Below are 72,089 nucleotides of genomic sequence, written 5' to 3'. Positions count from 1 at the left end.
TAGTGTTGGAGTACAAAATACAGATAGTCTGTTTGTAAGATGCTAAAACATTAAGAATATTGTTGTTATTTATGTTTTTCCTTAGATGCCTTCTGCATCCCCTGAAGCAGAGGATCTGTTAAACAAAAGGTTGTATTAATTCCAACCATTTAGTGGTGACACGTGCACATTTATTTAATTTTTTTACACAATTTGTTATTAGTTGATACACTCATGCAGTAGCAAGATTTGACAACTTAGGTCCTGAAGAAAGCCGTGGGCAAAAACTTTTCGCATTTGGCTGAAACATGTCGACCTTGATGAATAGCAGTTATTTGTTAACACTGCTTTTTGCACTGTTGTTTGGTTTTATTTTTGTGTGTGAGGCGATTTTTTCATTAAACAGTGGTTTTCTCCTTACAACTCTATTTTAAACACTGCACTCACTTTTTTATGCACTGCACGATTTTTCTATGTGATCATTAATCGAATCTATATGATCAGTTTTTTACTGTCTGCTGCTCCTTTGCTGATCCTAACGAGAGAGCTTTCCATAGAAGATAGTCTCTATGATCAAGAGGCATATCATTCGTTTGGGTGGATGACCAGATGATAAGATTGATCAAGTAGACAATTGATGGGAATCCAAGCTGTTCTCAAGGGTCCCTACACTTTCACAATATTCTGTTTTTTGTTTTTTGCTTCTTTACTCCTGTCCCTTGTAGCCCTAGGCACTTGTGGGTACTTTTGATGTAAGACCCCCAGTTCATGAGGTTTTTGATATTGTAGATATTGGGGAATAGAACTGTGGCAGGTCGTTAAAGATTGTCCCTTAGACCATACTATACTCTGTTTGTTTGGTTATCTCTGACTTACCTGACAGGTGGATGATAGAGATCCTGACTGCTGCTATCACAATGTCTCCTGGTGTCTGAGTTAAGGTTGTTTTAAAGGTTGACACCAAGGGCCACTCAATAACACAAGCTAACGAGGGACATGTTTTCACTAGTCATTGTGAAAGGCACATATATTGATTTGGTGATAGTTCAAACAAGGCATAGCAAAACACATTGGCATTTCTTTTTTTTATACATACCAAAAAGAAGTCAGAAGAATCCTCTATAGACTTTTAATAAAAGGCATGGCAAAATACATACTGACATTTCTGATTTGAATACCAAAAACAATTCAGAATAACCCTTTATATTGTGTTAGTCAACTTGTTTGCAGAGTGACGTACATGTCTGTGTAGGTGGTTTGCATACTCGGACCTGCCATGTGTATGCCATGCTGCAGGGGCAGTTCTACCCCAGTAATCAATACAATTGTAAGAAGAGTAGCAAAATAAACATTAACACGACATGTATAAATGTTAATGTCTAGTGCTATAGGGCTTTTTAGAGGGGTATGTATGTGACATGCGGCTAACAATGCAGGTTTAGCTAAAGACAGATGTAGTTAAGGACTTGTAGGTTTGTTTTTATAGTGATACAGCTGCCTTAGCTGCTATGTTTTCCAGGTTCATACATATCGAGGTAGGCCACTACCAGTTTTTTCTTAGAATTCTGGGACTTGGAGTCTTTTTAAACCCATTATAAACCCAGGACTACAGGCCCCATAATTCTAAGAAGAAATTGGAACTGCCTTACCCTGTTGCTAATGGATCTGGGAAATTTGCCAGCTAGGAGAGTAAGGAGTGGTGGTGGGGCTATGATTTTACTTGAAGAGGCAGCCCATATAGCAGGTGGGGGTGCATGGTGGAGAAGATGTTCTTCTCTAGGGGCGTGAAAAGAAGACGGGTTCTGTTAGTCCTCCAGGTAGAACTTAGGCCAGCCCAATACTGGAGAACATCACCCTGATCGAATATGTGATGTTACAACACGGTCGTTAGACCGCGGTACATTACATATCAGTTATTACAATGTAAGTCGTTACAACGACTTGCGCTGGAGGGCGCTGGACTTAGGAATAGTATGATTTACTATTCCAACTCCAGCCTATGTGAGAGTAGGGAAGGTTTTGGAATAGTAAATCGTACTATTCCTTAGTGTATAGCGCCATCCAGCGCAAGTCGTTGTAACGACTTGCGTTGTAATAACCGCGAAGTAAACATACCGTGGTGTAACAACCACGTTGTAAAGGTCAATTGCCCCCTTATCCACCTCGTCTCCTCTGGACATTTTTTCTTAAAATTCCCCATGGTCCATACCTTCTCCTCTAGTGTATTGACTCCATCAGTCAACTCATTCCATATGGATGCCTTCAGGGTTCCAATGTCGACATAAGGAAGCAGTCCATGTTGTTGCTTGTAGTTTGTAATTATAAATTTAATTCCAAGAATTTTCTCTTCCTCAGTGAACTTTCTCTTCCTCTTCAACACAGGCAGCCTTGTGGCTTCTCAGAGATGCAGTAGTGGCTGAACACTCCCAAAGTTGAAGAGGAAAGAAACAGAACCTATGGCGTAGGTAGTATTTATGTAGTTGTTAGGGAATGTGTGTCAGGTGTGTCTGATTTATTTCAGGTGGATAACAATTTCATATTAATTGCTATGCAGAGGTCAGTTGTTCACTGCCATTTAGAGGTCCCTGCCCCATGAACGAAGATTCCACCCTGTTTGCAAAGAGCTCCTATTTACTACCAAACAAAATCTCTGCAATCTGGGTGGAGTTTCCATCTGAGTACGGAGATTCCATGACCCGTATAATGTGGTCATGAGTTACAGGTAATAGCTGTACAGTTGTAAAATATGATTATTTTGACTACACCCCCCCTAAAATAAGAAACTGAAAATATGCAAGTCTACACTTTGGAGCAACTTTACACTTGGATTTTGTAACTAGCCGCAAGTAGTAGAGTTACAAAAGTGCAAGAGTAAACGGTGTCGTCATTACACTGAAACTGAAACTGAAATGAGCCAAGAGGCTCATTTCAGTTTCACTTTGTACGTGCTGCTCAGGGGGCTATCTCAGCCCCCTGAGCATGTATAGGTTTGCTAGGTTTCCCTAGTTGAAGGCAGAGCTATGGTTCAAAAACTACAGCTAGGCGCTTTGCCAAAAAAGGGTCATTTTTCGCTGTGAAATTGAGGTGTGTCCACGTTACATTTTGTGCCGTTTCCTGTTGCGGGAAGTAGGCCGACCCACACAAGTGAGGTACCATTTTTCTCTGAAGACTTTGGGGAACGCTGGGTGGGTGGAAATTTGTGGATCCACGCAGATTCCAGAACTTTTCACCAGCGAAATGTGGGGAAAATTTATTTTTTTGGGCAATTTTTTATGTTTGCAAGGGATTCTGGGTAACAGAACCTGGTGGGAGGCAATCAAGTCACCCCATTCTGGATTCCCGTGGGTGTCTAGTTTTCAAAAATGTATAGGTTTTCTAGGTTTCCCTAGGTGCCGGCAGAGCTATGGTTCAAAAACTACAGCTAGGCACTTTGCCAAAAAAAGGGTCATTTTTCGCTACAAAATTGAGGTGTGTCCACGTTAGGTTTTGCGCCGTTTCCTGTTGCGGGAAGTAGGCCGACCCACACAAGTGAGGTACCATTTTTCTCTGAAGACTTTGGGGAACGCTGGGTTGGTGGAAATTTGTGGATCCACGCAGATTCCAGAACTTTTCACCAGCGAAATGTGGGGAAAATTTATTTTTTTGGGCAATTTTTTATGTTTGCAAGGGATTCTGGGTAACAGAACCTGGTGGGAGGCAGTCAAGTCACCCCATTCTGGATTCCCCTGGGTGTCTAGTTTTCAAAAATGTATAGGTTTTCTAGGTTTCCCTAGGTGCCGGCAGAGCTATGGTTCTAAAACTACAGCTAGGCACTTTGCCAAAAAAGGGTCATTTTTCGCTACAAAATTGAGGTGTGTCCATGTTGCGTTTTGCTCCGTTTCCTGTGGCGGGCACTAGGCCGACCCACACAAGTGAGGTACCATTTTTCTCGGAAGACTTTGGGGAACGCGGGGTGGGTGGAAATTTGTGGATCCACGCAGATTGCAGAACTTTCCACCAGAGAAATATGGGGAAAAAGTGGGTTTTTTTGCAATTTTTTAGGTTTGCAAGGGATGCTGGGTAACAGAACCTGGTGGCAGGCAGTCAAGTCACCCCATCCTGGATTCCCCTGGGTTCCTAGTTTTCAAAAATGTATAGGTTTGCTAAGTTTACCTAGGTGCCGGCAGAGCTAGGGTTAAATACCTACAGCTAGGCACTTTGCTAAAAAAGGGTAATTTTGCATTGTGAAAATGTGGTGTGTTCACGTTGGGTTTTGAGCCATTTCCTGTTGTGGGCACTATGCCGACCCCTACAAGTGAGGTACCATTTTTATCGAGAGACTTAGGGTAATTCAGATTTGTAAAGGAACTGTTATTACCTATTGACTTTCGATGCATTTCTGCCTTCCAAATGAAAGACATTGTTTAAAAAAAGAAGTCATTCTAAAAAATGACTGATAATTCTCATGCTAGTATGAGTATTCCCAATTTCGGAAATGTGCAAATATCTACTGTTTCTAAACTCTATATTGTGTTCCCATTTCAGAAATACATAGGTGTCTTTCATACCGATTTTTCCATGTACACATTTTTACAGAATAATTACTATATACCCGGTACATAATAAAAAACCATTGCAAGTTGCTGCTCAGTTTTTGGCTCTGGGTTCGTCAGGTTCTTGGTAAACCTACAAGTCCTATATATCCCCACAACCAGTAATGTCCAGCGGATGTAACGGTATATTTCTTTCAAAGAGCTGTCAAAATTAGAAGAAGTTACAGGTGTAAACGTTGACACAAAAGGCGCTTTTTTTCAACAAATTTTCAATTTATCCTATATTTAACTCTTAGTTTCTATAAAGAAACCTTGATGGATCTACACAAATGACCCCTTGCTGAATTCAGAATTTTGTCTACTTTTCTAAAATGTATAGATTTCCAGGATCCATTATTGCTTTTGTACACATTTCTACCATTAACTGGAAGGAGGTTGAAAGCACAAAAAATAGCAAAAATAGGCTATGTCCCAGAAAAATGCCAAAACTGTGTAAAAAATGTTGGGTTTCTGACAAAAGTCTGGTATCCCCTAAAATCTGGGAAAATTGTGATTTCAGCCCCACAAACCCTTTTTTGATAACATTTGCGGGGAAAAACCCAGATGCTTTCATTTGCAGCCCGTTTTTCCATTTTCCCAAAGAAAAACTACATTTTGCTGTATTTTGGCTCATTTCTGTGACCCCTCCAGGGGAATCCACAAACCCTGAGTACCTTCAGAATCCCCATGATGTTGGAAGAAAAGGACGCACATTTGGCGTGGATACCTTATGTGGTCAAAAAGTTAAAGGGGCCTCAGCGCGCACTACCCCAAATAGCCAAAAAAGGGCGTGGCACAGGAGGGGGAAAAGGCCTGGCAGCGAAGGGGTTAACATTTTCTGAGGCTCAGTCTAAAAGCTCAAAACACTGGGAAATGCTTCATTAGGCGGCCCTAGATCCCGGAAACGTGTGTATTGACTTCGGGAGACAGAAAAACCACATGACTCTTCCAAATGTCTCTTGACGCACCCAGGGGTCAAAGGTCAAACTTCATCCAAAGGCTCCAAAAAGTGTGCACTTTTACGTACTTTGAAAAAGATTGTTAACATTTTCTGAGGCTCAGTCTAAAAGGTCAAAACGCTGGGAAATGCTGTATTCGGCGGCCCTGGTTCGCGGAAAACATGTGTATTGACTTCGGGAGAAAGAAAAACCACATGACTCTTCCAAAGGTCTCCTGACGCTCCCAGGGGTCCATGGTCGAAGGTCAAATTTCAAAGGTCAACCTGTACGGAAGTGGTCGTTTTTCTTCATTCAAAGGCTCTAAAAAGTGTGCGCTTTCTCGCAATTCAGGCAACTTCAGATAGCAAAATAGCCTTTTCACATGTACTAACCCAATTTTGCAAGTCGGTAACCAATTACTGACAAACTAAGGTTTGCGAGTCGCTATTAGGAAGGCATGTGCCAAGGGCATCCCTTCCTAATAGCGAGTTGCAAGGGCATGTGAGATTGTTTTGCGATTGCAAAATAATTGCAATTTCCACTTACTTTAAGTAGGTGATAAGCTATTGGCAAACAGGAAGGGGTCCCCGAGGACCCCTTTGTGACTGGTAGCAAAACTGTTTATTAAGAGCAGGCAGTGGTCCCACAGACCGTTGCATACACTTAAAATAATTTAAACAGAAATGTTTAATGTTTCTTTTTTAAATGCATCATGTTTTCCTTTACGGAAAAAGGGCTGCATTTCAAAATAAAAAGGTTCTTTATTTAAAAGCAACCACAGACATGGTGGTATGCTGTCCCAAGGAGGCCACCATCTCTGTGTTTTTGCCTATTACAAATGGGTCTCAAATTTAGGGGTGGGCTACAATTTCCATTCCGCTCGTGGAAATTGTGACAATGCAACATTTTCGCGTTCTGCGCGGAACGTGAAAATGTCGAAATTTCCGCGATCCGCGAGGGAACGGAAATTGTCGCCTTGAATGAGTCCTGTCACAAAAATTAAACCTCAACAGGAAGGACCTACAGATATAATAAAGCAGGGGCCAGAGTTGAAGCTCAAATTCAGTAACGCATTAATCAGCACAAAACATTCAGGAGCTAGGTCGAGGCTAGGCAGATGTGCTTTTCTCCCCATATCTACCGTCAAAAATTAGCTGTGATCTTTGATGGAGCTCTGTGCAGCCATGACTTTCTCGAGCGCAATCCCCTTGTAATTCCTGACACCAGGAGGTTCTGTCTCCTCGTCTGCTGCTCTGATCGGTCTCTGGAAGAGGCATGTGAACTGCATGGAAGCCCCGCACGTTTGGCCCCGCCCCACACACCAGCGGTGGGCAACGTCTTCCCGCCCTTTCCCCCACTATGATGGACAGCTGAGTCAAGGGACCCCAGGGCCGTCGTAGCCGTTACAGACACACATCCTTCATGGTGGTCTTTGCATCCTTCATTTTCTCGAGCGTAATCCTCGTGTAGAATTCGTGAGCGTGGTTAAGCATATGTGCCTTCTCCCCATTTCCTCCCTGAAATGATAGATGTAATCCTTGACGGTAGTCTTTGCATCCTTCATTTACTCGAGCGCAATCCTCGTGTAGTTCCTGTGCCAAGGCGGTTCCTTCTCCTTGTCTGCCTCAGAGACACTGCTCTGACCCTTTGTAAACAAGAGGCATGTGAACTGGCCTAGAAGCCCCGCCCGTTAGGCCCCGCTCCAAACACACTAGCTTTATGCAACTTCTTCCCGCCCATTTCCCGCTATGATGGACACCTCACTCAAGGGACCCTAGCGCCTTTCGACGTGGTGGCAAAGTTACAGACACACATTGCCACTGGAGACAACTCTTCTGCCCCTTTACGCAGGTGTAGTGTAGTAAAAGCACTATACATTTAACCAACGAGGTAGCATTTACTGATTAGCCAGTAGAAAGTAATCGAGCTGAGTAGAGGTATTGCACAAAATGGTGGTAAGTCTTATAGATATAATTATAAATAAAGCAGGTCAAATTCAGTAACGCATTAATCAGCACACCAAAATCTCTGCGATCACGCAAAATTTCGTGTGATCGCGGAGATTTTGTGCCGTTTCGCGATATTTTGCGAAAGGCACTTTCGCTAATTCCGCCCACCCCTACTCAAACTTCGACCTGCCTCATGAATATAAATGAGGCAGGTCATTTGCTACCCCTTTGGAAATCGCAAATGTGTCTGAGACACAGAAGTACATTTAATTTGGCAACTGGCAAATTACAAGTTGCTAAAAATAGCAATTTGTGAGACTCAAGATGTAATGGTGTTGGACCCGGCCTTGTGGCGTGGTCCTGACTTCCCCGGGGTTGGGCCCGTTCCCCGCCCTGGCCTCCACGGGCCACCCGTTCGAGCCGCACGAGGTCGCATACACCTCGGGGCTCCCCCATTTTGTTGCCTGCCACGTGACCCTGCACACCAGTCCACCTGACTCCGCTCAACCCGGCCTCGGCCCCAGCGAGGCCCAGACATTGAGGCACCAAGAACTGGCCAGGGGGTATCACGTGAACACCTCATCGCCCTGGCAGAGGGCGGTATCGATGGGACCCCCAACCGTCCCCACACACCGAGGTGCGATCGGCCTCCATCTCTCCTGGGCCCGGCGCCTCTCCTGCTGGGCGTCTGGCCGCTCCCAACCCGGCCTCTCCGCCCCTCCGGGCGCAAGGGTCCGGACTTCAAAGGGCTCCAGGCCTATATCTGGGGCGACCCCGCAACAGACCGGCAGTTGTATCCCGGAGTCGAGAGCCCTGCTGATTGAATCGCGGCCGACCCTACGGAGAAGAACTCTTGCTTGAAACCACCACGAGCCCTGCAGACTGCGTCGCGGCTCCTTCTAACTGAAACCTTGAAGTCCCCCGGAACATCGGGGCCCTGCTGACGCTGTCGCGGCCCAACCTCGCTGAAACCTCCCTCGGAGCCCTGTTGACGACGTCGCGGCTCGAGCTGAGCAGAAACCACCTTGTGAGCCCAGCTGACCTGGTCGCGGCTCACCACGAACTGAACGCCAGAGCCCTGCTGACGCCGTCGCGGCTCGCCCCCTCCGAGGTCCGGAGGCCCTCCAGATTGAGGATAAGAACTGGGCCCCAGGTACCCTCGTACCAAGCTCCTGCCAAGGACTGTCCCGCTACCCCTTCCCTTCTAAGGAAACACTGAGACTTTTGTGGATCCCTCGATCCCTTTTCGTGTAAATATTGATCCCGTAACCTTTAAGTGCTGATAAAGATTTGCTCATCTTGAGACAACCTCCTTGAGTCCTGTGTGGTGGTGTTACTGTGCTAGTACATGATAGGAGAAGGATCTCCCTCGGAGGCTTCTCAGCGGCGCTCGGCTACTTCGTACAGTGTGGGGGCCCCTCTGGGTGGTCTCTCCGACTCCCCGAGGTCCGCCTTCCAACAAATGGTCATACATCTGGCCCTATGTGCTCATAATAAAGACAGTTACATGCTGTATGGCATAAAAAGTGGCTCTATCTTTATCCACTTAACATGGATGCCAAACACATGGATTGATTTATGAAAAATGAATTTTAAAAACGTTAATGTAGGGCATGTCATGGATTTAGTTCCTCTTTTATTTCACATATTTTACCTAATCTTGCATTCCCCAAGAGTGCTAGCTGTTGCGTTTCTGTATTTTTTGTGAATCTTATTCTTCTTGTATGGTGCGAGGATTTAGTTGTGACAGAGGGGTTTTGAATGAGAGCTCTGTTTTTTATTTACATTTAGCGTACTGACCACATGAAATTTGTAGATTGTGAACATAAACACATGCCTAGTGACCCAGAGAATGGACAGGCACACTTTCGTGCCATCATGAGCTTGGCCTTTCTGTTTTTAGAAGGCAGAATTCATCTCTCTCTGCTTTTGCTATTGATTTCTATATAGTTCAATCCTCGTGCCAGCCTAACCAGGCAGATCATAATCGATTGTTTATAATTGGAACATTGCAATACTCAGAACTGTTGAGTTATGTAAAATCCGTATTTTTTGAATTGGGTAGACTTGATATTTTACGCACCATAAAACTATGACAAAAAGGACAATATTGGGCCAAGGCCACATTCTGCCAGTTTAGGAAATAAAAAAACAGAGACTCTGGAATGATTACAACCTTCTGTTAAACCCTTTATTTTGTTGAAAACAACATTATTCATGGAACCATATCTTTACAAAGCCCACTTAACTTGGGATCACCGTCTGGTGACCCGTTATAGGATGGGATTGTTCACCATTTTGTAATTTCACAAGGGTTAAGTGGTTTCAAAGAAGTTAACTTTGCGTCCTTGTGTCAATATTTATCTTCAAACTGCAATGCACTTTATGTTTTTTGTAGATTGTATTGGTTCCCAGATGAAAGTTTCTTGTGCTTTTCTTCAAATGCGCTAACTTTGTTCAATGTAGGCCACCATTTCGCTACTTTTTGACATTTAGTGGTCCTTTAATATGTTTTGATATTACTATTTTCTGTCTGCTGCAATTAAAAAAGACATGATGGCTTTGTGAATACAGTAGCAATTTTATACTTCATATATTTTTATCCTAATACTTGGAAATGTTTGGAATGCTGTTTTGGTTTTGCTTTTCACTCAACACACGACACAACCCTTCTGATAAATTGCGGGGTGTCCTCTGTCACCCCCACTCTTTACATTAACACTAGAGCCCCACCATGTAAATGTAGAGAATAGCAATCCCTAAGGGTTATGTCTTTCCCCACTATATATATATATATTTATGTTGCTCTATGCAGAAAATATTCTGGTTTTCCTTAAAAACCGTAATCTGAACATGGCTTCTATAATAGAGGAAGTGGTCAGCTACAGAATATAGGCAGGTGCGAAAATCAATTGGAATAAGACCATGTTATTCATGGGGCTAGAGATACTTTAATGCAGATTAATTAAGGCCCGTTTATAGCTTGTCAGAAATCTCAGCTAAATAAATGGATAGAAGGACTGTGGCATTTTACATTGAAGTATGTTGCTGAAAGCTTTGGATAGAATCCCATCTATGTCATGGATTGTTGTATGTGGGGAAGTTCTGTAAATGACCAGTTGCAGGATTGGCTGACTGGCTGTTGGATGGGATCTTCTGTTATGGAATAAACTTTTCTATCTTCAACTTCCATCTGTCTCTGAAGTAATTATGAGGAATCTTACACTGGCGTAGTCGGCACAGGAAGCATAAGGAGAAGATCTCAACAAGATGATATGGTGATAATTTTATTCATATTCTTCAAAAACGAAAAGGCAAAGGATTTGATACTTTCAGGGAAAGACTGTGATAATTTCAGTGAGGCTAATTGATTTATGAGACTGTAATCCTGCAAGTACTTGTTATTGCGCTTGAAAAGGAAAGAGCTTATACGAGTTTGGATGTGTCTACAGTTACTCGTTGGTTTCCCTGTGGTGAACTCTACTCTTTTCTGCTGGATGTGTGCACAGTAAAAGCAGCTTTATGATACAGTAAAAAGCACCTTCATGTTCCTGTTGTTCCTGTCGATGTTTTGGTGAACTTTTAATGTTTCATCTCTCCGAAGTGTCAAAGGAAGTGTATTTTGCATCGCAATTCATTGGGACCGCATGAAAAGTTTTGATACGGTTGCAGCGTCTGCTTGAGCATCGCTTCACATATGTACTCGTTATACTGTTGCGGCTTCGATGTAATATTGCTTTGCGCATGCACTGTTTCTTAAACATTTGCCTCATTGAATCGCTGCCATTGTTCAAATTTTGAAAAATAAACATCTGTGGTCAAGGAGCGTTACTTGGAACGTGGATTTTCCATCACGGTGAGGTTCTCTGTTTCCTTCGGGTTCCTTGGATTACTTCTGGAGCGGCAATACGCACACGTTGTGGCGAACGTACGTGACAGACATCTTGTGGTTGCCAGGTTACCACGGTGCGGCAATATGCACGCGTTGTGACGATCGTGCGTGGCAGACATCTTGTGGTTGCCAGGTTACCACGGAGTGTTATAATGCACACACTGTGTTGGAGGTGTACAGGAAGAGCTTTTCACGTTTCTTATCAGGTCGGAACATGATGGATATCTCGCTTTTATAAAAGGAAACACTGTCAATTTTTTCTGCAAGTAAAACGCGCTTGGATAAGTCGGAGTACATTTAAAGGAAAGGAAAGCTATTGGAGTCACAGTTTAAACTCTGTTTAAGCCCCTATGTTAGCGTAAACTTTTAGTTTACTCCAAGTTAACGGAGTTAAATTGTACATTTCTAATTTAAATTGTATGTATTTAGATGTGGTAGTTTTCATGCTATCTATAAGTTAGGAAGCAGTATATGCAATTGTGTAATCTGCAACAGTATTCTTCAGGCATTTTTTTCTCTAGCTGCAGAATTAACATGTGTACACGTTAGAGATGAAATATTGAGTGTGGATTGTGTGATAATCAACAACTATGCAGAATGTCACAGCGGCTCCATTTTTCTTGTCTTGCCCCGGGTCTCCTCCTATCAAATGGAAAAAGTGGAAAGTTGTCTTTGAGAGGTACGCTAGAGTTTGCGGTCCCTCTTTAAGTGCGGAAAGAAAATCAGCCTTATTATTGCACTGTTTGGGGTCGGAAGGTCAGGATGTGTTTGACCATTTGCCTGAGCTTTCAACTGCAGAGGCTGGTAGGTTAAATGACTATGAGGTGTGTATTAAGAAACTAGACAAACACTACCTCCCTAAAATCAGTACAATTCTTGAAAGATACCAGTTTGCAAAAAGAATGCAAGCTGCTGATGAGACCATTGAAGATTATATCACTCAATTAAGAAAATTAGCTTCCTCCTGTAGATTTGAAGAGTTAACTGACGAACGCATAAGAGATCAATTTATGTTCGGTTGTGCTATTGAGAAAATTAGAGAGGAACTTTGGCTAAGGGATGAACCAACTCTAGATGAGGTACTTACAGTCGCTAAACGCATTGAGCATTCTTTAAAATGTGTTGCGGTGATTAAAAAGGATTCAGAAAAGGGAAACAAGATTGAAGCAGTTAATGTTAGATCTGAAAGTAGTAAATTAGGAGATAAAAACGTGCCAGAGAAGGGATGGGCAGATAGGAAATGCTATAGATGTGGTAAGTCAAATCACCTTGCTAATGACAAAAAATGTCCAGCCCTCAACCAAACATGTTCTAAGTGCAAGTTAAAAAGGAATTTTACAGCTTTCTGCAAAACTAAACGTAGACCTAAGGTGAACGAAATTGAAATATGTCAAGGGGAAGGTGGAGAAGCCAATTCTGAGGAGAATGTGTGCGGGCAGATTGTCATACAAGTTGAAGATAAGTGTAACAAAAAAACCTGTCCACATGATAATATCCTGGTTGAAGGAGAGCTTACCAGGGTATAACTCCAAGCTGAAGGGAAAAGTTACGTTAATGAAACCTGACATAATTCCTTTAGCATATGGAGGAGAACCCATAAAACTACATGGTTATTTTATAGGGTTGATAGAATATAAAGAGAGATTGATATCTGGGAAAATTTATGTTTCTAAGCGGGGAGATAGCATTATTAGCTGGATTCATCAGGGAGATCTAGGAACATTTCTTGATCCCAATGCTAATCCTCCAATACAGTTAAGAGACAGAGTTCAATCTGTGGACAAGGTAGTTGATGACAAGTATGTACATGATTTAAAAAAAGAGTTTCCAAATGTGTTTAAGGAAAATCTAGGTTGTTTAAAAGGATATCAACATAAGATTCTTCTGAAAAGAGATGCGGCTCCTGTATGTTGTAAGGCAAGAAATGTTCCTCTGTCTGTCAGAGAGGATATGAAAAAAGAAATTGAGAAGTTAAGCAATTGTGGAATAATTGAGGAGATTGAAGGATGTGAATGGTTGGCTCCGGTCGTTGCAGCGCGTAAGCCCAATGGAAGTTTGCGCTTATGCATCGACTTGAGACAACTCAACAAGTGTGTGGTTGTTGACAGGTACCCCTTGCCGAACATCACTGAGTTGTTGACTCTTCTAGATGGGGCTAAGGAATTTAGCACGATAGATCTTACCTCTGCCTACCATCAAATAGAACTGGAGGAGTCATCACGAGATTACACATCATTTATAACACCTTTTGGCACATATAGGTTTAAGAGAATGCCGTTCGGCTTGGTATCAGCTTCTTCTGTGTTCCAACGGGTAATGGAAAGAGTGTTAAAAGATCTACCAGGGGTATGTGTATACCAAGACGACATTTTGGTGTTTGCTAAAGATAACATTGAGCATGATATAAGATTAAAATCTGTCTTGAAGAATTTATGTAAATACAATTTAACAGTCAAAGGGGAAAAGTGCAAATTTAAATCCAACACCATCAATTACCTTGGTCACAATATTTCTGGGGATGGGGTAAAGCCTAAACCGGAGTTAGTTGAAACCATAATGAACTTGTGTTCTCCGTCAGACAAAACAGAATTAATGAAATTTCTAGGGATGATTGAGTACTATGCAAAATTTGTGATGGGATTTGCATTAGCAACGGTCAACATGAGGCAACTATTACGCAAAGGTGTGGAGTTTGTATGGTCGGATCTATGTGAAGAAGAATTTGTGGCCATCAAGAGGAAACTTAGTCAGGCTCCTTCTTTAAGAAGTTTTAATCCAAATAGTACATCAATTCTGGTAACTGACGCCAGTGAGAAAGGGCTTGGAGCGGTATTAAAACAAAGTGGTCCTGAGGGTGTGCGAACCATTATGTTCTTGTCAAGAAGCCTTAGAGATCCTGAGATGAGATATTCTGTGGTTGAAAGGGAGGCATTAGCTGTATTTTGGGCCATAAAGAAAATGAAGAAATTCTTGTGGGGTATGGATTTTGAGGTTCATACAGACCATAAACCTCTGATTGAAATATTTAGCAAGAAAGGGTTGGATCTAGTTTCTGGAAGAATAACCAAATGGATAATTGGCTTGCAGGAATATAACTTCGGAATAAAATATATTCCTGGGATCGAAAATGGTGTTGCTGATGTTCTATCTCGTCTAGTTCCTGGCTGTAATGAGCAGGATAAGTGTTTGCATGATGATGAAGATGACGAAATTGTTTGCATGGTGGATCATGACATTATTTCTGAAGAAAGATGGTTAAAGGAATTAGAGGGTGATGCAACGTTGATGGAAGTGACATCCCTATTAAAAAAGGGTTGGGATTCTAGGAAAAAGGGGTCAGAAGGTACAAAAGATTTTTGGGCTGTTCGGAATGAATTGTCTATTGACAATAACTTATTATTTCGAGGGACCAGACTGATTCCTCCTTCCACTCTTAGAAAGGAATTGATTGATTTAGTGCATGCGGCCCATTCAGGCTTGACCAAAAGTAAAGGAAGACTTCGCTTGTCGTATTGGTGGCCAGGAATGGACAGGATGATTGAGAGAATCATAAGGGATTGTGCTATCAGTGAGAAAAATAAGATTACTCATGTACAACCAATGGTCTTGAGGAAACGTCCAAATAGTCCATGGGAAGAGATTGCTTTGAATATAGTTGGTCCTATACAATGTAGGGAATCTCAAACATATATATTGGTGGTCATTGACATGTTCTCAAGGTGGCCGGAGATATTTTTCCTGTCTACAATAAACACTGGTAAGGTGATCGAATGTTTAAAGAGTTTATTTGCAAGGGAAGGTCTGCCTAGGTCGGTTTTCTCTGATAATGGTGTTCAACTGGTTTCTAGAGAGATGGAAAACTTTTTAGCGTCTAGAGGAATTCTTCACAAAACAACTTCTCTTTATCACCCAGAGGCCAATGGGATGGTGGAGAGGTTTAATAAAGTAATTAAAGAGACCATTGCCTTGGCCAGGGGTGTGGGCACGGATTGGAAAAATCAGGTCATTGATAAGGTTGAGGAATATAGATTATCTCCTCATGCAACAACAGGTAAAACTCCTTTCTTGTTGTTTCGGGGTAGAGTTCCCAATACGTGCGTTGAGCCTTACTGGGTTAACAAGTATGAACTATCAAAAGGAAAGGAGGGTGTGTGTGACGGTGAGAAATTGGTAGGTGTAGAAGAAGAAAAAGCTAAATTGAGAAAGGCATATTTTGATGTCAAACATGCTGTAAAGCAAACCAAAGTAAAGATTGGTGACTGGGTCAGAATTAAATGTCCTGGCATCTTGGGTAGTTCTTCAGCTAAATTTATGAAACCGATCAAAGTGATCAAAATCTTTAACAATGCTATTCAAACACAGGACCATCGAATTTGGAATTTAAGTAGAGTATGTGTGTGTGGTGGTGTCTCGGAACATAGCAAGGGGTTGGTGCCCTCAAAGGAGCGTTCTTCTCTTCACCAATCTAAAGGTGAAGAGGGAAAGATTTTAATTGGCCCTAGGTCATCTCCCAGAGTGGTAAAAAGACCAAGCTATCTTAATGATTTTGTTAATGTTATTGTTTAATTGTATTAGATGCACAGTGTACATATATAAGTTAAAATCACCAATCTAAAGGTGAAGAGGGAAAGATTTTAATTGGCCCTAGGTCATCTCCCAGAGTGGTGAAAAGACCAAGCTATCCTAATGATTTTGTTAATTTTATTGTTTAATTGTATTAGATGCACAGTGTACATATATAAGTTAAAAAAAAATGATCTTGTCAAGGGAGGGAGATGTGTGGCATTTTACATTGAAGTATGTTGCTGAAAGCCTTGGATAGAATCCCATCTATGTCATGGATTGTTGTATGTGGGGAAGTTCTGTAAATGACCAGTTTCAGGATTGGCTGACTGGCTGTTGGATGGGATCTTCTGTTATGGAATAAACTTCATCTATTTTCAACTTCCATCTGTCTCTGAAGTAATTATGAGGAATCTTACAAGGACCTGTATAAAATGGTAAATCTGCCAAATGGTTATACATTTTCACAAACATTACTGTCCCTTTCAAGTAAACATTATTCAGAGTCTGCAGGCCATACTAAAAAAAGGTTTGGGCTGGAAACCAGCCCAGACTAAACTGGGAGATATTAACCATACGCTATTAGAATGTCGGCTTCAATGCTCCTGAGTGCTAGAGATACTATTTGACAGCGCAGGCATGTTTTGCAACCTACTGGATGTCTCCTGAATGCCATATGCTACACTTGGTTGTGGAAAAAAATGCCAAGTAGATAAGGAAACACTACAGACCTCCATAGCTGTTTAACTCCACATGCCTACATCACTATTACTAACTTTTAGATGTACTAACTGGGCTCCATGGAGAGTCATCAGGGAAGCAGACATGAGAGTTTATATTCTCAAGGTCTGCTGTTCCTACCCAGCCACCTGTTCAGCCTCACAGAGGACAAAAGCGTGATGGCGATGCTTAGGTGTAGGTAAATCAGCCAGGAGTCCCTCTTTTCCCGGAATGGGATCTTCATTACTATGGAAGAGTTTAAAAATCTGCACCCTTGTAATAATAAAGACCTATTCTCTTTTCTAAAACTTCATCAACTTGATAAGGATGCACATTTCCATGTGATCCAACTAAATTTGAATCTTTAACACAAATGATAAAGTCAAATGATACAAAAAGATAGGCCTTATAAATACATGCCCCTTTCAAGCAGAAAACTGCGTGAAAGGGGTGTTCCATGGGTGTTGCTGTGGGTGTTCCCAGCAACAACCATGAAGCCAGACACATTCCCAGATTTACCAGGCATTGTAAACCTGGGAATGCGTCAGAACCTAACGCCACCCCAGGGGTGGTGTTAGGGAGGAGCAATGTAGACAAAGGAAAACATTTCTCCTCGTGCTTTCATTTTTAAGGAAAACACCTGAATGGATTAATTTTGTGCATGAAGGGTCCCTTCCAGCACAAAATCAATCATCCCCACAACACAGGCTCCCTTGCACCATGGTGCAAGGGGGCCTTTGCTTTTGCGGTAGGGCAGTGCAGCAGGGAGACCTTTGGCACTGCCCAAAGCAAAAGCCTATAAATAAGGCCCTTAGACTTTAAGTAGTATTAATTGATGAATGTGCCAATATCATGCATTCTGCTAGAACCAGCTGAACAATAAACACTGGGGAAGAAATTGATGATGATATATGAAAATACTGTTGTAGACAAACAATAGACATTTCAATGACCCATAGGCATAAACTAATTTGCTGTACGTTTTTGGGCTGCATATATTACTCCTCAATGAATTCAATAATGCTATAAGCCCAAGACGTCACAGATCGCCATCCAAAAGCTGACTACTTGCATCTTACCTGGGTATGTCGGGAAGGTTTTGCATTTTGGGACAAAGAAGAGGAGGCGATAAAAAATAAAACAAATTGCCTTAGTCATATCTCCCCGGATAGCTTAAGTTGATTATGTAGAGGCTAGTAATGTACCAGTTCTGTGCTTAGCCACTTTTCTACTGATCTAAGCTAAAATGGAAGCAGCAATGAGATGGTTTAAAGACCCAGCTCCAAGGATAGAAGATTGGTTTTGTGATGTACTGTAATTCAATTGCTGATATGTTTGCACTATTTCAGCACCCTGTCGCAGAACACGTGACATTTTGGAAACCCTTCAGATGATACTTGAGAATTATAATTCAAACAAACTCAGAATAAGGAGCTAAATGTTTCAAATTCATTGTACATGGCTTATATCCTGAGTTAAATGCATATCAGTATATTGATAATCCAGGACATCATTATTTTGATTTATTGAGCACAAGCTACTAGATGTTACATGATCACTGAACATACCCTAACTGGTTTGTTATTCATTTCTTTTTGTATTGATGCAATTTTAATAAATTGTAAAATAACAACCTTCGGATAGGTTAAGGTCAGGATCATGAAAAGCAATGCTTAGATTCATTAGGTATTGCACTGGTACACTTGGGAGATTTCAGAGCTCTTCAAGAACACAAAGCCACACAAGAACTGCTCATGTATAAATACCACACCCATTTACCTTGCTCTCACTCTGCAACAAGGAACAAGGAAGTATCAGTGAACTTATGTCATGGTTGGCTCCACTTATAGCCTTCATCCTAGTTTGTTGAGCTCTTGATATCGCTTGATTAGCCAATCTATCTGCACAAGCCCCTCCTACATATAGCACCCAAGACCTCCAGGACTTTAAAGTATTTTTTTTGTTTTTTGTGAATAAACCTCGTGGTTGGCTCTGCTGTTTCTCTTCACCCTACCTGACTTGAAGCAGTGATCCTCAGTGCCTGGTAAGTATTGATCAACGATCCTGCAGGGGTTCATCTCATGAACAAGTCAAGTACTCGTATGCAAAAAATGAAAGAAAACATGGGTTAATGATATGCCGTTATGCTGTGAAAATTAAAGGGAAATACAGTACTTCACAATTTGAAGTATGACAAAGAGAGCAAATGGCACCAGACACAGGCATAAGACCAAGAGATGTAAGAAGAGAGCTAGATCCGCAATCTTGAAGATTATAAGCATAGCACTGAAAACTATGTGCATATCTTAAAGATTGGGAAATTGAAAAGCTCAATGTGCTGAATGCCAATATTAAGCCTGAGAAGAATATTGAAGGGTTCCCCTTGCTCTTCCTTATTTGAGGATGATGGAAAATCATGCTAAAGCAAGTAAATGAACAAGGAGTGAAAGCCTTGTTGTTAGAGATTAAGATTTAATTGAAACATCATCCGGTGGTTCTCATCTCATTGTTCAGAAGCCTGCCAGAATGGCACTCACTAGAAAGATAAGGCAGCCTAAATCCCATTAGATACCGGTTGGCCAAACAGCTGGGTAGTTATAAAATAAAGATAGCATTGGAGGTAACAGATTAGGTTCAAGCAAAATAACAACACTATTTCTTTAATCCATGTTTGGTAGCCTTGAGTGGAAAAGCCAGCCATTGGTGTCCCTTTCCCGTGGTTTCTTACATCAGGCGTCAAGATATTACTCTATGGGTGCAGGTAACAAGACTCTGGGGATTCTATTTGATATTGCTTCATCTGGAATCTACACCTGACAGTCCCTCATATAAGAGTTCAGTTTTGTAATCACTAAGACAAATAGGCCATTTTAACATATATCAAATGTTCAATTTATTTTAATTGGAAGCTCTATATCATATATGTTTCTTTGGTGGTAAACACAGACGGTTGTGCTTCAGGAGCTAAATGAGGAAAGAGGACTTTCTTAGATGCTCCTTCTTTTAATAATGCTGGTCATACTCTTTAGGATTACGTGTATGCTATTGAATGTATTTTCTCCTATAAGCTAGGATTGGAAACTGAGAAATTGGGTTGTTGGTTGAGTAGGGTTTTAACCCTGCTAAAGGAAGAACCTAAATCCCTGTCAGGGTGAGCCACTAAAGTTACTAAATTAACCTGTGCTAAATCCTGGGGTGGCTTGGCACAAAAGTAGTCAGCTTAACATAGAGGCAATATTCAAAGTATTTCATCAATAATACTTTATTTTGGTTAAAAAACGTAAAAGCCATTAAGATATGGCAATTCAAGGTAACATGCAAATAACTGGCAAATACTACATCAGAAGGGCCTAGTTACGAATTAGCAGTGTCACTATGCTACTAATTATTATGGTTATCAATAGCCCATAACATTATGATTGAATAAAAACCTACATTGGTAACAAAGCCAGAGATTAATTTGCCAATTATCTGTATAATGTGTCTTTAAAATAGGCATAGCCAGCTTTTATAAAACTAAAATGCCCATGAAACACTGTTTAAACACATCTATAAGGGCTCATAAGCATTCAAAGACTCACTTTCTAAGCATATAGAAATGCGATCAAGTCACATGATTGTGATAATTGCACAAAGTACAAATCAAATCAGAACATAACATGACAACAACCATACATTTTACAATGTAACATTGTAAAGGATACAACCAGCTCCATGAAAGCACATAAAAAGCTCCTCTTGTGAAATGATTCTAAAGTACATATCATTAGATGGAGACTTAAGCTACTAAATACAGCAAGTTGCCAATGTGACATAGTATGTGTTCTGATAGGCCAGCTCCAGTGAAGGAACTTTGATACCATGCATATAACTATCTGGTTTGTTTCAGCGCACAACAGCCTACAAGTGGAATAACACTGGCTTGTACTAAACTACCTGTAAATCAGATTATTCCACCACTACCTTGGATAGACATAATCTGGACAGAAGAGAAAATAATGGAAGAGTGTCTCATCTGCTTGTAGTCAGGCTGGGCACTTTATACACCAGGCAAGGGCGCCCTTCCAGTAGAAAGACTTCACATGGAGGTTGCCAAGCTCAAACTTGACATACAACGTCCTAGCTAACGGTATCGAAATGTAGTCAAGGCAGACCTCAAACCTGCAATCGTACTTGAGGTCCACAAAATCAACAGTGAGTGATCCTACACTCTTATCAATGACTTTACCCCAAGCCTGGACTCAGTACAGTTCCTTAATATGGGCCTTAGACAATGGATTTGGGTGAGATTTAGTTCCCCAAAGATCTACTAAGCCCAGTTGAACTAATAGTGTCTTGAGGGAGGTTAACCACTTGATCTTATTATCCATATCAGTGCCAGCTATTTCTTTAAAGGCATAGTAATAATTGTCTAAGGCTGGAGTGAACCTCAGTCTCTCCCAGTATGCAATTGGTCTACGTCTAGTCTTACTTGAGATTGATTTTACACCAGTATCCTATAGCAGAGAGAGAGTGGGGCAACTTCTGGGTAAGTTCAATATTGATCTTAAAACATTATTTTAACCAGTTGTCAAAAGTAAACCTCATAATTCAGCACCCTAAAAGGCACTCCCTTGTGCATTAGAGTGGCAAATATTGAAAACTGGTGAAATCTGTCTTTTTTTGGAGGAGTTATGCAACCTTAAAATCCCTGAGGTATAGTGTGACAGACTGAGGCAGCTTTTCCTAATTTGGGGAAACCAAGACATTTTGGAGGAAAGCCTGAAGCCCAAGTAATGGAACTCAGTCACCCTTTCCATGCTGGTGCCAATCGGTGTAATGGACCCTTTAAAGGCCCTTTGAAGATTGATAGACATGAGGTTTGTTTTACTTAAGTTGATTTCCAAACCCCATTCTGTACAGAAATTAGCAAACCGGTCCATCAAAATCTGTCTACCTGCTGGGGTTTTAGATACCAGCAAGGTATTGTCGGCAAATAGAAGCATAGGTGTTCTTACAGCCCGCAATCATAGGGGCGTCACTCCTACTCTGCTCCATAGTGGCTACTACGTCATTCAAGTACAGGGAAAACAGAGTAGGGTCTAACACACAGCCCAGGTGCACCTCTCACTTAACCTTTATTATGTCAGTGAGCTCTCCTTACTGGCCCCACTGAACTTGAGCATAAGCATCCGAATGAAGGCGTATTAGGGTGTCATGCAGTGACTTGGGAATCCCCTTATCTCTGAGAGTCTCACAGAACTTGCTCCGTGGGGCTAAATCAAAAGCAGTTTTAAATTCCACGAAAAAAAACATAAAGATGTTCTTTCCGGGTGACCACTATTTTACAATAGTCATGAATCTAAACACTCGATCCATGGTGCTAACTTGTTTCTTAAAACCTGCCTGGAGATATGACAGCGCATCAGTATCTAAAATCCATGTTTCAAGTATATCCAGAGTCTGTCTAGAGAATATTTTTTGAGAGACATCTATCAGACTGATTGGCCTTTAGTTCAGTGGATTATAGATTGATCCATTTTTGTGAATAGGTATTATTTCTGCTGCTTTCTAAGAAGCTGCAATCTCAGCACCCTCTAAAACTGCATTTGCAAGCTTATTAAAGTAAGCAATAATGCCGCCCAGTGGTCACTATAAGCAAAAAAAAGGTCCCCATCCAGACCTGCAGTTTTTCCTGGGATGATGCTCCTAATTGCTCTCTTGGTTGCCTCTCAGTCTATGGTGAGCTTAAATTCAGAACTAGGTCTCCTGGGGCTAAGTGGGGCAAAAATGGCAGAGTCGTCCTCTCTTGCTGTATCATAAAGCTCTGAGAAGTGCTCTCACCATATCTGAGGCTGAATATGGTCATTCATACTCCTTTCTTCTGGCTGTCTCCCAATAGTCACTAACTTCCAGAATGTTTTAATTTCATTTGTCTTAACCACATCAAGTATAAGATCTCAGAGGTGAAAATCCCACAACCTACCAGCCTTCTGCTGTACTTCTTTATAATGGATTTTTATAAATTTTATAAGGTCACACCTCCCACTTATCAGAGCAGAGAGAAATTCCCTCTTAGCAGCTCTACAATCTTTATTAAACCATTGGTTGCAGTCTTTAGTAATTGGATGTTTCCTCCTACAGTTTTGCTGCAAACAAATTCACCCTTGGTGAAATAAAAGACCTTATGCATAGCAAGAATATCTTGATTCCTGGAATCCGGATTCAACAGTTTATCTATGACCTCTAATTCAGTGGTGAGGGCCTTGATTATGTCTTCCAAGGTCTTTGGCTGGAACGTGACTCTAGCCCATTTCAGAGTACGTCTGTTGTTTGCTGGGCTAATGTCCCTACTAAGAGAAGGTGTGATGGACTTTGGATGTAGAATAATATCCACCAGTGTACAATGAATGGTGTTGAGGTCGCTATCAGATCATGAGACCATCTTCATATCATCCACAAACCTCCATAAGGGCAGAGAGACAAGGACATAATAGTTCCTGCTAGTGTGTCCTGGCCGATTATAAGTATAGTGAGCTTGAGGATCCGATTTACCACACCCATTACAGGCCTGCATGCGACAAGATAAAGTCATGCGCCTCTTAATGAGAGGCATGTCCAAAGTGGCGATTTGCCATTCTTCATCCTCAACCTTGCTGAGGGACTCTCTAGAGATGTCTAAAGGCTCAAAGATGGTGTTAAAGTCTCCTGTGACAATCAGGGAGTTATGAGGATTGAAGTTTCCCCTGTGTGACATAAAGTGCTTCAGTGTTAGTGTTTCCACTGCCTGTCTGGCATCTCTTTTTTATATGTTATAGATATACGGTGGGTGTTCTGCCTTGCTGGTTGAACTAATCTCCTGTAAGTCAGGGGAGACCATATTGAGTGACTTTTTAACTGCAATCAGTGATGATTGAACCCAAATTGTTTGGCATCCAGAAGGGCGACCAATGCTTTTATGATGGGCTGGGGTAGAAATATTTGAATAGCCCACCCTGTACAATAAATCCAGGTCTTCTGTAGTAGACAGGTATCAAAGTAATCAATAAACGTGCCCCAGTCAGGGTCACAAGTTTGTTTTTTAGGCCAGGACAAGATATTGATACAGTTTTAATCGAAAAGAGCTTCAGGTGGCTGTACAATAGGAGAAATCACATCAGTAGATAACTCTGGGGACTGACCTTTCCCCCTGCATAGAGCTTAGGAGGCAACACGCCCCCATGCATGCTTTCACCATGAGTGCTATTGAGGGGTCCCGGCACTGGCATAGGAAGGGGGGTGCGGTGGGTGTGGGCCGACTCGGGTGTCATCACTGAGGGGGGTGACATAATGGAAAAATATGTGTTTTAAACACATATTTTTGCCATTTTCTCAAGCCGGGGGTGACAAGAAATTTTCCGCACTGGGTAACACCTGACCTTGCTACGCCACTGGGTCCCGGACTGAGCCAGTCAATCATTGATGTCCCTAGATTCTCCCTACTGCTAGGGGTAGCAGGGCATGTATAAGTAGCATGAGGTGGGCAAGGAGGCCTAAATTTAAACTGGATTGCAGACCCCAGGGGAGGATTTTTGTGTTGGCCCAAACCCACAAGAACCTCAACCTGCTTGATATGCATCACTCTAAGTTCTATCTAATTGTGGTTTCCTGCTGATGGATCATGAAATCTATTTTTTGTACTATGTCAGAATGGATTAGGGAGAGACATTTGTGTACATGTCTTATCAGATGGGTGCATGTGTTCTTGGGTGAGTCCTCATTTTCTCTTGCGACAACATTTAACTAAGAGATATTAATCAAATATACACTAGCAGATCCAATAGCTGCTTTTCTATTACCCATTCCACTGGGGACCCCTCCCCTTGCAGACTGGGGGTGACACTTCCCTGGTGTTTGTGTATTGTATCCAGATTTAAATGATTTGGGAAGCTTCCTAGCTTGGTCTACCCCTTGAGATCTGTTGGCTGCTGAAGGATGGACATGGAGAGTTATATCAGGGAGAGGAAGCATCTGGCTCTTACTCCCTAAGCTATGTGTGGGGTTATCGTTTGCAATTTTGTGCCTATTGCATTCATGTATTAAAGAGGTGTATGTATGGTTAGGGAAATAGTTAAAGCTCTGCCCCCTTGATGGAATTTCAGGGGGGTTAAATTGTTGTAGAATTCCTACTTCAGCCACCAAAGCCGCTAATTGAGACCTTACATCAATAACTTCAGATTGGAGGCTCTTCAGCAGAGTTACAATTTCATGAAAACCAGGCATTACCCTACAAAAGCCCAGCGCTTGTTGACCTGCCAAATTTCCCTTTACAGTTGGTCGTTCAAGGGTCTCTTTTGGAGCATTTCCAGGAGGAAGATCGGAATCAAACCAAATATCTGTTCTTGCATACAATTGAAGGCTCCAATGGTATAGATAGGTGTTCCCTAAATTCAGAGGGTACAGAAATCTCAGCAGGAGGGCCCTTCCGAGACGCAGTAAGCGCAGGGGCTTCTGGGCCTGCAACTTTTTTGAAAGGTCTTGTCAATGAAAGTTTGGTCTTCTTAGCAAATAAGGGAGCAATCTAACCAGCCACTTTGTCTTGAATCTGAGGTCTCACTTTGTTGTCCCCCAGTAAAGATTCAACTGCCTCGATCAAATTGTCAATGTCCTCAAGCATCGTATCATTTTGTGGGGTGCGCCCTGTACCTTTGGGAATAAGTTGTAAGCTTTTGTTCCTTTTCCCAGCCAAAGCCTCTTCAACTTTTCTCTTGCCCATAGTACAAAGACCTGCGGAGCTGCACAGTCAAACAAATGAAGAGAAGGTATATTCACCTTTCAGTGTACTAGAACAAGGAAACCCAAGGGAAAACATTAGCGAGGTGGCACAGCCCAGCCTCTTCTGGGCTCCAATGGGTGCAAGACGGGCCTGCCTTTGGGACTGGCATGTCCTGGGCATGTTCCGTGGCAGGATTCAGCTCAGCACTTTATAGCACCCACACATGACCAGCGCTCCTCCCCCTGCAAGACTTCTGGCGCTTCCTGGCGCTTTGAAGTACAACAACAGGAGCAGCAAGCATGGCTTCCTGCATGGTGGCAGTCAGCACAGCGCTTTACAGCACCGACAGATGACCAGCATTCCTCCTCCTGCAAGGTAGCTGTGGCCTCCTAGCATCTCCTGGCACTTTGACTTCTGGGACCTGGAATCCCCACAACAACAGGAGCAGCAAGCAGGTGACTGCGGGTCAGATACAAGAAGTGGATTGAGCCCGGTCAGAGCTTACCTTCAGACTTACATGAAATTTAGACAAAAAATGTCTGAGAAGGTAGAAGTTCAGTGGAGCAATGCTGAAGGTGGTGTCCAAGGAGGAGGTGTTGTCGTCACTGGGAGCCAATGGACAAAGTTGTGGTGAAGATTTCAATGTTCAGACTTAGTCTCTTTTCTGGAAGTAAAATTCTGTAGCGGACAAGGCTGGAGGCTGTAATAGACAAGGTCTCCTCTAGGTAGGATACCCCTTCTGTAAAGGACAACTGAACAGGATTTGCTGTTGGGGAAAAGATACACTTACAAATGATGGACGGAATGCTAAATAAATCATAGACTCACCCCCAGTCAAGAGATCTGGGTTAAATCCATTGTTATTTTGCTCACCATGCCACCCCAGTTTAGACCCAGCCGTATGCAAATCAGTCTTGACGCTGTGCCTCATGGGAGCAGTCCAGACTGAACTGCCAAGCCAGGCCCTTTCTGAACCGGAAGCAAGCATCCTGGGACGGGTTTCTGGGTATTACCCTTCCTCAGCCTGGCTAGCTTGAATCCAGTGGCACAGTGAGCAAGGGACCCATTTCTGAGCATACCCATCCCACTTAGGGTGAAAAATGACATGCAAACTAATGATGGACAGAATGCTGAATGCTGAATAAATCATACATTCACCCCCAGAAACCCCGAAACCGATCCTAGGATGCTTGTTTCCAGTCCAGGGAGGACCTGGCTTGGCAGTTCCGGCTGGACCCTTCCCATGAGGCACAGGGTCAAGACTGATTTGCATATGGCCTGGTTCAAGCTGGAATGGCATGGTGAGCAAAAGAACAATGGATTTAGGCCCATATCTCTGTACTGAGGTAAATGTATGACATTGTTCTGCATTCTGTCCATCAACTGTTGTTTTTGCATTTGTCACCCCAAGTGGGACGGGTATGCCCAGACGTGGGTCCTGTGCTCTCCATGCCACTGGAATAAAGCTATCCTGGCTGAAGAGGGGTGAAACCCCGAAAACCGGTCCAAGGATGCTTGTTTCAAGTCCAGCGAGGACCTGGCTTGGCAGTTCGGGCTGGACTGCTCCCATGAGGCACAGGATCAAGACTGATTTGCATATTGCTGGGTTCAAACTGGAATGGCATGGTGAGCAAAAAAACGATTAATGTATGCCCAGATCTCTGTACTGGGGTGAATGTATGACATTGTTCTGCATTCTGTCCTTCAACTGTTGTTTTTGCATATGTCACCCCGAGTGGTACGGGTATGCCGAGACATGGGTCCCGTGCTCTCCATGCCACTGGAATGAAGCTATCCTGGCTGAAGAGGGGTGAAACCCCGATACCTGTCCTGAGATGCTTGTTTCCAGTCCAGGGAGGACTTGGCAGTTCGGGCTGGACTGTTCCCATGCAGCACAGGGTCAAGACCGATTTGCATATAGCTGGGTTCAAACTGGAAAGGCATGGCATCACAACAGCCTGGATCCCTTATTTTCCACAGCCTCCAACAATGCGTGTGAGGCCCTATCTATCATCATTCACCTCTCCCCCCAGAACACGTTTAAAGCACTTCTGATTTACCATCCCCCTGGACCCAGAAGCACGTTTTTGGAGGCACTTGGTACTTTGGTAGAGGATGGACTTTGTGCCCACTCGTTCACCGTCATGGGTGACTTTAATTTTCACCTGGAGGATATATCAGATCCAGATAATATGCAACTTACGGAATTTATGGCTGCAGGAGGGTTGGAACAAAGGGTGGCAGGTCCTTCGCATACAGCAGGGCATACCCTGGATGGCATCTTTACGAACAAGCCTTACCTGGATATTGTAGATATTCTGCCTCTCCCTTGGTCCGATCATGCTGCTATAATTTTTACACTTTCCTCTGGGTCTCAGACACAGTCTAGCTCCAAGCCAAGGGTTAAGATTGTGAGCCGGGATGGAAAAACATAGATAGGGTATAAATGGGGATTTACCTAAGGCTCAATGCCCCCTGTATCCCGTCGGACATAAATAATGCAGTCGACTTATACTCCAAGTGGGTTGAGAGGGCCTGCGATATTTTTGCGCCTGAAAAATCTTTCACGCCTAAAAGGGCGTTGCCCTTGGTGCCATGGTTCTCAGAATCTCTGCAGACTGCCAAAACGGTTTGTAAAAAATTGGAGAGAAAATGGCGGAACGGGTACAGTCCAACTAATAAAGAAAGTTATAAAAGGAGCCCATCTATTTATAAAAATCTAATAAATGAAGCAAAAAAAACTTACTTCACGGAGCAAATAGAGAGGGCTAGTTCTTCCTCTAGAGAGTTGCTTAAGATCATAACCAAACTTACGACTCCGGCGGAACCTATCTCAGCAACCAGTGCTGATATGTGTGAGACCTTAGCCACCTTTTTTCAGACTTATGTGGCGGGGATTTTCTCCTCCTTTGCCGAAGTGTATGGAGAAGGTGGAACTGCAGCACAAAGGGCGGATGCCGGGTCAGTTTGGCCTCAGGATAGATTAAGGGGTTTTATCCCGTTACTATCGAAGGAGGTCACTGGTCTTTTGCTGGCGGCACGTTCAGGTGCCCCTAGTGATCCATGCCCGGTTGCAGTCCTTAAAAACTGCTCAGATGTGATTGCCACCACGTTGACCCCTCTGTTTAACGCTATTATTGAGTCAGGTATTTATCCTAGGAGATGGAAAGTTGCGTATATCCTACCTCTAATTAAAAAAAACAACTTTAGAAAAAAGCGACCCTACCAGCTATAGACCAATCTCGCGGCTCCCATTGCCTGCGAAATTATTTGAGAAGGCCATAAATAGGCAACTTAGCCTTTTCTTGGAGAGCACGAAGGCCTTGGATTCCACGCAATTCGGGTTTCGTGCTGGACATAGCACGGAACTGGCCCTGATTAAGGCGACGGAGGAAGTGAGAGAGGCTGTGGATCAGGGGGGTGAGGTGGTCCTGATTCTGCTGGACCTGTCTGCGGCATTCGACACAGTGCATCATGGTGTGATGATGGACCGGTTGGCTAAGACAGGAGTGGAAGGCACCGCCTGGAGCCTCCTGAAGTCTTTTCTGGACGATAGGACCCAAACCGTGGAGCTGGGTGCCGAGGTGTCCAAACCATTTGCCCTCCCGTGCGGGGTTCCGCAAGGGTCTTCCCTTATCCCCACTCTCTTTAACGTTTACGTTAGTCCGTTGGGAGCCTTGATTAGATCTTATGGCCTCCAACTTACTTCGTATGCAGATGACACGCAAATCGTGTTCTCAATACAAAGAGAATCTAAAATGGATATGACAACTAGGTGTCATGACTGTCTTAAAGATATCGCAAGCTGGATGGCCGCAAATTGCCTCAAACTGAATGCCGGCAAGACTGAGGTCATGATATTTGGAAATAATCCAAATACCTGGTCACCAGCTATGTGGCCCGAGGCTCTAGGGAAGCAGCCAGTGCCCACCCCAAAAGCTAGGAATCTGGGTGTCATTATGGATCAGAAATTGGACTTTGGTGGTCAGGTCAGCGGAGTGGTTTCTTCATGCTTTCACCTCATTAGGATACTAAGGAAGGTAAAAACATTCCTGCCCAAGGATAGTTTCCGGTTAGCTGTTTCAGCTTTGGTCTTGTCGCGCCTCGACTACTGCAATAGTTTGTATCTCAATCTGAAAAAAAAACATCTATACAGACTGCAGGTGGTGCAAAACGCGGCAGCGAGACTGCTGACTGGTTCTCCTAAGTATGTTTCAGTTCGAGAAGAAATAAGGAAACTCCATTGGCTCCCGATTCACAGACGCTCTCAATTTAAGGCCATGTGTACGGTTTTTAAGGCCCTGAAAGGCACTGGCCCAGAGTTCATGAGGAATTGTTTTAGGCGTTATGTGCCAGGGAGGGCACTGCGCTCGGCTGAGAACAACCTGGTGGTTGTTCCCAGGATAAAAAAGACTAGCTGGGGTGGAAAGATGTTTTCTTTTGGCACTGCCTCCGCATGGAATTGCCTTCCAGCACATCTTAGGAGAGAGGAGGAACTTATGTCTTTCAGGAAGGGGCTGAAGACTTGGTTCTTCAGGGATTAGATCCTCGTTCTTCAGGGATGCTCAGCATGACAGCGCCAGGACACTCTCGGGTATTAGTGCGCTTTATAAGCTCCTAAATAAATAAATAAATGGTGAGCAAAAAAGCAATGGACTTAGGCCCAGATCTCTGTACTGGGGTGAATGCATGACATTGTTCTGCATTCTGTCCATCAACTGTTGTTTTTGCGTTTGTCACCCCGAGTGGGACGGGTATGCCCAGACATGGGTCCTGTGCTCTCCATGCCACTGAAATCAAGCTAACCTGGCTGAAGAGGGGTGAAACCCCAAAAATTGTCCTAGGATGCTTGTTTCACGTCCAGGGAGGACCTGGCTTGGCAGTTCGGGCTGGACTGTTCCCATGAGGCACAGGGTCAAGACTGATTTGCATATGGCTGGGTTCAAACTGGAATGACATGGTGAGCATAAAAACGAGGGATTTAGGCCTAGATCTCTGTACTGGGGTGAATGTATGACATTGTTCTGCATTCTGTCCATCAACTGTTGTTTTTGCATTTGTCACCCTGAGTGGGACGGGTATGCCCAGATGTGGGTTCTGTGCTCTCCATGCCACTGAAATCAAGCTATCCTGGCTGAAGAGTGGTGAAACTCCGAAACTGGACCTAGGATGCTTGTTTCCAGTCCAGGGAGGACCTGGCTTGGCAGTTCGGGCTGGACTGTTCCCATGAGGCACAGGGTCAAGACTGATTTGCATATGACTGGGTTCAAACTGGAATGACATGGTGAGCAAAAAACCGATGGATTTAGGCCCAGATCTCTGTCCTGGGGTGAATGTATGACATTGTTCTGCAATCTGTCCATCAACTGTTGTTTTTGCATTTATCACCCCGAGTGGGACGGGTATGCCCAGATGTGGGTCCTGTGCTCTCCATGCCACTGGAATCAAACTATCCTGGCTGAAGGGGGTGAAACCCCGAAAGCGGTCCTGGGATGCTTGTTTCCAGTCCAGGGAAGACCTGGCTTGGCAGTTCGGGCTGGACTGTTCCCATGAGGCGCAGGGTAAACACTGATTTGCATATGGCTGGGTTCAAACTGGAATGGCTTGGTGAGCAAAAAATGAAGGATTTAGGCCCAGATCTCTGTACTGGGGTGAATGTATGACATTGTTCTGCATTCTGTCCATCAACTGTTGTTTTTGCATTGGGGAAAAGATGTCAGGCCAACTGACGATGCACCTTGGGCGGCTAGACGAGGAGGTTGGTGCAAGTCGCCTCTCGGTTTCCTAGTCCCAAGTTTTAGATTTTGACTGTCTAGGCACCTTTAACACCACCACCAAATGCTCAGGACTGTTGGGGCACCACTTGGGGGTTAGAACTTACTCGGGCTGGGTCAAGGTATGGCTTCAAGATGGTTGGAGACTTTTCTGTCCCTGAGGCTCTGATCGGGAGGCTGGCCAACTAGTGCTTGAAGTCACTCTGGTAATCCTGGGTTTCAGAAGAGGAACAGGGCTCAAACAGCAGGTCAGGCCTCTGAGGTTTCAAGGCAGGCTTTATGCAGCAAAGCAGTCCTTTCAGGTGCAGGAACACTCTTCTGAGGTACACAGTAGGCCACAGCAGCAGGCAGTCCTTTGAGAGTTCTTCTGAAGGTCAAGAATGTGAACTGAAGAGTGGATACCTGGTGCCATTTTCGAAGTAGAAGAAGTTTTTAGAGAATGCCCTTTTAAGTTCCTGCCTCCCCTGCCAAGGCTCCAGCCTGGCTGCCTAAACAAAGAAGTCGTATGAAGTCCTTTTGAGGGTAGAGCATAGCTCTATCCCCCATCCTGCCGGATAATGCCCATCCAGGCACACTTAATCTCTTTACTGTGTGACTATCTGGGAGGAATTAATAAAGACCAGTTGCCAACTAGATCCAATCATGAGAACCAGGAATAGGCTGCAGGCACAAAATAGCCAGGGCAAATGTCAACTTTCTAAAAGTGAAAGATGAACAGCTAGTATGCACTCAATTTGAACAAGTATAACTGCAAAATTAAAGAATAATAACAACACTATTTGGTGTGCACTTGAAGAGGAGGTACAGACCACCTCCTACTTGAAAAGTGAAACAAACTAAGACAATGGTCATAGACTTCATGTGCACTACTCTAAAACACTCCAGTGGAGTGTATCACATATTACTCTACGGGTAATAGGATATCACAGATATGTGTGAGTACAAAGACACAAATTAGAAACCAAAGTATCACAAACAAAAGTGAACAACAAGATAATACAAAAACTGCTGATGGTGGCCCAAATAATTCTTCTTTTACTGAGCAAACTTCATGTGTTTCCCGAAGGGAACTTTGTTCAATTATGAAGAGTGATGGTTGCATACATCTCACAGATTGTAAATGAGTCCCAATGCATTTCGGGCATAAACTTCTTCAGGGGAATCTACAAGTAAATAAACATAATATCTTGGTGTTTACATTACTAAAAATGCAGAACAGTACATACATATTGAAAGCACAAGAGCAAAAGCAGAAAAAGTATTGGCAATTGTAACCAAAAGAACAGAATTGGCAATTGTAACCAGATGAAAAGAAAAAACTCCAAGATCTTGAGGTAACATAGAGTGAAATGAGTACAGCTGATTGAAATAAAGAATAGACAAAAAGAACAAGAATCCAACACCAAGAGCACCAAACCGAGCCGAAGTGTGAGCAACAAAGACCCTACATTGTGAGCTGGCCACTGTGCTCAAAAACAATAAGGTGAGTGAAAAAATAAAAAAGGTGCTCAAGAATACCATGTGCCTCCCCATGTGTGTCTCCTCTAAAAATGTCATGCAGCATGAGCAATACAACCTAAACAAGTCTACAAAGTGTGTTCGTTTCACACTGAAAATAAGAGACCAAAGTCATGAATCATGCATATTTTGCTGGTAAAAAGCGGGAGAATATGCTATGGTGCTAGAAAAACGCACTTTTGTTTGTGATACTTTGGTTTCTAATTTGCGGCTTTGTACTTACACATATCTGTGATGTCTGATTACCCGTAGAGTAGTATGTGATACATTCCACTGGAGTGCTTTAGAGTAGTGCACTGGAAGTCTATGTCCAATGTCTTAGATTTTTTAACTTTTTAAAAGTGGCATTTTCAAATTTGCAACTTAAAATCCGACTTTACCATTAAAGATGATTTTAAATTACAATTTCTTAGACACCAAACATGATATCTCTACCTGTTCTAAATCAAACAATAGCATGTATTAAATGTAATAATGCAATCCAATATATTCTAGGGGAGCGGTAGGCCTCGTAAGAGTGAAAAAATAAATTGTGAGTTTTTCACCACTAGGACATTTAAATCTTACAGTTACATGTCCAACTTTTTAATTACAATGCACCCTGCCCTTTGGTCTAACTAGGGCCTAGCTTAAGGTGACAAATGTAATATAAGGGAGTTTAAGGTGATAACTTGCCAAGTCAAATTGGTAGTTTAAAACTGCAATCAGGCTGTAATGGCAGACCTGGGACATGTTTTAAGGGGATGCTTAAGTAGGCGGTATAATAAATGCTACAGGCCCACTAGTAACATTTCATTTACTAGCCCTGGGTATGTGGTATACCACTTTACTACGGACTTATAAGTAAATCAAATATGCAAATCAGGTGTAAACCAATTTTACCATGTTTACCATGTTTTAGAGAGGGAGCACAAGCACCGGTTAGCAGTGGTAAAGTGTTGAGGTACTATCAATGGAAAGGTTTTGTCCAATGTGAAGATTGTCATTATAAAGGCTGACAATGGAGGTGTGCCAATTAATTTTTGTGGCAGTGAATGACAGTTTCTTTCATAAGTCCTATGACGCCATTTTCTACTAAAGCGTAGAAGGATTTCTTGCTGTGTAGTTTATATTATAAGCCGAAGGTAAGCCTTCCAGAAGTTTAACTTCTACTCTTATAAATTTCTTTGTGTACCCCTAACTCCAAATTTCCTGCTTTTTTCATTTAAGAGATTAAAATACATTAACGGTTTTTAAATTTCTTCTCCACACGGAAATTATTTGTCTTGTGCAGAAACCCCATAAGGCTTAAACACTCAGCAAATATGGGGGTGTTTGAATCACATTCACACCAAGGTTACATGCTAATGTAAGCAACCCTTATCTGGCACTATCTTCAGTTGTGTAGTAAATTGAGTGTGACAACATTGGGATGATGTGAATACTCACAAAGGACTGGCTGCGCCCGGCTTTTCACATTTTCCTTTAAAGCAACAGCCAGACAAAGTCAATAGTGAAAAAAATATACACTATATTTAGAATGAAATTTGGCCTAAGATGTCACTGTCATTGCTCGACATCAGAACTTGAATGGGGTAAAACAATACAGATTTATTCTGCGCCTCGGTACTTTATTGAGATTTTCCATGGGCAAACTGATCATTCTGTTACTGTTATTGGCTGACACTTCACTGAATACACGTTCATATGATATACTGATTTTGTATATTGCAATTATTTGTCGTTTTATATTGCGCAAACCAGTATAAGGGGAAATCAGACCGTAAACAATGAACGTACTGCTCATTTTGCCTTAAACCTATGTTTAACCATGCAGGTAAAATATATAGTGGCAAGATTGCCTTCTATGAGGTATTTCCATCGTGACATAATCTTTACCTCCTTCATATACTTTGCAGAGCTTAGGGATCCCCTTGATTTGACATGAAAAGATTTGTAATAATATTTACAAATTAAAGTGATATCTTGCTCATCTTCAGCAGAAGTTGCTGAAATTCTCAATATTCGAAGTGAATTTAACCCCATGATAACTGGACACGTGTGTATACAGTTACTTCAAGACTATTGCATTAAAGATAAATCTTTAGTGCATCATAAATTAGCATAGTTTGTGTATACTCTTCCTGACTTAGAAGCCCCAATCGGCTTTAAAGCATTGTGGCCTGCTAGAGCTTTCTACAAGCTTCAAAAACAATATGGAGCTAGTAAATAAGGGCAGTAATTGAATACAGCTCAAGTCAGCCAACGTTATTCTGACAGAAATATGAGAAGAAGGCAACTTATGAAAGGAAAATGTATCAAAAACTTTATACAAATGCCAGTCAGAAATTAAAAGAAACATGATGCAGGTAGATAGGTGTCTTCTTTCAGAAAAGAATATTGCTTTGGAGCCCAAATGGTTCACGGTGTAAGTGAAGCAAAATGGCTGCCATCATGAAGAGAAAAAAGATAGTAGTGGTGAATAAACTCTAGAGAGGCGAGAACGGCTTGAAAACAATGATTGTCACACACGGGAATTCCTCATGCACAACAACTAGCGGCTCCAAAGTAAAACATGAGAAACAGCAGGCAACCCACATTTCAAAAGGAGAATTGAGCTGAAGCCTTGTCACTCTGCCTCCATCCTACGGTGCAAAGCCATGCTGTGGCCTTAATTGGAATACTTTTAAGGAGGGATATGTGTGGTCCTTCAAAACTGGTTGCAGGATTCTGCATATATAACGTGTCAATTAACTTTTGAGTAGATCACTGTAGGAAAGGGCCCCTTTTTGCATGGTCACCCCCACTTTTTGCTCCAAATGCTGATGCTTATGGCTCTGACAGTGGATTGAAGTCTGCTGCCCAGACCCCAGTGCCTGTGCTCTCTCCTAAAACGTATGTTCAACTTGATAATCCCAATTTAGCAACAGCTTTACCCCTTAAAAAAGTCCCTAGTATAAGGTACCAGGGATACCAAAGATATTGTTGGCAAAGGGGGTTGTGGTGTACTCCTTTGTATGTGTTGTTCTAGTCATGGAACTTTCTTATGTCATGTACAGAATGTTTTATGAGTCAGAGAGTTATGTCATAGAATTCCATGTAAGCTTTTGTAAGTAAACCTGAGCAGTTGATGTGAAGACCTGCTGGTTGATGGGTTGAATAAACTTAAGACGAAACAACATACCTGTGTCCTGATTTATTACTGGTATGCTTCACTGGCGTAGTCGGCAGAATGAACACTCTTCACTCAAGAATAACTCCTACTTGACTTGCCTACTCATAATATTGTGGAGTATGGATTAAATATAATGGAGTTTAAAGAAATAGCACTTTAAAGAAATTTGAAGAAATTCCTTCACTTGAAATGTTTAATACTGCGTTGGGAAGGATTGGGAGCTTTGCCGCATAATTGGTACTTTTTAGTTTACTTTATCGATGCGGGCTCATCCTTGTCTTGTGAAGATTATTAAGACACTTAAGGATTTATTTAAAGAAAGTCCTTGTTGTGATTAGCAGCAAGAAGCGCTTGTTGTAAGATCCTTCATGTGATAACCAGCAGGAAGCGCTTGTTTTATAGTACAGCAGGAAGCGTTTGTTTCAAGTACATCTTGAAATAACCAGCAGGAAGCGTTTATTTTTTTTAATTGAACATAAATCATCAAAGCGCTTGTGTCTGCAATGAACGGTGTCTTGATGGCAAAGAAGTTTTGGCAAGCGGTTGTGTGTTGTGACATTGTACTGAAGTGACATTCTGCTCTAAAATGACATTCAGCCCTTGCATCTAAAGTGACATTCAGCCCTTGTATCGCATTTAAAACCGTGCCTTGGGATCACAGTAGGTGGAAAGATGGTGGTACAAGATGTTCGTTGTAAAACGTAATTGTTAAGATTTTGAAGGTAGACATTCTCGTTACCTGTTGTGAATCGTTGATGACTTGAAGGTAAACATCCTCGACGCTCTTTCTTTTCGAACCTTGAGCGCGGGAGCTCGTTTGTTCAAGCTTGTGTATCTTTCAAGCTGTGTCCTGTGTTCTACGTCAGCATGGAGAGCTGGGTCTTACGTTCTACATCATCACGCAGCATTGCGGAGGAGCCATCTTGCTTTGGGGATGTGTATGATGTGAATTACGCTGATGCGCACAGCTTACCATTGTTTATTGATACTCTTTTCTTGATTGCTACTACGTTAATGCGCACAGCTCTAAGATCATCGCTGACACGCACAGCTTGACATTTCTGTCAAATTCACTTTGGTTGTTGGTCCTGCGCTGATGCGCACAGCAGTCATAACAATCACGCGCACAGCTCCAGGATCGTCGCTGATGCGCACATCCTGATATTTTTCTCAACATGCCTTAGTTGTTGATTCTGTGCTGATGTGCTCAGCAACCATAACGATCATGCGCACAACTCCACGATCGTCAGATGCACGCAGAACATAACATGCTGATGTGCACAGCACGGTAACTGGATAACACACTTATTTATATTGTTAATAGTACGCTGTTGTACATAACATTTATGTTGTTTTTTGTATGTCATGATGCTCATGTCTAATGTCTTCATTTTACTCACCTGGTGATTTCAAATATTCACATGAACTAGTTATGCCTATTGTAGGAGTACACTAGTCTTACAGTACTTGTTTGCTATATTTAACAAAAAAAAGAGGGTGGGAAAGTGCAGAATGTTACTGCTGCACCCTTCTTTCTTACTACTCCAGGTGATCCTCCTTTACAGTGGAACAAATGGAAGGTGTTGTTCGAACGATATGCTAGAGTATGTGGGCCCTCTCTTAGCGCAGAAAGGAAATCGTCAATATTATTGCATTGCTTAGGATCCGAGGGCCAAGACGTATTTGACCACTTACCCTATCTTTCTACTGAAGAAGAAAATGGGCTCAATGATTATGAGATTTGCATAAAGAAATTAGATAAACATTATTTGGCCAAAGTGAGTACTATTTTGGAGCGTTACAAATTTGCTAAAAGAATACAAGGTGAAGATGAAACGGTGGAAGGTTACGTAACATATTTGAGGAAACTTGCATCCTCGTGCAAATTTGGTAACCTGACCGATGAACGGATACGAGATCAGTTCCTGTTTGGGTGCAACATGGAAAAGGTCAGAGAGGAACTGTGGTTAAGAGATGAGCCTACATTGGATGAGGTCCTCATTGTTGCGAAAAGGATTGAGCACTCGTTGAAGTGTGTTGCTGTGTTAAAGAAAGATTCTGAGAAAGAGTGTAAAGTGCAAGAGGTCAGACGCAAGAATAGAACAATGGTTGAATCTAAAGAAAAGAATAAAAGTCCTGTGTTAAATAGTGGGAAATTGAGTGAGAAGTGGGTGAACGTTAAATGTTACAGGTGTGGCAGGACTGGACACTTGGCTAATGACAAGATGTGTCATGCTTTGGTTCAAACCTGTCATAAGTGTAAAAAAAGGGTCATTTGGCCTCATTTTGCAAGAGTAAACCCATTTCTAAAGTTAAGGAAGTTTAAATATACGGTGGTGAGAATGATGAATCCAGCACAGAAGATTATGAGTGTGGACAAATTGTGGTACAAGTAGTAGGTGAAGAAAGGAGGAAAAATTCTCCTTGTGATTATATTTTAGTGAAAGGTGCTAGCACAAAAGTGTTGTTTGATTCAGGTGCCAAAATAACAATTGTCTCTAGTGATTTTTACATGGAGAATTTGAAAGGGAAGGTAAAACTGCTGAAACCTGATATTAAGCCATTAGCATACGCGGTGAACCTATTAAACTTCATGGGTACTTCACAGGCTTAATTGAATTTAAAGGTAGGTTAGTCTCAGGAAAAGTCCATCTTTCAAAAAAAGGAGACACTATTATTAGCTGGATCCATCAGGGTGACCTTGGAGTTTATCTGGATCTTAATGCTGATCCTCCGATTCAACTGAAACATGACGTCAGTTCTGTTTTGGTGAAGGATGGTGATAATGGTTTAATTTCTGAGCTTATGAAAGAATATCCCAATGTTTTCAGGGAAGAGTTAGGTTTTCTCAAGGGGTATCAACATAAGATTGTACTGAGGAATGATGCTATTCCTGTTTGTTGCAAAGTTAGGAATGCTCCCATTTCAGTGAGGGATGATATGAGAAAAGAAATAGAAAAGCTTAAAAAATGGGGCATTATAGAGGATGTTGAGGGAACAGAATGGTTTGCCCCAGTTGTAGCAGCTCGAAAATCAATAGGGACTCAAGGGGTATCAACCTAAGATTGTACTGAGGAATGATGCTATTCCTGTTTGTTGCAAAGTTAGGAATGCTCCCATTTCAGTGAGGGATGATATGAGAAAAGAAATAGAAAAGCTTAAAAAATGGGGCATTATAGAGGATGTTGAGGGAACAGAATGGTTTGCCCCAGTTGTAGCAGCTCGAAAATCTAATAGGGACTTGAGGCTTTGCATCGACTTGAGGCAATTAAATAAGTGTGATGTGGTGGATAAATATCCGTTGCCTAACATAAATGAATTATTAACGCTGTTAGGTGGTGCAAAAATTTTCAGTACAATAGACTTTATTTCGGCATATCACCAAATAGAATTGGAAAAGTCGTGTAGAGACTTCACTTCTTTCATAACACCTTTTGGGACATATAGATTTAAATGGATGCCTTTTGGCTTGTTATCAGCGTCCTCAGTCTTCCAAAGAGTTATGGAAAGTGTCCTTCATGGTCTCCCTGGTGTTTATGTGTGTCAGGATGATATTTTGATATATGGGGATGATGTACGTCAGCACGATGCTCGCTTGAAATCAGCGTTGGAGAAATTGTCTTGCCATAATCTTACTATTAAGGAGGAAAAATGCAAGTTCAGAACAAAGTCAATAAATTATTTAGGTCAGAATATTACTAGTGAGGGTGTCAAACCCAAATCAGATTTAATCAATACCATACAAGAAATAAGTTCTCCTTTGTGCAAGTCCGAGCTCATTAAGTTTTTGGGTGTAGTTGAGTATTACGCAAAGTTTGTGAAAAACTTTGTAGATTGTGCTGTAAACATGAGGTACTTTTTGAAGAAAGGAGTCAATTTTGTATGGTCTGATTCCTGTGAAAGAGAGTTTATTGATATCAAAGAGAAATTTAAAAGTGCCTCTTCTCTGAGTAGCTTCAACCCTAATTCAAATTCTGTACTCATCACTGATGCGAGTGAAAAAGGGTTGGGTGCAGTCTTGCAACAAAGAGGTTCTAAAGGTATGCAAACAATAATGTTTTTATCACGGACTCTTAAAGATCCTGAAACAAGATATTCGGTAGTGGAGAGAGAATCTCTAGTGTATTCTGGGCTATTAAATTTTTTTTTTTAAATCTTTGGGGCACTGACTTTGAAGTACGAACGGATCACAAACCTTTGACTGAAATATTTAGCAAGAAGGGTCTTGATTCGATCTCTAGTAGGATAACCAAATGGGTAATTGGACTACAGGAATATAATTTTGAAATAAAATATATTCCAGGTATAGAGAACAAGGTGGAAGATGTGTTGTCGCGTCTTATACCAAAAACTGTATCTGATGAAGTTGAAGAATGGGTTTGTGCGATTGACTATGATATAATTTCTGAGAAAAGATGGTGTTATGAAATGGTTCAAGATGTCACTTTGAATGAGGTCTTGAATCTCATTAAGAAAGGCTGGAACAGTAACAAAGAGGGATCAGATTCAAGTAAAAAAAAATTGGTAATTGCGCAATGAATTATCTGCTGACAATGGATTATTGTTTCGTGGGATGAGGTTAATTCCTCCAAGTTCTCTGAGGAAGGAGCTCATTGATTTAGTGCATTCTTCTCATGCTGGGTTAACAAAATGTAAAGAGACATTGCGTATGACATATTGGTGGCCAGGTATGGATAGGGAAATTGAACGAATGTTACGTGATTGTATTCCATGTTCATTAAGTGACAAATCTAAGTGTACACGTGTTCAACCGATGGTTTTGAGAAGACGTTCCTCCAACCCTTGGCAAGATATAGCTTTAGACATTGTGGGTCCTATACATAAAAACGGTACACAAACTTTTATATTAGTTGTCATTGATATGTTTTCACGTTGGCCTGAGGTTTTCTTTTTACATACTATTGATTCTAAGCATGTAATTAATTGTTTAAAGAGTCTGTTTTCAAGGGAAGGGATTCCTGAATCCTTATTAACTGACAATGGGGTTCAACTTGTCTCTGAAGAAATTAGGAATTTTCTCTCTTCAAAAGGAATTACTCATAAAGTATGTTCTCTCTATCATCCCGAGGCCAACGGAATGGTGGAGAGATTTAACAGAGTGATCAAAGAAAATATTGCTTTAGCAAAGTCTCTATCTTTAGATTGGAAGTCTGAATTAATGAAGAAGATAGAGGATTACAGGTTGTCTCCTCATTCTACAACTGGCAAGACACCTTTCTTACTATTCTGGGGTAGAGTTCCAAACACAGATGTGGAACCTACGTGGGTGAATAAGTATGAAGTAAGTATGGGAAAGGAAAAACAAGGTGATAATTTCCTAATTCAGAAGAGAGAGGAGAGAAGGCTAAATTAAGGAAAATTTACTTTGATGTGAAGAAAGCTGTAAGGACGACTAAAGTAGTTGTGGGTGATATTGTGATGATTAAACGTCCAGGTTTGATGGGAAATTCTGTTTCAAAATTTATGAAACCGATAACAGTAATCAAAGTGTTCAAAAATGCGGTGAAGACAGAAGATCATCGCATTTGGAACCCAAATAGAGTTGTTATTGTTGTTAAAGGAAAGATTTGTCACGACTCAAATGTGAGCCTAAATGGTGATACACCTTATGATGGTGGTAAACGTGAAATTCGTAGCTCATCTAGGTTGAGCAAAAACCCATCTTAGCTTTCTGATTATGTATAATATGTTCTTGTGTTATTGTGTTTAGATAAAGAGGGGAAGGGTGTGGTGTACTCCTTTGTATGTGTTGTTCTAGTCATGGAACTTTCTTATGTCATGTACAGAATGTTTTATGAGTCAGAGAGTTATGTCACAGAATTCCATGTAAGGTTTTCTAAGTAAACCTGAGCAGTTGATGTGAAGACCTGCTGCTTGATGGATGGGATTCTTGGTGGAATAAACTTAAGAAGAAACAGCATACCTGTGTCCTGATTTATTACTGGTATGCTTCAGGGGTCCCCAGGGCTGAAGCACAAGTTTGTGCCACCCTGGGCTACCCATGCAACCTACTGACAACAGGCCTGCCATTGCAGACAGCCAGATCAGTGCACATTGCTCTAACTCTACAGTGCCCTCACCATGTGTGGCACAGTCACATACCTTGCCTTTATTATAATGTAAGTGCAAGCCTCTATGTCGCTATAGTGACGTTCCTCATTGAAAATCACTATATGTGTTAACAGTCCATAGAATAACATGGGATGGGTTGCCAATCAGGCACCCTCATGATTGACAGCTCCATAATGGTACCACTAAAATAAGTCATGTTCAGTATCAAACAATGTGTCTTCACAATCCTGACACAATTATCATGCCCTGGGTGACATGGCATGTACCCCAGGGCACCCTATAGGTTGTCCCCTGGCTGCTCCCAACTTTGCTGTGTTCATCTCCTCCCCAGATGGCTAGTGAATTGGCACATCAGAGTTGTGAGATTCAAAGGGTACACTGCCTCTGATATACACCTGGGCTGTACCCCTGAGGATGAAACAGCCTTCTCCTTGTCCCAGGCACGGGTGCACCTGGGCAGGGTGGGAAATTAGCTATGCAGGAGGTGTACACACCTGTGAAGTCTGGCCACACCTCTAGGGTGGGCAGCCTGGTCTGTACACCAAACATTCTGTCATCTTCAGGAGGGCAGGAATAGTGGGTTCTGGGTGAAAAAGTGAGCTACACCACTGCCGGGACTAGCTTCTCATTGGCTAATAGCTCCGATATCCCTAACTCCCCTAAATCTATGATTTAAAGGACACCCCTGATACCAGAACCCCAGATCTGCACAACCTACTTCAAGGAAGGACCAAGAGGAGGCCCATGTTGCCAACAGATGGATTATGCCCACCAGCACAAAGCAAAAGTTGGATACTCTGTCCCTGAGGCAACTGACTGCATTAACGACCCTCGTCCTTTGCTAAAACTTGACACTCCCAAAGAGCGAACAGTCCGGTGCCCAACCCTGCACTTAATATTGCAGCTACAGAGAACATCATGCGACAATTATCCAATGTCAGCAGCTGTGAACCTGTTGTGTTTTTGGATTTTTTTTCTTGCAGTTCTGTGTAAGCGGTATAAACAACACCAACTGTGGCTCCCATTCAGCATCAAGGACATCCAAAACCACTCTGCACCCGGATTCCACAGGCTAGGTAAAATTGATGTGATTGTTGTGGCCTGGTCCAGGGGCCCGCATGACCTTACCCTTAAAAGGGTTCAAAGTAACTCGATCTGCGAGTGACCGATTGTCACTAGTGGATTTTGCCATTGACAGCAATGTCATTTTGTCTAGGCGTTTTACTGCATCAATTTAATGTTGCTTCAAAAATACAAAACTCCCGTTATATGTATGATATCTTGTTCATTCATTTTGGTGTCTAAATTATGATTAAAATACGCTCAAATTGTTTTCATCGGTGTCGGACTTCTCTTGAGTCGTGTCAATTACATATCGTCCATGTTGGTACTCTGAAAGTCTTAACACTGGCTCCTCTAGTAAAGCCTGGCTGAACTTTACGACTCTACCAGAACTGATCTAAGGATTTATTAGCATGAATCCAAGGACTATCTTTGGGGTATTGTGATGATTACATGGTAAAGGCCACCCAGTCATACCACATAATATTCCACTTTCCTAAACCACTTACTGCAAATGCAGTAGCCAAGCCAAACCTTTACTAGTGATTTGTTAGAAGCAGTTGTCATCATATTTTGGGCAGTGACAGAGGTTCTTCTCAGAGTTGTGGTCATGAGATATTTTAGCTATTAATTCCTTCAGAAAATAGAATTTCAGTTTTTATTTTATTTCGAAGAACTTTATTCATTTTTATGACAAAAGACAAACAGACAAGGTGCCATGATACAGTAGTACAAAACACATGTTGAATAGGCAGGTAAAGTGTACTATACACTTGTAAAAGTATACGTGACATATTATGCATTGTAAAAGAAAAACAAAGGGCAGACAAAATACAATCATGAGGTAAACCAGATCCTGAGTGACCAACAAAAAGCAAAACACAAAATACAAAAAATAACATAAAAAAATGAATGATAACCTTAGGCATGACAATTCAGGAGGTGGGATTAGAGCAGCATGCTTCCAAAGAGGTAGCAGTCTGGTGGCAGACAATATAATGTTAATGAGTAGATATGCAACTATAGAATGTTCTAATAAAAGGATTATGGGGTTTGGTAGAGGCAAAGTAGTTGTCTAATGTCTTTCAAATGGGTCTGGTACGAGGTCTTCAGGGGGAGTTTTGAAGAGGAATATTATTGGCCTCTCTTAGATATGAGATCCAGTTTAGCCAGGACTTGAAGGATGTATCTGCAGTATCTTTCCAGTTAGCTAGGATGAATTTACAGGCCACAGTCAAAAAATGTCTACCAGAAGCCTATCATTAGGTGACTTGAGCTGAGGATGAAGGAATCCTTGAATGAGGGAAGTGAGGTCATGTTTCAGCTGAATCCCAAATAGAGACTGAATGAAAATAAATATTTGCTTCCAAAAATGGTAGACAGTACTACGGTGAAAGAATACATGCTTGAGATCACCAGTAGCTTTATTACAATCCCAGTATGATGAGTCCTCTCTAAGCAACAATTTATGGAGGCATGAGGCAGTGCAAAACGTCCTGTGAAGGAGCCAGAATTTTGTTTGGGATAAAGAGAGGGTTATTTTATGAGAGGCTACTAATTTATATATCAGGCACCAGTCGTCCTGAGAAATAGTGTCAAGTGTGTTAGAGGTTGAACGTGTGGATGTTGGTTGTAAGAGGTGATACAATTTAGAGGCTTAATGTACGGATTTTTTAAAGGTGAAAATGATTGTAGGCAGTGAGGAATCTACATTAGGGCTTTTAGATTTTGAGAGGCTGAATTTGAGTTTTAGAAAGCCATTAAAGTCAATATCTGATAGGCTGTATTGTTGTTGTAGTTCTATAAAGGAAAGGGGGTTTGTTGTGTGCCTAATTGTTTCAAGAAATGGATGTCCTTAGATGCCCAAGACCTATAAATATAGGTTTTTCTTGAAGTTTGATAACAGGGTTATTCCAGAGTGTGGTCATGTTAGAATGGGCAAGTGGGGTCTCTAGGAGACCATCAATTATTCAAAGGACCCTTTTTGTATTAAGATGTATTTAGCTAGGAGGGAAGATTTAACAATGATAAATAATAGCATTATGGGGTGCAAATCTTCGAGAAGTTATTTTTCAACAGAAAGCCATGGAGGAGTATAATATGAAAATTGGGAGAACCACATGGAGCCTTGAGTGGCTAAAAAAAAGTGGTTTGATAGTTCCTGAAATTGGTCGGATTGACACCACCCACATTTGTAGGAAGGTGTAGTGTTTTGATGGAGATTCTGGGACTTCTGCCATATGAACTCTGTCAGTATCTTGTCTAATTTGTGATGAAAAGCCTTCAGATAAAACTAAGGGGAGCATACTTTTGAGGTAGTTAACTATTGGTGTCACCATCATTTTAATAGTCTCTATACAACCCCACCTGGTAAGGAATTTAGGTTTCCATCAATCAAGTAAGTTTTCAATTTTAGTCAGTTTTTCATTATGTTGGAGTGTGTCTAACAGGTCTGACCCAAATTCTAAATCCAGGTAGTTTATGAATTGAGGCTGCCAGGTTAGTACTATAAAGGTGTACAGTTAGGAAGGAACATCAAAAAATAGAGTCCATGATATCTTTCCTTCAGGTTTCAGTAACCTTTTATTTGTTTATTTTTTTCCAAATTTGCTGATTCTTCAACGAGTTGCTTCAATCAACAATACAAAATCGATTTGTAGATCACAGTTGCATTTTCTATAGATCAACAGCCTTTCTGCCTACGCGTTTCGTCCTTCCCTTAGGACTTCATCAGGGCTGTAATAATAAACAAATAAACATACAATTTACACACGATTTTCACAATATACCAAAACCATGTGATACAACAAACATTTAGTTTAAATGACCTGATTCTAATATATTGATTGTGGTTTTGATGACAGTGAACCACAGGAAGTTGAGCATCTAACATTTTTGAATTGGGTGGTACTGTATGTGTTAGTTGCGCACATTGTGTTCCCTTACTGTCATTGCTCTCAGAGTCTAGTACTATAAAGGTTACGATGTCACTAATGCATAGGTTGTTTAGACCTTTGACTTCAGACTTGTCCCTGTTAAGTTTATAACCCGCAAACTGGGCATAGTCTTCAATCATGTGCAGTAGTGCAGTAACTGAGTTTTTGTCATTCTCAGTGGTGATCAAAATATCATCAGCGTAGGCCGCCACCTTCACAAAAGTGTTATCTAAAGTAACACCGAAGATCAAAGTGTTATTCTGAATACTGTGGGGTAAGGGTTCAAGAGTCAAGAAAAATAGAGAAGGGGATAGGGGACAACCCTGTCTGGTGCCCCTTTCTGGGTTCACGGCAGGGGACATTAGACCACCGGCTCACACTCTGGCATATGGGCCACTATAGAGCGCCATGACCATTCTATTGAATGTTTCCCCCAAATTAAATTTTAGGAGGATTTACCACAAGAACTGCCAGGAGACTTTATTGAACTCTATTTCGGCATCAAGAATTATCGCCACAGTATCGGAGGTCATCAATTTTGCTCTCTCGAGGATATGGCATAAGAGACAAGTGTTATCATTAGATAGTCTGTTCTTCACCTGCGAGAGGCTAATCAAGTGCAGTAGGAGAGCTTCTAGTCGTTGGCAGAAAATGTTGGCATACATTTTTGTGTCTAGGTTAATTAAGGGTATAAGTCTATAATTTTTGGCTAGCTTTGGATCCTTGCCCTCTTTTGGGATTACAATGATGGTGGCCATCACTAGCAGTACCCGTGTGTGGTTTAAAGGATTTGACAGCTTCTGTGGTCTCATCTTGTGTTAACTGTGAGCTAAGAGTTCTTTTCGTTATGTCAGTGATAGCAGGTAATTGCAAGCCGTTTGAATAAGTTTTAATTTCTCTGGAAAGGACTTTGAGTCATCCTCATAGAGAGATTTGTAAAAGTCCCTGAAGATGTTCCAAATCTTTTCAGGGTTCATGTGAGGTATATTCGACTTGTCCTTGAGAGCAGTAATGGCTTTACGGGACTGCTTGTGTTTCAGATATGAGGCTAACATTTTACCAGTCTTGTTTGCCTCACATAGTTTTAGGTTTTTGTACTTATTAACGCAGACCCCCACCTGTTAGCTTAGAATTCCATTATATTCATATTTCTTATTTGTAATAATGGAGAGAGTATGGGAATCTGAGGTGGAAATGTGACTATCTTTTAGGGCGTTGATTTATTTTTCTAATACCAGAAGATTGTTATTGTAAGTTTTGTTTATTTTGGATTGGATTTTGATTAATGTACCTATAATGGTGGATTTAAGTCCGTTTCAGTAGGTGGTGGGGGAAACATCTATATTCAGATTATCTTTATTGTAGTTTAGTATTGTATTAGTAATAATAAATCTTTATTCAATTATGCATCATAATCATAAAAGATATACATAAAAACCAAATAAATACATTAAATACATTAAAACATACATGTCATCAAATTGAGCTCAGATCACACATTCTGTAAGTGGTTAGCAAACATTATAAAGGAAACAGGGCAACCTATGTATCAATCAATTGCAAATTAGCCACTCATAATTTTATTCCAATATGGAGCACCTTTTAAATGGGAAGTAACCTCTAGCATCACAGAATGACCAGGTAATAGCTGTAGATGTAAGAAGGTAGGCCGAAATTGGCAAAACCCCCGGGATTTTAAAAGAGGTGTTAAATACGTTTTGTGCAAAATGTTCATAAAATCTACAGGATAAAACCAGATGTATCAAGGTTGGAGGGGAGCAGCCATTACAGTGGCAAACTAAAAGTACATAGGGATCAAACTGATCTGGAGGGAAACAGATCAGTGTGAGAAGCGAGCCCTGACAACATTTTGAAAGCAATGATCTATCCCAAGGATGTCTAACAGCTCTTTAGTATTGTATTCTAAATTATATATTTTTTGAAGCGTCATCCTTGATAGACTCATGGTTAAATCTACAGATTTTATCAGATCATTTTGCATTGGTGGCCAGGAGAGATACAGTAATGGTGGAATGGTCTGAAATTAGCCATGCAAGAATATCAGTTTGGTCAATGAGGTGGGTAAATGTTTTAGAAAGCAGGAGGTAGTAAATTCTAGTATATGAATTGTGAGGGGTGGAAAAAAGGTGTAGTCCCAGGAATCCGGGTGCTGCAATCTCCAAGCATCATGTAATTTGAATCTTGAGCAAAGCTTAAGGAGTGATTTGGTTTACTTAAGGGGGAAATGCAGCTTTGGATTGTCTATCAATGGTAACATCCAGGGGGTGGTTAAGGTTCCCACTCATAATAATTAAACCATCTGTAGGGATTTGATCAAGTGTAGATGATAGGGAGTCCCAGAATTCTGGATTGTCTGAATTTGGGCCATATACATTGAGGACATACAGTGTGTTTGAGTTTTTGGAGAGTTTAGTCAGGATCCATCTACTGTCATTGTCCTCAATATGGGACTCCACCGAAAGGCTTGATTTTTTGGCTATCTAGGTTATTGCACCTCTTTTCTTGTTGATCACTGGGGAGCAAAAAGTATCACTAATCCAGTCATGATCAAGCAATGACATCTCTTTATGGTGATTTGTGTCTCTTGTAACAAGATAATATCAGGCTTAAATTTATAAAGATAGCTTTTTTTTTTTTTTGCACTTGCCTGGAAGATTGAGACCTTTGACATTAAAGTAGACCATTTTGAGATTCTCATCAAGGAGGTTGCTAGTCATAATGTAAGAACAGGAAGGCTTCTATTTCCACCACTGTTTTTATTTTCTCATGCCTGCCTGTTCCTTTTGCCTTTCGCCGCTGCTGCCCCTGCAGCCCCTCCCCCCTGGAATTCCCCCCAAGAATTCCCCCCGGAATTCCCCTGCTCCCGCCTCCCAGCCTCTCCTCCCTCCCATCTCCCCTACTTAATGGCGGCCGCTATGCGGTTTCGTACCCGGCGTGCCGAAGGCGCGCCAAAGGCAAGCCATTCTGCACCTGTCCATGACCCGTCCGCGGCCAGCACCAGGAACCCTGGACCTCCCACTACCAATCGCTACGTCCCCACCACCCTCCTCACACTCAACCCTGGAAGACTTAGACAATGCCAACAGGCCATGGCCAGTTCTCCTGCCTCCACTGCCGCCAGACCCTCACTGCCACCCTGGCCTCCAACATCATCGACGCCAGCACCCTAAAATGCATCCTCCTCAACGTACGCTCTGTACACAAACATGCCATGGAAATCTGGAACCTACTTGACTCTCTCTCGCCCGACATCGCCTTCTTCACAGAGACCTGGACCAACGCATCCTCCGCCCCAAACATTAGCACCGCCATCCCAGACAGATACAAGATCCAGAGGAAAAACCGCCCCAACCACCCAGGAGTGGGCCTCACCATCGCCCACAAGAGCACCCTCCACCTCACCACCTCCAACTAAACCTTCCCCTCCACCGAACACCTGCACTTCCAGATCCAGACCACCCCAAAGCCACTCTCTGAGGAACCCTCATCAACAGACCTCCCGGCCCCTGAACACCCTTCGCCACCACCATCACCGACTTCATTGCACCCCACTCCATCGCCTCAACAAACTACATACACATTGGAGACCTGAACTTCCACCTTAACAACCCCAGCGACCCCATCTCCACTATCCTTCGTGACAACCTCGCCAGCATCGGACTTAAACAACTCGTCAACACACCGACCCACAGAGCAGGACCCACCCTTGACTCCATCTTCGCAGCAGGAAACAGCATCCAATTCAGCCACACAACGCAGCCGCCATGGACTGACCACCACTGCGAACACTTCGCCATCAACAAACCCAAGGCACCCAAACCAGCCCCACGTCCACTACGAAGGAACTGGAGCAAGGTTACCGATGAGCAACTTAACTCCACCCTCACTGAGACAACCACACTTGGGCACCCGATGCAAATGACGCAGCCAGAGAACTCCACACCTGGATCTCCAACTGTGCAGACGAGCTCGCCCCGCTATGCAGCCCCGACAGATAACACCCCAGGAAAGCCACCTGGTTCGCCACCGCTCTCCAAGAAGCCAGACAAACCTGCAGACGCCTAGAGAAGAGCTGGAGAAACACCAAGACAACCAAAAACCACACCACCTACAAGGACGCCATGACGGACTACCACAACCAGATCAGAATCACCAAGAGGAATTTCATCCACAACAAAATCCTGGCCAACTCCATCAACTCCAAGGAACTTTTCAGTGTCATTCAAGAATTCACCAACCCACACAGAGAAGCCACAGACATCACCCCATCCCAAGACCTCTGCGACAAGCTTGGAACCTATTTCCACCTCAAGATCAAAAACCTGTACGACAACTTCATCAACCATCCACCAGGTGCCACAGACGGCCCCCGAGAAACACCAGCCAGCCCACCCTCTTTACCTGGACCCCGATCTCGGCCAAAGACACTGCCTCGCCCATGAAAAGCATCCACTCGGGGGCCTCCACCGACCCCTGCCCCCTCACATCTACCACAGAGCCGCGGCCGCCATCGCACCTGCACTACAATGCACCATCAACACCACCTTCAAAACAGGCACCCTCCCAGATGACTGGAAGCGTGCAGAAGTCAGACCCCTGTTCAAGAAGCCCACAGCTGACCCCACCGACCTCAAGAACTATCGACCTATTTCGCTCCTCCCCTTTGCAGCCAAAGTTGCAGAGAAAACAGTCAACAGGAAACTGACACGATTTATTAAAGAGAACGCCATCCTCGACCCATCCCAATCTGGATTCCGAAGCAACCACAGCACAGAGAACACCCTACTCGCCGCCACGGACGACATCCGCACCCTCCTGGACCAAGTCCACTCCACAGCCCTCATCCCACTCGACCTATCAGTGGCCTTCGACACCGTCTCCAACCGCACACTAGTCACCAGACTGCACGACACAGGCATACAAGGAACAGCCCTGGACTGGATCTGATTGTTCCTCACCGGAAGAAGACAGAGAATCAGACTACCACCCTTCCTCTCCTATCCCATGAAAATCACCTGCGAAGTCCCACAGGGTTCATCCCTGAGCCCCACCCTCTTCAGCATCTACATGGCCCCCCTTGCAGCCATCGTCCGACAAAACGGCCTCAAAATCGTATCCTATGCCGATGACACACAGCTCATCCTCTCCCTCACCAAAGACCCCACCACTGCCAAACTCAACTTCCAGAAAGGAATGCAAGATGTAGCAGTCTGGATGACCAACTGCTGCCTGAAGCTCAACACCGAGAAGACAGAAGTCCTCGTCCTTGGTACCACCCCTTCTGCATGGGACAGCACCTGGTCGCTGACCGCCCTCGGAGGCCCACCTACCCCTCAGACCATGCCAAGAACCTCGGAATCGTACTCGACTCTTCACTAACCATGAACCTAAAGGTCAACGCCATCACCGCCAGCTGCTTTAACACCCTCCGCATCCTTCGCAAGACCTTCAAGTGGATCCTACCTGAGTCAAGGAAGACAGTCACCCACACACTCATCACCAGCAGACTGGACTATGGAAACGCACTCTACGCCGGCATCAAAAAGTCCCTACTCCGCAAACTCCAGACAATACAGAACACAGCTGCCAGACTCATCCTCAGCATTCCCCGACACGAACACATCAGCCAGCACCTACGAAGTCTCCACTGGCTCCCCATGGAGAAAAAAGTAACTTTCAAAATCCTCACTCACGTCTACAAATGCCTACACAACAACTGACCCAAATACCTCAACGACAGAATCAACTTCCACGTAACAAAAAGAAACCTCCGATCTTCCAACTTTGCACTGGCCAAAACCCTGCGCATCCACACAGCCAGAGCAGGCGGAAGATCTTTCTCTCATATTGCAGCCAAGACCTGGAACGAGCTCCCAGCAGACATCAGACGCGCCCCCACTCTGAACACCTTCAGGAAGACCCTGAAGACCTGGCTCTTCGGCTAAACAGATCTGCGGACCCCCCACCCCCCTCAGCACCTTGAGACCCTCACGGGTGAGTAGCACACTTACAATTTCCAGATTGATTGATTGATTGAAGGCAGATATGAGTAGTGTGAGCGGAAGATGTGGACAGGAGCTAGAATGTGTTCTATTATGATGATGTTTGAGTTTAAAAGAGAAGCGTGTTATCCCACAAAGAGATATTTCAGGGTGTAGGCGAGACCTTCCTGTTCTGATGTGGACATAAAAGGTTGTTAATTGTTAATTAATAAACCCAGTCCCTAAACCAGACCTCAAAGCACCCTCTCACCCCCGCCTAACCCACCCTTATCATTGAATGTGAGGGAGACGACCGCAGGATGACAACGAAACCATTGCCGAGGTGTAATGAACAAAGAAGCTAAGTGAATGAAGCTGCAGTCTTGCAATAAAAAAAGCAAGTACTGGCTGTAATGCAGTAAACAGTTAAATTAAAGTTATTAACTACAATCAACTGTGGAATACACGTGAAACTTTGCCCATACAGAATGTTGCACAGTCTAAGTAATGTAAACTCACCCATGAGAGGAAAGATTGAGTATTGACCAATTCAGAGTATAGGCTAATGCTCCGAGGGAGGCAGTAGGTACTGGACACCTGATTATCGAAGTTAGCAGGTACAGTCATTACAAAGTGGATATGAGACTGTGATTAAGCAGGTGCTAACTTTATTGTATAAGCGGGCAGCACTGAGGGATTGGAGAATGAACCATGGGAGGACTATAGGAACATGTTGGGGGGGACACAGTAAGGCAACAGAGTATCTGGGATGTTCTAAAATCTACAATATAAGTACCAAATATGTTCTGTAAGTACTTAAAGCATGTAGAGTACACAAACGTACATGTGCATACCTGTGCACAAGTCATGTATGTGTACGTACACGTATCAAACCTAATAGCTTTGTGACAGTGATCAGGAAACGTGATGGACCAACAGCAGTAAGAGCATTCAAAACATTGTCAGGATCTGCAATGGAAAAACACTGCAGGTGGCACATGAGAACCTATCTGTCTTGTACACAGGGAGAGCCTCAGGCCACTGTAGGTTAGTATGAGAGCTGTTTATCCTGCGCTGAGAAAGGCGCGAGTGTCCAGGAGAAACAATTCAACCTGTTGGACGGTGATTGTTAGATGTCCAATGCAGAACTATCTCTTTGATCTAGGAAGCTTTGTAGATCCCTGTAATCTGCAAAAATATGGTGTTACCCATCAGCAAAGATTTTGAATTTAGCAGGACCAGTGAAGGAAAGTTGGAGGTTTGCTCTCTTCAGTCTTGGTCTAAGGGCTATGGAAATTTTCGTAGTTTCAACTGTCGGCTTGGAGTAATCTTGGGATTCATTTTGGGACTTTTCCATAAAGTGTGGTTGTTTTTTCGCATGTAGTTTAGAATTAGTTTGGTGTGCTGGTATCTTAGAGGATGGCAAATGATCTGGAGCATAATGTTCTTACTGACGGATTTGGAGGAGGCGACAGGTATGCCCTTTCTAGCTTAAAGTCATTTTTGAAGGGTATTCCTATCATATGTGGAATCAAATTCTCCAGGAAGGTAAATCAAGACCTCAAAGAATCTTCTGTTCCCTCAGGAAATACATAAATATGCAGATTCCCCGTACGGTTTCTGGGGAATAACCTTTACAACGCAACTTTTACAACGCACTACCATTACAACGAAACTGTTACAACGCGAGTGCATTGACAACGCAGGACATTACAACGCAAGTCTTTACATCGACTTGCACTAGATGGCGTGCTAACATTAAAAATAGTGTAGTTTACTATCCCAACATCTTCCCTACTGTTACGTGGACTGGAGTTGGAATAGTAAATTACACTTTTTTAATGTTAGCACACCATCTAGTGCAAGTCGATGTAAAGACTTGCGTTGTACTGTCCTGCGTTGTCAATGCACTCGCATTGTAAAACTTTCGTTGTAACAGCATGCGTTGTAACAGCATGCGTTGTAACGTCATACATCCACGGTTTCTGTCTTCCAACTCTGCCATGTCTCTTTGTAGGGCCTTAGTTGAGGCTTGTATTTTCTGAACATCTTTCTGCAAATTGTCTGCTGCGTCATCCATTGTGCTGATGCATGATTCTGCCTCGGAAAACTTGCCATTAACATTACAGATATCTGCTCTGATCGCGCAAAGTTCCTGCTTCATCATGTCAGTATTGGTCTTTGTGGATTTAGCCAGATCATGCACCTCATCACATTTCTTCAGGATCATGTCCATCATATTGGATATATCTGTTTTCCCTTTGACAGGCGAATGCTGTATTTGAGGTTCCACTTTGGAACGATTGTGACTCGGTTCGATTTCTTTTTCTGCCATGTTCGGGGAGCAAGCCAGGCTGTTGAAAGATATAGGCTTACAGCACATACAGGGAGCTTGTGTGGCTCTTTACATTGCTTCTTGTGTACCTTTTAATGTTACATTACGTCAGAGACAGTGGTGTCTGGACCAGACGAGATGATGGTTAATCTTCAAGGGGTTCCCATTAGTTCGTACCTTCTGGACCCCTGGGGTGAAGTGTTAGCCAGTTAGATTGTCAAAATGAAATAATTTGTGCTCTATTTGGCAGTTATTGGATTGTGGGTCTGCAAAGATCTGAGTTGTCGCACTTGTTTAAAGTGTAGAGGTAAACATATGCAGTGCAAAGTAGAGGTGCAATGTGCAACAGATGTTAATTGGTGCAATAGAATTGGATACTTTTAGAGCCCAAATGAGACAAGCTATCAGCACAGTATGCTGTATGAGCTGGTATAGTGGTAATTGTCAGAGGTCTCTGAAATGTTCATCAGTGGTTACCATCGATGATTACTGTTCATACTGTTCCTATTCCGTTGCTGAGGTAGAATACTCCTGACTCAGTTGACGAGGTACAACACTCATGTGCAGTGTGCCTAATTATTACTCAGGAGGCGTTCAAATTGTTTTCAGAACTGTCGAACTGCCATGCCATAGCACCGAGGGTTTTATTGGAAGGGGGGGAGCCTCACAGGGAGCCGCCATTTTGAAGTCAGGCAAAACAAGAGAGAATCTCCAGGCATAAAGAGTTGATTTTGCACCCTGGGGGGAATTACGATATGTCAGGCAGATGTGCACAGAGGAGGCATCAACAAAATACAGGAATACTTGATAGAGTGGATACTTAGGAAACAATGAGTCACGTATTCTGGGAGACTTCGCCTGGTCGCACATGAGCTCGGTGGCCTTTTTGGGATCGGTTTCAGATGCGTTGGAGGCACAGAGTTCCGAGCTGAATTATTCCCAGTAAGCGATGTTAAGCTGTAGAAGGCAACATTTCTGGGTACTCCTATACTTCCGAAGTTGAAAGCAGCGATTTGCATTGCATGCGAAGCTCTCTAGACTGCAGCTCTTGTATTTTGCGGACTGCTATGGTAGGAGTAGCAAAGTCAAGCCGCCATTCACTGCGCCGTCCATGCCATGCCCCCCTTCAGTTTTAATTTCGAGTCACAGAACACTATAACTCAGCCTTTGCTTATAACAGCCTGCAATAATAGCTTGAAAACACTCTTTCTTTTCCAGATAGAAGAGGATCTGAGTGATGTCCACATAATTTTGAAAGTGTAGGTAGAATAGATTAATTAGTATAGCCAGGGGGATTGTGTACCTATTGAAAATAGAGGTTAAAAGGGTGAGCTGTGCAGTATTCACCATGAGCTTTTCTTACAGTTCTGATCAGTGGACCCTTCCCTAATTACCTGACTCTGATTCTCCAAGAAATATTAAATCCAGTTGAAGCTACCAGTGAGATCCCTGAGAATCTGGTCCATTTCTAACAGACTCCTTCTGGCTCCTGTGGTTTTGTGAAACTAGGAGCAAACAATGTGCCCTATTTAACATGCAGATATCAAGGCAAATAGTGTTTGCACACAAGGCGAGGATGTGGCCTAACAGCGAAAGTAGTCGACCACAAAGCTGGGAAACTGGGTTCGAGTCTCGACAGGGACGCTCCACACCCTGTGATTCTAAGCAAATCACGTAATTTCCCTGTGCCTAACAAAATTAATGTGTCCGTCTGTAATGCAACTGGTGCGTTAGAGCAGGAACCTCAGGGTATTACAAGGAGGAATTTTTGTTTGGAAAATAGCGTGGAAAGTTAAATATTGTGATTTTTTTTTACTACTTGGTAAAACCAAATCTTTACATTCTTCTTGCTGGCTCAGAACAGTATGCAAAAACTATCAAGGGTAGTGTGAGGTAGTGGGATTTACATCAGGTGTGTTTTGTGGGATGTCATTTAACCAGTTCCGCTAGAATAATGGGCTAATTCTTCAGGAAGATGTTCATATTGTATGCTGTAGATGAGTTCACGAGAATCTATGCTGCTTGATTTTCTTTATATAGGGCAATGAAAACGACATCTCTGACCCAGGAACTGTGGTTTCCATTCATTTTATGAGTCTGAATACTGAATGGATAATGGGATACCTTGTGAATTTTCCCATGTTTCCATAGTTGTCTCATGAGATCAATTTCAATGATATTACTAGGTACAAGATATTAGCAATCGGCCTATAGCTAGCTGCAACGTTTAAATCAGCCAACATTTGTTTCAGGACCTGAGTGACTACCACTTGCTTCAAGCATTAACGCACTATTTTCCTGACTGGTGTTCCATCGAAGAGATGTGTGTCATGAGGGGGTGCATCTGTGAGAAATTCCTTGATGTTTGAGGCTTGACCGAGAACCTCTGCAAAGTTGTAGATTTCAATGAGATCCTCGTGCAACTTATGCAGGTAACATTGTAACAGTTCACCAGGAAAAGAAAGGCTTTCTTCACTCATACATATATCTCTATAGAGCACTGGCGTTTGGCAGTGAAGAAATGCCTAAATTACATTCACCATATCTGCTTGTGAAGAGAAAATGAAAAACTATGACTTATTGCTGAGAAATAAAAAGCGCAATTAGCGTTTTATTAGCCCTGTGTTTAAGTAATTTCTATAGCAAAGGAAAACAAATAAGCAAATATCCTTTTTGGCTAATGAAATAATGGAAATGCTGTTTGTGAAGAGAGAAGCTTTGTATGACTTTTTGATGAGTGGGTGTACAATTTATTTTTCACAGTAAAAATATTTTCTAACTTTAACAAGCACAAACTGTGATTTAGTGTATTTAACTCTATTTAACTTTCACAAACTTTTTAATGTATTTTATCAATTGGGTGGTGGCAAAATCCCAGTTTCGTTGATGTCTAGTTCAAATCTTCTTTTCACTTACTCGGCCCTTCCCTTCAAAAATAATGCGCAACTTTTCAAGCAAAGATTCATCCCATCTGTTTTAAGTCAGAGTCCCATTGATAGGAAAACTCAATCAATCATGTTCATTCCTACCACAGGAAAATGTGTAACATTTGCTCTGCATCCAAACGCCTTCAATGCCTGGCCTCTCAACTACAGCAGAGACATTCTGAACATGAAAACATCCTTCTGACTCAATCGTGAAAAGCAAACTGTTCTACATGCCATCAGAACCAGGATACCCTCGTGGTTTATAGTGTTCTTTACAAATACACATAACATGACAACATAACAGAAAATTACTTAAAAATTGTTGTACTAAAAGACTTCTCATAAATCAGTCCTTTGCTCACCAATTGCGATTCACCCAGACCTTCCTTCAAGCAGCAGTGGATGTACTACTCTGTTGCAAATTAAAATGGCTTTTTGGTGAAATTTACAGAATCTTGCCCATTAGAGTCGAGGAAGGATTCTATTTGGAGAACGGACTAGAATACAGGATGTAAAACTGGAAGGGACAGCAGACTTCTATTCGGCATTCACATTTAAAGAAATTAGAATTACCTGTCCCAGTTACCAGTCTGGAATAAAAAAAAAAAGGCAGGGGCGCTTGAGGGCCCATAGCAAGATGTCGGTACTTTACTGCAGCTCTGCCATCCGGGACGCACAATCCATACAAAATCCTGTCATCCAGCCGTTATTTAGCCCTAAATCTCAGGACTGTGATCGAGAAGGGAGGAGGCAGGCAGTGGAGCTGCAAAACACTGCCGCTGGCCGCTTGTAGTTTGATGAAACTGCCCAGTTGTGGTGGCCGTGTGGCAAGGCCTCCGGTGGTGGAGCTGTGCCTGAGCTAGGGAGCGCATTGGAGACAGGCCGGCGGGCTTGGAGGACAACCCAGAAACTGTGCCTCTGCTTGGGGCACCCATCTAATATATGTTGGCGAGTGGCTCTAGGTGGTGAGTGAAGAACGCCACAGCAGAGGATGGTGGCTACATTAGCCAGGCTGCAAAGAACTAGGTCTGGTAACAAAAGACTAGAGCTGCGGGAGCTGAAGCACCTACCAGCTGTACTAGTGCCGGACATACTGCAGCTGAGACATCAAGGCCACTCTGCTTTACTGCAATACATGTCAGTGGGAAAGGCAAAACACCATAATCTGAGGGGGCAGTCGCAATCATTTTTTTTTAAATCAGAGGCAACGAGTTTGACCCAAGCTGAGCAGGCTGCCCGAGTTGTGGCACTCATGAGAGGGCAAACAGCAGCATCTCCCACTTGCCCCACTGCATCCAAGAGCTGTGGACATGACGCCTGGCCCGACGGGCCACAAACCAGGGGCCCTGCCTCCGAGGACTGGTCATGCGGAGACTCCAGCTATTAATGCCACCATTCCAGGGCTAGAGAGGGCCTTAATGCCAGATGTACCCTCTGAAAATCTCTACATAATTCAGCCTTCATCACAATGAGAAATTGAGGGGGGAGCTGCAGAAGCACAGCTGGTAGGCCTGACTTATGAGAGGGCTGCAAACACCAACATGGAGAGAATACGGCACTGTATTGGAACCCGGCCCACAGTGGCGAGTGCGACATAGATACGATGTCAGTGAACACAAAACACCACATTGAGACCAGAGACACGGCGGACACCATCTGCGTAAACTTAGGAAAGGGACCGGACACTGTTGGGGGCAGGAGGACGCAGTGGATACAGACATATTGTAACGGCCCTGCCCTTCTCTCGAAGCAGCCAAATATGAACTGTAGACGAGGGTCGGAGTGGGCCCGCCCATCTCTGGGTGCATGCTACAAGGCCATGGGGAGACCACCTACTGACGGGAAAACCAGGAGAGGAGACCAGCTACAGGAGACAACTTCTGTAGTGACACCCAGAGTGTGCCCACCTATCGAAATGGGGAAAGCAGACGGCACACAAACATGCCTGGCATTTGACTCCAAGCTCACTGCTAGGTCCCCGCTGGAGACAATATCGGACCAGGAGCAATAAGATGCTCAGCAGGGCACATCGGTCCTGGAGGCCACGGTGATGGGCATGCAACAGAGACTCCAGTCTATAGACAGCAAAACTGACTCACTGAACTTATGCATCAACCATATGTCCACAAAGCTTGACAAATAGATGGTGAGCATCACAGCAGCAGAGCAGCGCATCTCCACCGGGAGGACCAATTACAGTCAATGAGTGTAAAATGCTTGAAGGTCCTGGCAGTAATATAGGCCAAGAACGCAGATATAGAGGTGCACTCCAGCAAAAATAACGATTGCATCACTGGAATCCAGGAATACTGAGTAAATGGAGACTTATATAGAAACACTCCTCACAGTGCTCTTTAGTTGATAACAACTATCACTGCTGCAGATCGGAGCATATAAATTCTCCCTACTTCCACGGACAGAGTAATTCCACATGCACTCATCATACGCTGGGGCCCATCACACCAACATTCATTCTATTACTCTATCCACACTGAATATATGAGAGAACTCCTAAATCAATCTGCATCTAATCTGAGGTCAATGCAACCTAATTGATTTGTCTCGAGTCATGATTTAAACAATAAACACATTTGAGATCTCAATAAATGACAAAGAAATAACCACCCGACACTGAAATTCAAACAAAGGTTATTTTATCTAAATTAATTCAAATGAAAGTCATTTAATAGCAAAATCATTATTCTCATAATTACCTAGTCTAGCTAAATGTCGTATTTAGGTCAGAACAGGTCTCTCAGTAAAGTCTCCCGAGTCACCGTCCTCTCAATCAGCATCGATCCTCTCGAGCATAGGTTCAAGAAGAAGTGGCCTAAGACCCTTTCTAGTCTAACAATATTTATACTAAAACTTACATATTAAAAGTTACAAACAAGCTCCAAGCATCCGTTGAGCAGAGCGAGCAGGAAAGGATGTTGGCTCGCAACATTTAGAAAAATCTCCGCTCTCGAATATCTCAAAAATAAAAACACGGAAGAAGGAAGCACAAACTAAATCTGCAACATTCATGGATGCTCTTCTCCGGAATTATAGTGAAGCCACTGCAAGTTTATCAAATGTTCATTGTGACTATTATTCTCTTCCAAGTATATCTGGCGATGAGCCCAGAGCTGCTGTGCTGTCCTCTTGGAAACTTTTAGCTCAGACAGAGGCCGAGGTCATGTTCAACCATATTCAGCGAGGCCTCTCTTCATATTTCATCTACTCAAATGCAGGCTGTAAATGTCGGCCATTTTCCAATAGGCCAGAATTGACAATCTTAATTAAAAGAAACACAAAACAACATTACTACATCGTATAGATTATACAGTGTTAATTCCCACTAATACCCTTATGTGTATGTATTTATCTAGCTATTTGCGACACAATGAAGCATTAGAGCTTATTATTTTAAAGCGCAAACACATAACAAATAGCACTTTAGCCACACTTATTTAATTAATTTGCTCACCAACTTAATTCACGTATTAATTAAGCCATGCAATTGCATTCCCACGTGTAATTCTTTCATTAGTAAGGTTGATTAGTCAGAAACTCGACAAAATTAATATCCAGTAATTATTCTTTAGTAATTTTAATTATGACATACAACAATATAAGCTGATGTTCGGGTTTAAACAGAAAACCCTGCTCCAGCAATCCCCCCTTTGGTGATATATTATCACCACAAAAATCCAACCCAAAAAATGTAATCCCCTTTTCTTAGGAGAAATGCAAATTTCTTTTTGCTTCACATTACACATCAGTCTCTCTTTCTTCGTCCTTTTTAGTTTCTAAGTACATGCTCTCTCTAAATTCTTCTAATTCTATTTCTTGTGGGTCTCTTTTTGACCTCTTTTGTCTCTTTTCAATATTTTCTTTTACTATTTTCTTTTTACTCCTCCTATTTCTACAACATAAGCATCCTAATCTAAGAATCAATAAAGCAACAATCACACATGTCAAAGGAAATATTATCTTACCAAAAATGGTACTACCTATCTTAGCAATAAAGTTCTTAACAGCAATCATCTTATTAGCCATTTTAGTCCAGATACTTTCAGCTTCCAGTGGTACTAATTCTTCATGAAAATCAGTAATATTTTTGATATAGACTTTTAAATCTCTGCTTTCGTCCGGAATGTAAGTGCAACAATGTTGAACCTTCAGCATTCCACAGACTCCACCCTCTTTGGCCAATAGAATATCAAGGGCAAGTCGATTTTGCATAGACATGGCGCGTAAGGCAACCATCTCCGTATTCACCAATAGAAACCCTCCAGCGGTGCTTGTTGATAAGAGATCCACCACTGTTGACAGCTTCCGAATTCCATATGCATTTAATGAAATTCCCACTGCTGGAATCAAAGCTCCAAAAATATCTCCTATAATTTCTGACCAAGTTTCTCTCTTAAAGCGTGTTAATAGATTAATTTGTTCTGCATCTTCTATTCTATCCATATGAAAAGTCTTTGGAAAGACCAGGCCAACATAACATGTGCCATACCAATGGTCAGGCAACCTATAATAAGCTTTATTCCCACAAATATAATACACTCCCGGGAAAACTGGATCTTCTCCTCCCTTGAATCCCCATACTGTTGCAATAAAGTATGTATCATGATACTCACTAGTCCCAACGAAATAATTATCATATTGGGATTTCCTCCTGGTAATGCATAGTTTACCCTTCTGTGGTGCATCTAAAGCCAAAGTTGGACGGGCCCCATTTTTCAACTCTTTTCCCATCTCAATGTCCCATATTGTCTCACTCATTTTATACCCTCCTGCCTTTTCATGCATGCTCATTCTCCTTTTCTCTACCATGTCTAGGAAAGCTTTTTCTTCTTCGTTCAAGCTACAAGTTAAATTGTTTCTAAAAATGTAATCTAATGTTAATTCTTCTGTTTCAATAAAAATCTCACCAAAAATGTTAGCTTCTTTTCCAGGATTCAATTTCTTATTCATAGGCAATTGCCCAAAAATGTTATCTTTATTAGACATCTCATAATCTATTTTCCCTAACAAATAAAAGATACTACTTAGCACACTACACGAAATCCCATACGTAGCTGGAAGATGATGATAAGTAACTCCCTCTGAAATGGATGCAGGCAATTGCATACAGACGTAGCAATCCCTTACTTCCATTGTCTTTACGTATTCATACAACAATTTTGAAAAAACATTGCTAGAGAAATCATTAATTGATCTATCCTTATGTATGTATATGTTACTAATTCTAGTTGGTACTACTTTCTGTGAAATGTTCCTTATGTTAGTCATATTCTCAGTATGTATTCCAAAAGTGTCTATTGTAACTCTAAAAGTAAATAATAAAGCAAGTACACCCCATAATAGCATTAATAGTCCCGTACAACAGCAGCACATTCTGCACCATCTTTTCATAAAGGTACATCTACTTTGATTATTCTCTGTGTTAGCCATTTTACTACTTTGACTGTGTCTTTTGACTTAGCCTCTACTACTCCACTACTGAATCTCTAGAACACTAGATTATTTCAATCTGTTAATTTTAGATTTCTTCTTTTCCACTCTTCTCCAAGTGACTCCTTCAGTTCACTCAATTTGGATTTTCATCACTTTTCACTTCTTCTTCAGCAACATCAAATTGTATCAGATCTTCAATATCCTGAGCATCTGACTCTTCTCCAATGTCAGTCAAGATAACTTTCAGGATTCCAACAGCTTTTTCCTCCTCGACCACTTCCCGTAAGGTTCCCTCTGGATTTCCTTGACTCTCTGCCTCTTCTACTTCTTCAGGCAACGCCACGTACGTCTATTCCGGTGACCTATACTTCTGGTTGGGTTTTCTGATTCTCTTAATCTCCTCTGGTTCTTTTTGTTTTTCACCCTTTGCTTGATTCTGACTCGACACCTCGTTCACCTGTTCAGCTTTCGATGAATTCACTCGTGTCAGTCGATACCTCATCCTCTTTATCTTGTTAGGCCAAAGATCTCCCTTTACACTCCTTTTCGGTCTCACTTCTCTATTATTTCTTTCTCCGTTCCAAGTTCTCTTTCTCAGAACTCGACCCTCTGCTTTCTCATTCTCACTCTCATCCGATTCTGTCTCATTTGCCTCTTGTTCATCAACGATTTTCTTTTGCTCCGCAGTCTTCTTTTCCACCGATTGAGATTTCCCTACTACTGTCCCTCCTCGGGTCTCCGACACGCAGTCTTCTTGCTGTCTACTTGTTCCTTCACCTAGCTTATCAGGAATGTTCCCTACACCTCCTCGGGGGTCTTCCGCAATCTGTCCCTCTCTACCTTCTTCTGACCCTACTTCTTCAGAAGTAATCTCAGGTGGATCCTCAATCTCTTCATCTGACTCAGGTGTAGTCTCTGTGGAATTGCTCTTTTTTTTCCTCCTTTCCCCTTTATTTTCTCCACTGCTTGTTGGAACTTCAGCCACTCTTACAGAATCCGAACTCTCCTCTGAGGTTCTCAATGTTCATCTCGAAGCCTCTCTTGGTAAGAAAAAAGAATCACCTGACTCTCTTTCCAACTCTCCTTCCCCCCTTTCAGGATTCTTTTTTCTTCTCACTGTCTCAGTGTCTGCATCATCACTGGAATCTGACTCTTCAAAATACTCCTTCCCAGTCCCATCCTTTGGATTTGGAACTCTCAGAGTATGACTTGCATGAACCCAGTTCTTCACACCAGCACACTTCACAGCAGTTGTCGTAGTCAGAATGACTTGTCTTGGCCTTCCCCACCTTGGAACCAAGCAATTTCTTCTTCTGTGCACTTTTATTCTCACCCAGTCCCCTGGACTCAGATCATGGGCTTGCTTCTTTTCAAGTGTGGTGGCGTCTCCTCCAACCTGGTGAAACACAGAATGAACTGCGTCAGCCAGGCCTTTACAGTAATACAAAATCATGTCATCAGTTATTGTCATCAACTTGTTGACAGGCACGAATGCATGACTCATTGCTCGTCCCATCAATATTTCATGTGGACTCAACCCTGTAGTTCTGTCTGGAGTAGATCTAATAGTCATTAGCACTAGAGGCAAGACATCAGGCCATTTCATTCCAGTGGCTAAACACATCTTACCAATTCTGTTTTTGATTGTGCCGTTCATCTGTTCAACAACACCAGAAGCCTCTGGCCTGTATGCACAATGTAACTTCTGCTGTATACTCAATGCCTCACCATTCAGACCCATGAGCTCATTGTAGAAGTGTCCCCCTCTGTCTGACTCAATTGTCACTGGGAACCCGTACCTAGGAATCAACTCTCTTAACAGCAACTTGGCCACTGTTATTCCATCATTTCTCCTAGTCGGATAGGCTTCAACCCACCTTGAGAACAAACAGACTACCACTAGAACATACCTCAATCTATTGACCTGTGGCATTTCAATGAAATCTATTTGCATTCTGGTAAAAGGACCTCCTTCTCTGCCTATTGTTCCTAGGCTCACCACTGTTTTCTTTCCAGTATTGAATTGCTGGCAAATCAAACATCTTTGACAGATGCTCTCTGCAATCAGCCTGAATTTCGCATTGTACCAGGTTTGTTTGAAGGACCTAATCATAGCATCCATCCCCAGGTGTCCCTGGCCATGATACATTCTTGCCATTGTTGACAACATGGAATTTGGCATAACTGGTCTTCCATCTCTATAGATCCAAACATGATCTTTCTCTCTTGGTGCACAACCTACCTTGATCCAATCCCTAATTTCCTCATCTCCTGCTTCATCCTGCAACTGTTTCACCTCATCCCATGTTTCCAGGACATTAATAAACATCACAGAACAAAAAGACATTTCCTTTTCTCTTCCCTTGTTAATCGAATGATTATTCTTTGCACAATACTGTGCTATGTCATTTGCAAAGCGATTACCAAGAGTAACAAAATCGTCTCCCTGTCCATGAGCAGCACATTTCACAACTGCTAGTTCTTTAGGCAGCTGTATCGCCTCAAGCAACCTCCCAATCACTTCAGCATTCTTTATAGGAGTTCCACTCGAAGTCAAGAAACCTCTCTGTAGCCAAAGCTGGCCAAAATCATGAACCACTCCAAATCCGTACTGACTATCAGTCATCACAGTCACTCTCAAATTCTTCCCAATCTTGCAAGCTTTTGTCAATGCCACCAATTCAGCTACTTGAGCAGACCTTACTCCTTTCAAAGATGAAGCTTCCATAACTTCTGAAACTTTACACACCGCATATGCTGCACTCAACACACCTTCTTCTGTTCTTAGACATGATCCATCCACAAACAGCACATGATCACTCTCAGGCAGTGGCAGATCTCTTATGTCTGGTCTCGGTTTTGTACAGTAATCAAGCACATCCAAACAATCATGATCAACATCATCTCTCACACTCACATTTTCAGCATCTGGCAAGAGTGTTGCTGGATTCACATTCACACATCTCTCAAGAGTCACATTTGATGCTCCCAGAATGATTTTCTCATATTTAGTCAGCTGACTATGTGACATAGATTGAGTCCTGCTTCTTGTCAAAAGAATTGCCACATCATGAGGTACGAATACCCGTAGAGGATATCCCATTATTATACCCTCACTCTGTTCCAGTCTTCTGCATGTAGCAGCTACTGCTTTCAGGCAACCTGGCAAACCCACAGCTACTGGGTCAAGTGTTGATGAGAAGTACGCAATCGGCCTTCTCAGACGTCCATGTTTCTGGATTAACACTGAAAGTGCACATCCATTCCTCTCACTACAGTACAGTTCAAACTCCTTTTCATAGTCTGGCATCCCCAGAGCAGGAGCTTCACACAATCTGCTCTTCAATTCCTCAAATGCTGCCATTTGTTCTGCATTCAATTCCAATGGGTCTTTCACCTCACTTTTGGTCAATTTAATCAGTGGCTTTGCTATCAAGGAAAAATTACTTATCCACTGACGACAATAACCCACCATTCCCAGAAACATTCTCACTACTCTCTGGGTCATTGGGGCTCTCATTCCTCTGATAATTTTGATCCTGTCATTGGTCACCTTTCTCAGACCCTTTTCAATATTGTGTCCAAGATAATGTACTTCTTTCTTGCAAAACTGCAATTTGGCTGGAGATACCTTTAACCCTCCATCTGCCAGATGATTCAGTAAAGCTATGGTATCCACTTCACAAGCTTCACGTGTCTTCGATGCCACAAGTAGGTCATCGATATACTGTACTAGTACTGAGCTTTCAGGCATGATCAGATTTTCCAATGATTTCTTCAGCAACTGATTGAAATTGATGGACTCTCTGATATGGCCGATCCTCGGGGGGGAATTATGACGTTAATCTCCACAAACATTTTAGGTAATGCAGAAACATTAAAAGTAAATTGTAAATGGTTACTGGTTTGTAGATTAAATGTCTTGATCTTGGATAAAAAATGTGAAAGGATAATTGTTATGAATGTCTATCTGCAGTGGAATAATATGGGAGAATATGTAACTGAGATGAAGAATTTTAAACAGGACATAGACTTCCTATTAGAAAGGTATCCCTCTGATGTTCTGTTAATTGCGGGGGATTTTAATCACAAGTTACATCCAACGAAGGTGGATCGCTGGCATACAGAATTATTGGACGCCTATGGAATTAAGTTTGCCAGTTTCCCAGTATGTGACCCCTCGAAACAGGACCTTGATCTAATAAATTACTTAGGGGAAAAGGGCCTATTTTGCTTAAACGGCAGATTTAAAACAGACAGCCCGGCAAAGAAGACCTTTAAAAAAGGGGCACAAAATTGCCCAATCGATTATATTTTTACACTAGCCTGGAATATGCCTCTTGTGCAGGAATTTAAGTTACATCAAAATGAGGTTAGTGATCATATTGTGCTGCAATTAATGTTACAAGGGGGAAGGATGGAACCCAGAGATGAAGTGATTCCCCAAGAAGTAGAATACCCTAGACGGGCAACAACAAGACTAACAGATGAGTACCAGGAAAAGTTAAAGGCCTTCCAATTAAAGATTGATTTAGAAAATCCTGGGAGAACAAACTCGGAATGGTATGAGGAGAAGATAGCTCAAGTAGTCCAGTGCCTTAGGGTAAAATTAAAAAAGAATAATAGGAAAGGCACTTTTAATAGGGCAAGTCGAGTAAAAGGGTTTTCAATGGACTGTCAAATGAAAAAAAGAGAGATAAGGGCAGAAGCCAGAAGGCTAAGGAAAGAGTTTAATCAAGAGAGGGAAAATAACCTTACTAAATTAAAACTTGAACTTAAAAGGATGGTCTCCGATGCAAAAAGGGCATATAAAGAGAAATGCTGGGGGGATCTACTAGAGGCCATAGAGACTAAAAACCTGAAACAATTTTGGAAATTGCTGTCCAAACCGAAATGCAAAAATCGGCTTGCTGTCATGATGCAATGGAATTGAAAAGAAAGCATGGCGCAAATCAATTACCGTGTACCATTTAGCATCATGAGGGATCTGATACAAAATCACTGACGGATTTGGCACAATGGGACAGCATGATACCACAATTTTGTTAATCTTTCTCAAATCTTGTACAATCCTAAACTTCCCATTAGGTTTCTTCAGCCCCATTATCGGTGAATTACATGGGCTACTCAGTAACTCTCTCAAAACACCCTGTTGAATCATCTTGTCAATTATAGGGGTTATTCCCTCAATTATCTCTGGTGTCAGTCTGTATTGTGGGATATTAGGGTAAGTGATTCCCACTTTCACTGTAATCTTTACTGGATCTACATTATTCATCAATCCCACATCTTCTCCAGTAAAATCCCAAACTGCTGCTTTTACTGTATTTCTCAACTCCTGAGGCAAGTCATCTGGATTAAATACAGCATATGTCCCAACAATCTCACTTTCTCTATTATCTAGAGTCATCCTGTACAAGACATCCTCATCCGGTGTTTCAAAAGCTATTCCCTCCGGAGTACAAAAAATTGTGCAATTCATGTTACACAATAAGTCCCTACCTAACAAGTTCACTGGACTAGTGTCGCAGACCACAAACCTGTGCATATCTGAAAATTTCCCTATCCTTACCCTTACTGGTTCAGTAAGACGAGTCTTAATCTGTGTATTAGCTACACCAACCACTTGGATTGCTTCGTCCGAGAGAGGAAGATTTCTTATATCTGCTGACCTGACAGTTGATCTTGTCGCTCCTGTGTCTACCAGAAAAGTAACACTTTCCCCATTTATTTTCCCATCTACAAATGGTCCTGCCTGGTCTATTTCTAGAGTTGCTCCAAGTATGCACTCTTCCTCCTCTCTTCGGCACCGTCAGTAGTCCCCTTCAGACTCACTCCCCTCATTCTTTAGCCAGTACTGTTGAACGTCTCGGTTTGTTTACCTGCTCATCATTGTAGAATCCTGAGTCCTGGTTATATTTCTGGGACCCTCTATTCTGTGGCAAGGGCGGTTTTGGCTCTTGATTCTGCTGTTTGACAACCTTCTGCTGTTGCTGCTGATGATTACACCCCTCGTTTTGCACCTGTTGATTCAAGGATTTATTCTCATTACTCACTAATGGTGGATTCGTACACTCGGATCTCCAATGCCCCAATTGTCCACAGTTGTGACACGGGAACTTCTTTTTGGCCTCTTCTAGATTCCCCTTTCCTTTTCCTGCCCATATCTGGGCCTACTTCCTGGATTATTCGCTTGTTCAACCAGCTGTGCTTCTTGTCTTTCTGCAACCTTCACCTGTGCCCACATTGCCTTCTCCTTCAGCTTTCTTTGTTTCGCCTCAATTTCATCACTGAAGTACTTCGCATGTCTCAAGATCTCATCAATCTTTTTACTCTGCCAATCAACTGTGTGCTCACGTATCATCTCACTGATTTCAGGTCTCAAACCATATACAAATCTGTATACAAAATGACTCAAATCCTTATCACCCAGGTGTTCATCCCCACTGAACTGTTTAAAAGCCAGTATCAGCCTTTCATAAAAAGCATGAACTGATTCTTTTGCTTCCTGATGTGTCCGATCTATCTTAACCCAGTCTGTCTCCTTAAGGGGTTCAGGAACACAATAACCTGCTCGTACTTTTTCATAACCTCCGGGTCTGGAGCTCCTGTTTTCTGATCTCTTGGGTACTTCTTAGCAGGCCAATCTACAACTATTTTACACTCTGCCCACAAGTCTGCTGGAACAATTATATCAAACAGACTATTCAGGTCAATCCACAGCACTTTTGACAATTTCACAAACCTGTCTACCTGCCTATACCACTCGACGGGCTTTTCTCTCAGTCGAGGGAAATCATTCGTAAATGACAAAATATCCTGTCTAGTCCATGGGACATGTACATATCCTCCTCCAGGAATCTCTCTCATAGGATAGGCATCCACTGTTTTTTCCTTTTCTCTCATGGGAAATGCTGAGTAAGTCCTGTCCACTGAATATTCTCTTTTCTTATACCACCTATCCTTCCACTTTTCCACATCACCCCATTTTCGCAATAAGGAAATCATTTCCTTAATCTGCCCTGTTCTTCCAACATCATTTAGATTCTCAATATCCTTATCAGAAAAATCCACTCTGTAAGGCTTCTGCAAAGCTTTCACCTTATCCATATCAACTCCCATTTCACTCTGACTCGGACTGATTGGAGTTTGGCTCTGAGAGTTTCCCGCGGTTTTCCAGAGCGGTGCAGCTGCTGCTGCGTAGAGCGGAGCTGAGCCGAGCTGCAGCCAGGACTGATCCGGGCAAGAACCGGGGGCCGGAGATACAGGGGGCTGAACGGAGAAAAGTCGAGTCGGGTTGAGCGGACCGGAGCGGCCGTACAATCTCCTGCCCTTCTGCTCCCCGCTCATTCCTCGCTCCCGAGGCTCTCTCACTCGCTTGTTCCCTGTACTGAGCGCCGAGCGTGATCGTGGCTGAGCGGAGGGCGTGCATCATCAGAGGCTGTGCACGGTTTAACGGCGGAGCTGAAAGCAGAGAATGAGGAGGCACTAGTTGCGGATCCAGGCGGATCCAGGCTGAGAACTTAATACCCGTTACCCGGCCTGAGCCAACATAGCGAATAGAGTGCATTGCGTGCCTGGCTAAACAGCTCGACTGAGACAGCCAGGAGGCAGGACTGCCAAATGGTGCAGTAAAGCAAGCCGTAGGGGTAAGAGCTGTAGTGTTTATGTGCCTGCTTGCTTGCTGTGCTTGAGCCTGTTCAACATAGATGAACATTGCTGCCGGGAGAGTCTTTAATTTCAAAGTAATCAACATCTGATGCCGGAACTGTGGCCATTAGCACAGAAACCTCTCAATAAGGCTCAGCTATTGAATTCGGTCCAGGTTTTACGCCGCATTCAGAGCAAGAGCAAGAGCGGGTGAGGAGCGGATGCAAAGGATGCCGCCCCGCGCTGATTTCACGCTTGCACCCAAACTCATCCTGCCGAGCCCTTGAAGGCTTCAAGGCCGAGCGGTGTCGAGCTGACGCCCCCCGCGGCCCCCGCTGTTGCTCCTGTGGCTTGTGTGGCAGGTATTGGAACTTGTGTGGCGGAACCCCGGTGGAACTACCGGGCTGTCTGTGTGCCTGTTCGTGGTCCAGGTATACGGTGCGCTATTGGGAGCAGTGGTGGAGCGAAGTCAGAGGAGCCGGACTGGGGCGAGATTGAGGGCTAAAGGCAGAATGGATACGGCGACTGGTTCCTGATATCACTACCCAGCACATCACTAGCCAAAACAGAGGCAAGAGTGAATCATACGCTATCAGGTTAGTTTTAATTACCAGTGTCTGCCGTGTTTTAGTGAAAAGTTTGCTGTTGAAGGACCGAAAGTTCTGCATATACCAACGGCAGAACCCTAACATTAATTGTGAAAGTTTGGCCATATACCAGAGCCAGGGACAAGACTTACTGAGATTTAAATTAACGCCATAGCCGGTCGAAAAATAAAAAAATAAAAATGCGCCCAAAACGTAAAGTAAAACAATGCAAGGAAACCAGAGAAGATATTTTGGAGGCAAGCGAGATACTGGCGGGATCAAGGTCATGGGAAGAGAGCCAGGAAAGCCAGGCCTCCCCCGAGAATACTAACAAGGGACGACTCAGGAAGAGGAAAGCCAAAAGAGTGACTAAGCAAGCCCCGCAAGCCAAAAAGGGGTGTACCTCAACCTCTATCACGAAAAAGAACACGGTAACTGCTAACCCCATTATGGACTTTGTGGGCAAACATTATAAAATATCAAAGTTACCAGTAATCAATCTGGAAACAGAAGAATGGTCTCGATCAGAGAATAGAAAAAATTTAGAAATGGAGGTATCAATCCTGGTGGAAAGAAGCAAGGGAGATGCTTCAGAAGAAGAAGCGGAAGTAGTGATAGAGGACCAATTGTTAATAAATGTATCACTCTTGAGCCAAAATCCAGTAATGGCGGCACCACGGCTATCATCATCCCCAAACTTATTCTCCCAGCAAATAGCAAGGAACGATGGGCCAACTGGAAGGGAAAACTATGAGTCCAGTCCTATCTGGGGGGGAACAGTTAACCAACTCCTACAACAGTACGGGGAGAAAAGTAACCAGCAGGACATAGAAAAGACAGAGAGCCAATTAATACATGAGAGAAACAGCCCCCAGGACTCGGTTCCAGCAACATCATCAATATTGGATTTATTACTAATGCTACAAAAAACACTTCAGGGAATTTTAGAAGTATCAATGCTGAACAATGGCGTACTAAATTCCAAAAAGACAACCCTAAAAAAGATCGAAGAAGAACTAACAGGAATAAAAGGGCAAATGCCTCGTATGATAAACCCAGTAGTGGCCTCACAAATAACTGATCAAAGCGTAGGGTGTGCGTTGGATGAACCACAAGAGACACCAGATAATGTGTATATATCCAAGAGACCAATGCTGGTAAAAAGGAGATGGGAATATGCAAGGGCACGCATTCAAAATAGGCCAAGTAAAAAGAAGGTCCCACAGATAGCAGTAAGAGGAAATAAAAAGAAAAAGG

This window comes from Triturus cristatus, chromosome 10 (genome assembly GCF_964204655.1).
Source record: "Triturus cristatus chromosome 10, aTriCri1.1, whole genome shotgun sequence".
Lineage (NCBI taxonomy): Eukaryota > Metazoa > Chordata > Amphibia > Caudata > Salamandridae > Triturus > Triturus cristatus.
This window is presented reverse-complemented; position numbering follows the sequence as displayed.